The following is a 72,089-nucleotide window of genomic DNA, read 5'->3' on the forward strand; positions in this document are numbered from 1 at the left end:
ATGATCATAAACTGGTGCTCATTGGACATATACAACAAACGAAATGATCTAGTACTTTGTTCTTCATCAAAATTAGTTGAACATGCATTGAATATTATATATATATATATATATATATATATATATATATATATATATATATATTGCTTGACTACCCATTAAAAGTGAGTAAAAAAAATTATTTTTGTTATTTGTTTGTTTTTATACTATTCTAGGTCGACTAAAATTTTTTTATAACAGATTTAAAACCATAAACAACTCTTAAAGTTTAGGTCATATCCTTCAAAATTAAGAGAGCTCACATCACCTATTTAGCATGTAAGTTTTGTTGTCGACGTTGTATTGTAATAGTTGTCGTCTTTTGTATATTGTAAGATGTGTTTGTTCAGTTTGCTTTTTTCTTTGCTAGTCGTCCATTTTTAGTGAGCTCTCCCGTTGTTGTAATCTCCTAAAAAATTTTGTCATTATTGTATTATAATATTAGTTGTCTTTTGTGTATAGCAGAGGTTTTAGTTTAATTTGTTTTTTGTTTCCAATCATCCACCTTCAATGGGCTCTCTCATCGTACTCTCTTGTTATAATATGTTCCTTCCACTCTTCTATTTTATTTTTAATGTATGTGATGTATTCATTTAAATAATAATAATAATAATAATAATAAGTAAATAAACATATTCAATTAGATGCCAATATTACTACAAAGATTTGGCATAGCATTCTGATTTCTGAAAAGAAAAACAACATACTTAATGACTACAACATTATACTGTGATCAAAATATCCTAACAAAACACACTGGTTTCCATTTCTTCAACTTAATTCTGCAACCAAAACATGATCTTGAATCTCAAGCTGATGTGGGAAGTGGTGTATTTGCATGCTTCCAGCCAAATGATTCATCAAACTCATAACTCCTGGAACCCGCAACCTCTTCAACAGGAATTAAATCAGAAATTTCTCTCCAGTCATCCTCTGTCAGCTTCACTTGTAATGCCCCGATGTTACTATCCAGGTTCTTGATTTTAGTTGTTGCTGAAATCATAAGAAACAAGCAATGAAAAAAAAAAGTTATGAAAAAGAAATATTCATATTAGAAATTCATCAAATGCTTACCAGGGATTGGAACAACATCATCTCCTTGATGGAGAACCCAAGACAAAGCTAGTTGAGCAGTGCTGCATTCATATTTCTTAGCCAAATTCTCAACTCTCACATACAATGCTTTGTTCTTCTCCAAGTTCTCACTAGTAAACCTTGGATGTGGATCCTAAAATTTATTGGCAAATATTTATTTAGCTAATTATTAAACTAAGGAGAATAACAGCTCTGATATCAAATATTACTTATGTAGTAATGTATATATAATACGTACGATGTGTTCATGAACACTTTCTAAAACTCCTTTGCCACCAAAAAATCCCCGGCCGAGTGGACTGTATGGTACTATTCCTATTTCAAGCTCTCTGCACATATTTTATAAAGAAAATTTCATGTTACAAATCTCAAACAACTAAAAAAAAAAAAAAGTCTCTGAACTTGATTTGAACCTGCAAAGTGGGACAATCTCATCTTCAATATCACGAGACCACAAAGACCATTCCATTTGAACTGCAGAAATGGGATGCACTGCATGAGCACGCCTGATTGTATCTGGACTAGCCTCTGATAAACCAATGTACTTCACTTTCCCTTCTTCCACCAACTTTTTCAATTCTCCAATCTATACAATCATTATGGATATAATTATATATGATCATGAGTTAATCATTAACTCTTGATATATATATATATATATTTAGAGAATAGAGACTCACAGTTTCCTCAATAGGAACAGTCTGATCAACCCTATGCTGATAATACAAATCAATATAGTCCACTTGGAGTCTCTTGAGACTGGCCTCACAACAAGCTCTCACATACTCTGGCTTCCCATTCAACCCCTTACCTCCTTTCTTAATAGGAAAAACACCAAATTTTGTTGCCAATTGGATCTTCTCTCTAGGCAACTCCTTCAATGCCTACAAGTACCAAATTTTTCCTCACTTAATTTTCTCTCCTAAATAATGAACTCATTCACTGATATATATAATTAAGAAAATAATTAGGACTTGCATTGCAAACAATATCTCATTAGTATAAGGTCCATAAACATCAGCTGTGTCAAAGAAGGTGATCCCTTGATTGAATACATACTTAAGGAAGGCTATCCCTTCTTCTTCTGGTAGAGGTTTGTTGTATCTTTCACTCAGTGTCATACATCCAAAACCCAACTTAGAAACCTGGAAAATTTATACATATTAATCATATTATTATCAACAACATATATCAACATGAGATGAAACCGGTTAATCACACACACACACACAGAGGAAGGAACAGAGAAAAACCTCTAGTCCTTGTGTTCCCAGCTTCACTCTGGGCATCTGAAGTTGAGGGACCTGCTCCATTGCTTCCTAGTATATACTTGAAGATGAACCTGATGAATTTATAGAGCTCAAAAGTAGACCCAATCAAAGTTAAGTTTCTTGGATTAAAAGCAGTTATATTTTGGCAAGGAGTCAATGACAGATATGAGGTCCTTTTTTTCTTGTGAGATCAGTGCTTTCGTAAGGATTCGAAGAGACGTGTCATGGCGAACGTTTTGGTTTTTTTTTTTTATGAAAGGAGCCCAAAGACTTTTATTGAAAATCTAGAAATTACAAACTAACAGAAAATATGGAAAACTAGAGGAAACTAAACAGAATAAAAATTCAAAAACTAGAGAACAAATCCAGCTTCAAAAAAAACTTTCATGAACCAATGCGGCAGATCATGGCCAGAATGAAAGAAAGAAAGCTGATGAAGACATGAGCCATGAGAAGCAAGCTTAGAAACAACTTTCAGCCAAATTCGAGGAACAATACATAGACGTGGAGAACCAGCATCAATCAAGAGTCTGTTACATTCATTGATCATAGAACGAAAATGCCAGGAGCAAGCATTGATGGAGTTCCTTAACAGGCTCAAAATATTAGGCTCAGCAATGAAGATTATTTGCATTCTAAGATGGTGTTGATTGACTAGCCGTAAAGCAGTGACCAAATTGCATAACTCAGCAGCAGATGGGTTATCAGCAGTGTAAACATGGCTGCCTGCAAAAGAAACAACAAAGTTAGAAGACGATAAAAAGAAGCCACCCTTGCAAACCTGGTTAGAACAATTCCAAACTGAAGCTGAAAAGAGGAATGGCCCATCAAGATTACAAAAGTTACTAATAATCATCTTCCTGCTCGAATCATTGCCAGCACAATGCAAATTAGAGGCATAGGAAATAGCTTTATGAGCAATGATCTGATAATTTGGTTTGGCATTTCTGAAAATGGCATCGCACCTAGCTTTCCAAAGAAACCAGACAGTTAAAGCAATAACAAATTTAATTTTTAAAGAAAAATTGGCCTGCACCAGCCAGTTGCCCATGACAAAGCCATCAGGAAAAAGTATCTGTTTATGAAGCAGGTTGGAAATGGAGGCCCAGAGACCCTGTGTTTTACAGCAAGTATGAAAAAGATGTTCTGAATTCTCAAAGTCAAGATTGCAAAGGATACACATCCTCCTAGGACCCAGATTAATGGAGTAGAGAAATTCAGCTGTGGCAAGCCTGCCATTAAATAATAACCATAAGAAATGCTTCACTCTCGGCATGACTTTGAGAGACCAAATCTTGCTTCACCCAGCCCAAAGGGAGGGCTCAGATCCATTGTTATTAAGAAAATGATAAACAGTAGAAGTGATCTTGGGACTAGTCGGTTTAGGAGTCCAAACCCATTTATTGCTGCAAGTGTGATCAATGTTACTCATATTAGGAAGAAGATCATCAACATGAGATCCAAATATGTTATAAAGATAACCATAATTCCAGCAATTGTCAATACACAAATCATTGCAAAGAAATAATTCAAGATCAGAATGCATATTTAGGAATGTCGGTTTGAATGCAAGAGGAATCTCTCCACACCAAGAATCATAAAGGAAAGATGTAATAGATGGGTAAACAGATTTAATCCCACAAAAAGGCTTGAGAACATATGCAGTTTGGTAAATACCTTTGAAGGACCAAGAGCAATTTCTAGGGACAGAATCTTTCCAAAAATTAATGAAGCCATATTTAAGTTGAGCAATTTGAACCCAAATAAAGTCATCAGAATTCAAGTAATTGAAAACAAATTTAGCCTTCAGAGAATGTTTGACAATTAAAAGGTTTCGAATAGCAAGACCCCCCTCAGTTTTTTGAGCAGTAATGCGACTCCAAGAAACTGCGTGGATGCCCTTTCCATTGCCAGATTTATGCCAAAAGAAGTTCCTAATAATTTTAGTGATATCCTTGAGAATGCTGTCAGGGATTGGATAGACCAATAGATAATAGGTGGGAATGGCAAGAAGAGAAGAATTAATCAAAGTGGATTTGGCTGCTAAAGAAAGCTTGAGATTCTTCCACCTAGCACAGGTATGGTTGATACGGTCAACAAGAAGTTTAAAATGAGACACATTCAGCTTAAAGGGGGAAATCAAAACTCCGAGATACGAGAGGGGAAAGGAAGCAATAGGGAAACACAAAATATCTTTATAGGTTTGATCACTGAAAACTCCTCAATTTGGTTTGATCACTGAAAACTCCTCAATTTGTAGGTTGCCTGATTATTGTCCATGTTTTTCTAAGTATTATTATTATTAATATACTACAACTTTATTAAAAAAAAATTGTGATTCCATAGTGTGGGTAATAAGAAAACGTAAGCCAAGAGTAATTTGAGATACTATAGAAATTATTAGTATAAAAAATTGCTCGTCTAAGGTGAGACAGCCGAAAATTAAAGTTTGGAAGTTTAGTGGGGCTTTGAATTATATATCATTTCCCCAAGTCATTAATGTAAGAGAAAAAAAAAAATTCATTTGAAAAAAAATGATTGAGTTGTCTAGTTTATTTTTTTAGTATTCAAAGTTTCTGAAAAATAGCTTGTACTTTATTGGAATACATAGATAAACAATTGCTCATATAAATTTTTTCATAGAAATCATTTCTTTTAGCTCATTAATATTAAAATGTAAACTAAATATTCAGCAATTAGACTAGATTTGGTGACAGTTTTTAATTAAACGTGGTTTATCTACTTTTCTAAAAAAAAGATTTGGTGACGGTAACAATATATACGAATATGCAAAAGGATAGGTTGAATTTCATGTGATTTTTTAAACATGTTCTTTGATTTAAAATATTAGAGAAAATTGCTTTAGCCTTTGTGAAAAAAAAAGTTTAGTTACTAATATGCTCCATTTATTTATTTTTTTAAAAAAAAATTAATTAAATTTTAGTTAAAAAAGTTTCAAAGTTAAATTGTCATTAGAAGTATGTTTTACAATAATAATATGTTAAAAACTTGTAATAAGCAATAGTATTTGGATTGAAGAGGAAAAAAGAAAGAAAAAGAAGAGACAAGAAATGAAAGATGTTAATATATATATATATATATTAATTTCAAGAACTTATCCTTCTTACTTGCTTGCTTGTACTATATCTTGCCACAATCGAGACAAAACTTTTTAGGAATTCACAACCAAAACTGGTAATAGATCCCATGGCAGCATGCAATGCAACATGAGATAAAGGATCATGTGCCAATGGTCCCCCTTTGATCAATCCTTTTGATGACCATGAACTGGTGCTCATTGGACGCATTCATTTAACAAATGATCTATAAGTTTGTTCTTCTTCAGAAAAAGTTGAACATGCATTCAACATTATATATATATATATATATATATATATATATATATATATATTGCTTTATATATTTTGCTTTACCATGCACCATTAGAAGTGAGTAAAAAACTCATATTTGTTTATATATTCTATAAATAATTATTATTTGTTTTCATACCACTCTAGATCAACCGAAAGTTTTTATATATAATAAAACCACAAACAACTCGTAAAGTTTGTGTCATATCTTTTCAAAACAAGTGTGGTGACATTTCACCTGTTTAGCACCCAAAAAAATAATTTATTCCTCATGCTTTCTTTCTTTCTTTTTCCCATTTTTTTATCCATCCTAGAAAAAATATAAAAGAAAATTACAACAATAAAAGATAAATTTATTTTTTTATAAAATTTTAAATTATTATTTTTTATTTTTGTAAGCCTTTGATCCATAGTTTCTTAGGATTCACTAATTCTAAATTGATCTATAGTGAGATATTAAGAATATTGTGTGGTAGTAAACATATTTCAACGAATGTTTTCAAACTCGAACTTATGTATTTAAATTACTCAAACCCACTTGAATCAACTCTATAAATAATTATTATTTTATTTGAAGTATCAAGGTATACAAAAGAATATATTTCATATATATAAAAAATAATGAATTTTTTTTTTTTAGCTTACCCATTTTTATAGGGGTATCCAAGTAAATTTTTAAAAATTTTAATTTAATGTCCTGCAACATTTGCAAGGAAGAGTAGGACCACATTGTTTTAAATCTCTCTGCTGTAAAATGAGGTGAAGTCATGGACCACCAATGCGGCAATGCACCAATGGTTTTCTCATTCTAGGGTTTTTCTAGGGTTTATACATAAGATGCTTGTCATGCATGCATGCATGTAGAATTATTACATGAATTTTTCCAAATATGCATGCAATCTTAGTACTGCATGTGCATCCGCTCCCATCCTTGTCTAGTGTTTTTACTTAATTTGGAGACATTTTATTATTATTATTATTATTATTATTATTATTATTATTATTATTATTATTGTTATTATTATTTAACAAATGTGAATAAACCACATATCAGAAACCAGCACACATGAGAAGTTGAGCTCTACAACATTTATACCCTCCACCTACAGTAGTTAAAATCCAAACTCACCACCTCAGCAAAATGAATGCCTTATGCAGAGAGATTATGTTCCAATATACCAAATGATCGTTGGAATTATCATTATTATTATTATTATTATTACTAATCAATGATTAAGAAGACTGTCATATTAATCAAATTTGATTTCTACTTCATTGTTAATAAAAGAAGTTCTTTAAATTTAATCCTAAATTATATTTTAAATATATAATAAATTATGTAAAACATTTTCATTAATTAAATAAATATGGAAAAAATATTATAATTTATTATTGTATAAAATTATTAAATTTAGTTATATTAGAATATCCACTCAACAATTTTATTCTCAAATAAACAGTGATCTCTTTTTATTTTCAATATAATGCAAAACAACAGTATTTTTTAAAACATTAAGTGTATTTACATAAAAATTAATTATTTATTATAATTAAACAAGATTGGTCTAAGTAACAGAGGTTTGTGTTTTTTAAATAAAAGATTTTAAGTTGAATTCTGGACTGATTTATAGCTCTAAGGAAATCAGTGATTCAATGACCTAAAATAAATTAATATATGAGGTAATTGTTATGCAAATGAACATATATATATATATATAATTTTTATTTCAAAATGAAATTATCATGAAAGATGAGATGTGAGGGAGACAAAAAGCAAAAGGCAAGAAAGAAAATGACATAATAATACAGTAATTAAGAAGCCACTTTTCTTGACTGAAAGTTCAAAAAGTGAATAAAACTCATTGAATTTGGATGCAAGTTCATTCTTTAATTGGGTTTAGATGTGATTCAATGATTTCTTATTAAAAATTCTTCTCTGAATCATGCAAAGCCTAAGTGAAAGTACCATAACATGATTTGGGTAAAAAGTGCAATTAGAATCACAAATAGTGTTTTTTTAATTTATTTTTATTTTAGCTTTTCTTTATATGGAAATTTTTTCTCCAAGAAAAAAAAATTAATGAGAGGAATTTTTTTTTTTTTAAATCAATGTGGTTGCTGTATCATTTTTCTTCTAATTTGTATATAACAAAAGTAATTCTCAAGACTGATAAGTCTTGTGTAATAATAATAATAATAATAATAATTATTATTATTATTATTATTGACTTGATATTGGTCAATATTTCAATTAATAAGTCACATGATTTTTAAAATTTTTTACTCTTTGTATTTAAGATTAGTACAGAGTACATAAACTAAAAGCACTTTGACCCTATGTAAAATTCGATTTTTTATTTAATACATTATTTTAGATTTAAAAAAATACTTAAAAAGAGCTTCCCAGTTTGTTGGCATGTGACAAAATTCATTACTCAATTGCAACAAATGAACCAACCTCCAAATTTCATACGTTCTAAGTAATTTTTTATAATAATTATCTTTTAAATATCCCTAAAATAAGGTAGTTATTATTTCATTTCCCTGCAAACACCCATAATTTGACCAAAAAAATAAAAATAAATTATACTTATATATTAAAATATTTCCCTTTACAGAATATAAACAATTTGCATTATTTTTTAAAATTTTATGATTTTTTTACAACATAAATAAGTCTCTTTAAACACATATTCTATTAATTATATTTCAACCATATATTAAAAAATAGTTAAACACTTAACCACTTGTATAAGAGTTATGGTGATTTGAAATCTAAACAATTGCTTCTGTAACCAATTATATTTTTAATTTTAAACATTAATATTATATAATTAATAGAAACAGCAAAACAAAACATTTCCATTGTTTTGTGTTTCCTTCCTTCTTTTGTTTTGATGAAAGCACTTTCATAATCCTTTCCCTTCTTTTCTTATATAATAATATAAAACCATACTCTTCTCTTCTCTTTGTTATTTCTTCTCTCTTCATAAATTAAAAAAAAAAAATCCAATTTTATTTTTAACCTAATTAACAGAAGTATTTTTTTTTAAAAAATAAAATTTTATTACTATTTTTTTCAGAATTGACGTAGTTTGAAGAAGATATATAAAAAAGAAAATTGAAAAAAATTAAAGGGAAAACCAGTCAAACAAGAACCGTTTAAACGAAACAAGTCCGTTGACGAAAGTGCAAAGAAAAAGACAAAGCCAAAGAAAACTCCGCACTCTCCTCCAACCAATAGCAACTCAAAACCTACCAAGAAACCTGATAACTAAACACCGAAAGAGAGCACACCACACCTCCCCCCTACCATTCCGTAGAGCGCGCGTGAAGCCAAGTCCTTTGTTATTAGATACAACAACAAAGAAACATGTCCATCTTCAACGGTCTTTGTCCATGTGTCCCCTCTACAAAACAACATACTTATAATAATAATAATAATATATTTATATATATACATATTTAAATAATTCTAATATATATATATATAATAAAAAATAAAAATATTAATATTAATAATAATATTAATAATGCAACAGAGTAGGGGTTTCTCGAAATTAGTGGGTGAGAGCTTTAAGCCACCCAATTATCGCTATCTGCGTCCGCATGGGGGTACGGCCCCTATGTCTTGCTCCCATCCTTTGCTTCCCCCCTACACTGCACCCTCCTAAACCCTAACCCTAACCCTAACTCTAACCCCTTCTGTCTCTCTCTCTCTCTCTCTCTCTCTCTCTCTCTCTCTCTCTCTCTGTGTCTTTCTTTATGGCTCTTTACCCACCCATCTCTTCCCCTCCCCTCTATAAATCTCTCTTTTCCCTGCTTCTTCATTCCTACCAGCTTCTTCTTTTTCTTCTTATTTCTTTTGTTGTCATGGTTCTTTTTTGTGTTTCTATAGATATTTGTTGTTAGGAGAAGAGGAACATATGGGAACTGTGGGTTATAAGCTCTAATAATTATCTGCATATATGTTTCTAATATTTTGTTGTTTTGGTGTTTTAGTGTTTTGGAAGTTGTTTTATGATTCTTTTACTTGTTTTTTATCAAGCATTTTGGTTTTTCTTCTTGCACTATGAAGCTTCATGTAGGTTTCAGTTTATGTTGGTTTGTTTTTTCTCAGTTTTTCATGCTAATAACATGAGAAAACTTCTTCTAGTTTTTTATTTCCTACTAGTAGTTGACCTAACATTAAGTTTTTCTTGGAATGCTAGTCCCTTATTTTACTTCCAAGTGTGATTAATGGTGGAGTTGAATGGAGAAAGAGTGGAGCTTCTTCTTGGTAACTTTTGTCCAGGGGAATGAGTGAAGCTGCCAGCATGATCTAGCAATGAGTGACAAAACAAAACAAAACTTCCTAGTTTTGTTGCATTACAGTAAAAATGCTACAGTCATTCTTTTCTAGGTCATGCTCTGACAGCCTCACTTCTTCCCATCACTGGACACTGAAGAACAAAAATAATACCAGAGTTCCTAATCCAACAAACCAGAAACATTGTGATTGATTGATTGATTATATTCTTTTTGTTTATTATTTTTTTTCTTCTTTAAGTTACCATGCTTTATCACTTGGTTGTCAATGTTTTCAATGTGTTGTCTTTTCAGGATCCTGGATTTGCAGCACTACTCAGTTTTCATCCTTGTCTTGGATGTGACCTCACAGAGACTCTTCTCCACTGATCATTTTATGTATCTGAATTTGTTTAAATGAAGCACTTGATGTTGTATGGTTTGGTATCTGAAGAATTCAGTGAAAGAAAAAGTTCAGAGATTGTGTTTAATTTATTAAAAAGTGAATTGTTAAGTACCAAAGCTGTTTTGAAGTCAAAGTTAGGGTTTGTCTCTTGCAGACTTGTGGCTGTGGCTTGTCAGATCAAATATCTGAAGATATGAAACATAAATATTTCTGATTTTTGTATTATTTGTTGTGTTTTCAACTTTTCAGCACATTAATCTCTTCTTTGATACTGTTTATGACATTGGAATCTCTTTACTCTTCCTCCCTCTTGGATCCTGCATAAACTCCATAGTTTATTCCTCCTTTGTTATTTTAATCAAACTATTTAAACCTCAACTCTTGTTACTTATCAGCTTCTATTATTAAATGTTTAGACTCTGTAGCCACCTCAGAAAAATAAGTATTACTTTCTCTCTCTTCTCACTCTTCTCTTGTATTCAAATTTTCTAATCACACAGCTAGTGTTAGAGTAGCCTTGTGTTATGATCCATGTCTTTCTGTTTTTTTATATATAAAAAATTAATATAAATTGTATCTTCACAAGCTCAAAGTATTCAAAGTGATAACTTCTAAAAAACCCCAATATATTTGTCTATTTAACTTGCATTTCTTGTAACATACTAACTTGGATGATGACTTGTTATTCTATTTGTCATGTTCAACAAGAAGAAAAATGGAAGAAACATATAATAAATGAACCTTTATCTTTCTTTGGATTTCTCATAATCACATTCAATTAAGTGTGATAAGATTTAGCTGTTTTTTTAATGAATTACATCTTTAAATAACTGCAGATTTAATCATATCTTTATTTCAACACTTGCATGGGTTGGATGATCCAAAGAGAGGCTTTATACTAAAATAGTGTATGTATTATAATGTGATTTTGATATAAAAAATGATTAAATGTATACAGCATTAATTTTTTGTTTAAAATAAAATATTTTAAATATACACAATGCGAAGTGTAGGTGATTTTTAACAGTTGCCACAGCCACAATGGTTGAGTTGAAGCATAAATAGAATGTGCAGTAGTTGCTTATTTATATTATTAAAAAAAAATCAAAGTTGAATAAATGCTGAGAATTTCTTTCAAACCGAACTAATGTTTTTGTATGAAAAGATTAAACATAATTGTTTAATATTTTTTAATATGTTTAAGAAGGCATAAATCTAGAGTAGGATTGAATAGTACTTTTGCTATTCAATTATATGATTTTTTTTATATGAGAAGAATTCTTTCCATTTTTTTAAGCTAAATTGCCACCTCTAAGAGGGACAAAGAAACAAGAAAGAAGAGCAACAACATAATAAAGAGAATACACAAGGATATTCATGTTTTGACCTTAAAAAGCCACTACATCCAAGGACAAATCAAAGAGCTTAAATTCACTATCAAGAGAAAGAAATGCATTGCTATACCACTCTACAAGGTTTCTCACACATTAATAAAAAGGATATTTTATACCTTGTGAAGTTTGCTTAACATTTTCCACATTTACATTATATGTTTGTTGCTATTGATACCAGGCTGTAATAAAATTGATATTGAACCTTAAAGATCTACCTCTGTATAAATATTTTTTGGTAGGATCCCTTTCATTTTGGGGTGATGGAAGGATCATACGGTTAAAGCTTTGTTTTCGCATGTTTTAACTACCATCAATAGAATTTCTTTCTACTAAAATTAATTTCTTATATAGCTAGGATGAGAAACATTTCTTCACCTCTTAACAAAAAGCAATGAAGATGAAAGATTTGTAGAAAATAACTCAAATGTTAATCTTTTAAGCACTTGTGTTGATAGAATATCACCAATATTTTTTAATGGGTAAATTTGTATTACCAACTTTAATATAAATTAACAACTTTTCTGAGATAGAGAATAAGATAGAAAAAAACTCAAACATTTTTTAGAGGAAAAAATTTTATAATTAGAGAGAAATGGAAAGAAACCAAAAGTTTAATGTTCACTATTATAGAAAGCAAAAGGCAGATGTTAATTGAATATGAAATTTCTGTGTGCCCCTCAAAACACAACAAAAGTAAAGAGATTATTTAAGTGTATATTTGATTAGAGGGTAAACAAAGTTTCCATGGCATTATATATTATAACATAGAATGAACTTCTCTTTCACGTTGGAATATATTCATTGTAAGGAAACTCCTTTGTCAATGTTAAAAATGTCCTTGGTCCTTTTCTTTTTCAATTTTAAATTTCAATCTATTATCATATTTGCAATTATATATATATATATATATATATATATGAGCAAATGTACTCTAGGAACGTTCACGAGAACATCCTCAGAGTTTAAAAAATTAGAGAGATGTTAAGGAAGAGACAGATAGGGAGAGATGGGGTTGATGAATAATGCTCACAACAGTAACGAAGGAGTGTATTTCGGCTGAACAGATTGGTATGGTGTTTGCATGTAAAGATTGGACGGTTCAAATGCAATCATTGTGCATCCAACTTTTTACTGTGCGTCCCATTTTTCATTATTTTGATGTTTTTCCCTTTGGCTTTTGTATTTTTTTAATTCTTCTTGTAACTTGTAAATTTCTTCTTCTAAAATTTTTATTCTTTTTAATAATTGTTCTATTATTTCCTTATCTTTATTTGTTATGTTATTGGATCTTTCAATTTTTTGTTCTTCAAAATTAAAATTATAAAAATTTAAAACACATTTTCAACATAAAGATGATTCCCATTTTTTACAAATTGCTCTGTCTTGTTATATAGAATATATAATATTTATCACATTTTGATTTAAAATTTATCTTAAATTGTTCAAATTTATGTGTGCATTTTTTAAAAGAGTAATGCTACACCCACCGAAACCATTGCCCGAACTAACTTCCCGAATGACGTGGCTGGCCACATAGCTCACCCACTCATTCTCTCTCCTAACAAACATAATTCTACTCTCTCTCTTCACGGGCTGAAAAGCAACTCTCCATCCTTGCTCCTAGTCCATTGCCATCCCCAAGTCCTTCCATGGCTTGAGGTATAGCACTGCGTGTCCTCGATCTCCCCGCTTGACCTCCATCCAAAGACCCTTGAATCAAAGCTTCGTCGTCAAAGCCGTAAGAGGAATCCATCCCTATCTCCTTCCTTTCTCTCTAATTTCCCTCGTTTCTTCATTGTGTTGGTGCTCATTGGCCTTCGGTTTGAGGATGTGAGGTTTTTCTTGTTGATTTTTGCAATTTTTTGTGCAGTGCTCGTTGCCATTGGTTGGAAATTCGGCCCTAGATTTTGAGGCTGAAGCTGTTTTTGATAAGGAATTCATCAAGGTATATATCTTCATTTTGGGGATTGGTTCTATAAATGCTTTAATGATCTCTATCTCTTGCTGCTATGCTTTTGTGTTCTCCTTTCTTTTAGGTTCTTTTGCTATAGGATATGTCATATTGAAACCTAACATATCATGAAATGGATATGTTCCAAGTATACTTATTTTCATCACCAGGACTGGGGCTGGATGTTTTCTTTGTCTTTTGGTTATAATGGAAATTATTAAATTAAGTTATTTGTGTTACATTTTTATGCTTGCTAAATAAACTGGACCATGTCATGGATCTGGGATGTGGCCTGTTTTTGTCTTTGATTGGCTTGATTTTGTTTAAGCAATTATGGAATTCAAACTATTTGATGAGTTTCAAACCTTGAGCGGGCTGGCGCCTGTAAATCTTTCTTAAGCGTCTACCTTATAAGCAACCTTTTGTTCTTGTGATGCCTTGTAGCAATGCTACCTTGTGATTATTATTGACTGTTCATGTTGATATTTGATATTTAATCTTTTTTTATAAGCAATATTGCCATATGAGTATTGGCAGTTTGTTTCATAAGTCATGCTACCATATTCCATGAATATGTAGAACATGTGCTTTCCTTTATATTTGTGATAACTCGTTTTTTTAAGAAAGTTAACTGTTCTAACCTACCTTCACAATTCCTATTTTAATTTCTGATTTATATAAGCATGCACTGAAAATGGGAATTAATATGTCCAGCTTCAAATAATTTATTTTGATAATTGTTGGTAGTCCATAAATTAAGGCATCAATATAACATGGTGCTTAATTCTTTAGAGTCATATCCTTGCAAGTAATTTCAATTGATAGAAAAGTTGTCAGGAATGGTGATCCTGCTTCATGTGATTGGGCTTAGTTGGATAACTTTTTGCTGATTTCTACATGGCAATTTAATAGAACCAGTAGTAATATGGCAAAATTACAGAACCTAAATGAGGTAGAAGTCAGGTCTTCTAGTTTTGAAACCTCAAATAAAGAGAAGGAAAAAATGGTAGATATGGAAGATTCACATTGTGAAAAAAATAATTCCAAAGGCAGGCATGGTTTTTTATTCTAAAGAAGAAGTTTACAATCTTTATGTTAAGTATGCTCAGCAAGAGGCGTTACAAAAAGAACAACAAAATCAGGAGAAGATGGAAAAATCAAATATTACACACTTGCATGTGTACGTGGTGGTAAAAGAATATCTACTGCCAAAAATTCTTTCAATCCTAGGCTATCCACCAAAACAAATTGCTAAGCTCGGATTAATATTATTGTTGGTAATGATGGGCGTTGTACTATTTCTCATACTCATTTTGAGCATAATCATGCACTAAGTCCCCAAAAATCTCGATTTCAAAAATGCAACAAAAAATTGGTTGCATATGTGAAGAGAAGGCTTGAATTAAATGACCAAGTAGGTATTGGTTTGAGGAAGAATTTTCATTCTTTAGCGGTTGAAAGTAGTGGATATGAAAATCTAACATATACAGAAAAAGATTGTCGAAACTACATTGCAAAAGCAAGACAGTTCAAGCTTGGTGTTGGGGATGCAGAAGCTCTCGCCAATTATTTTTCTCGCATGCAAAGGAGAAATTCAAATTTTTTTCATTTGATTGATATGGATGAGGAAGGCAGACTACGAAATGTGTTTTGGGCAGATGCAAGATTTATAGCAGTCTACGAAGCTTTTGGTGATGTTATATCATTTGACACAACATATCTAACAAATAAGTATGATATGCCCTTTGCTCCATTTGTTGGAGTAAATCACCATGCAAACTATACTATTTGGATATGGTTTGTTATCAAAGAAAGATACAGAAACTTATATTTGGTTATTTAGAACATGGTTAGAATGCATGTCAGGAAAGGCTCCTAAGGCAATAATTACATATCAGTGTATGGCCATTCAAGGTGCAGTTAGGGCAGTCTTCCCAAATTCTTATCATCGTCTTTGTCTTTGACATATTATGAAGAAGGTCCCTAAGAGTCTTGGGGGATACCCCATTATAAAGAATTAAATAAAGTTTTGAAAAGTATTGTTTATGAGGTACAACATACTCAAGAATTTGAAGATATTTGGTTGAAGATGATTAAGGATTATAACATTGAAAAAAATGAGTGGCTGAATTCTTTATACATGAATCGTCAACGATGGGCTCCGGTGTATGTTAAAAGAGTTTTTTGGGTTGGAATGTCTACAACCCAAAGAAGTGAAAGTATAAATTCTTTTTTTGATGGTTATGTTGGTCCAACAACATCTCTCAAACAATTTGTAGAGCAATATGATAATGCATAAAAAGTAAGATCGAGAAAGAAAACAATGCTGATTTTGCTTCATTCAATACAAGCTTTCCGATGATAACTGATTGTCATTTTGAGAAGCAACTACAAGAAACCTACACCAATGAAATTTTTAAGTTGTTCCAAGATGAGTTACAGGGAATGTTATATTGCAATCTCACATTTACCAATTCAGATGGGCAAACATGCACATTTCAAGTGACTGACATTTTTAGAGGGAAAGATGGCAAACTTAGAAGGCAAGTGGCATTTAACATTTCTTACAACGAGATTGAATTTGATATTAAATGTTCATGTCATCTATTTGAATTTAGAGGAATTTTGTGTAGACATATATGCAAAGTTCTTATTGAAAAGAATGTGAAAGAGATTCCATCTCGATATATTTTACCCCGGTGGAGAAAAGATACTAAATGGAAGCATACTTATGTGAGGAATTGTTATGATGATGCACAAACCAATAAACAAAAAGCACGTCACAGCAAATTATGTTCTCATTTTTCTAAATCTGCTGAAATTGCCATAGAATCCAATGAAAAATATCATTTCTTGATTAAATCTGTGGACATCGCAATAGACAAGCTTATGGATGATACAAACTATTGGGTGAGCCATTCAGATCAAGTTGTGTCACCAATATTTTTGGAAGAAGGCCATGAGCACCATCAAATTACATCTTCAACCACAAAATTCCTAACTCCTTTAAAAGTACGGAGTAAGGGCCGGCCATCATCAAAGAGAAAGAAGTCAAAAGTTGAAGAACTAATCATTAGAAATAAAAGAAAGGTACTTATATTTTACATCATTTTATTTCAGCTATATAACTATTTTTATGGTTTAAAATTAATGTTGTTGATTTCAGAAAACTCAAACAAAAAGAACATACAAGCTCAAAATAACATACAAGTTGAATTGTGTACGCAAGGGTGTGGTAATCTTTAGTTATTTACTTTATAATGATCTTGATATTGCACAAAATATTTTTAATATATTGAATTATATTTTGTTCTTTTTAGGTGAATTCGAATTCTCATGTAGATGTAATGACTATGCCTGTTGATAGCTTCAATTCACAAAATCATATCCTTGATACTTCTTCACATGTAAACAAAATTTACATTGACTAGTAAATATTGGTTCAATGTCAATGGTATATATTATGGATATTGTTTCATTTTCTCATTGTTTTTCTTCTTATATTTTCTGGTGTTTAAGGTGATGCAGTTACAACAATAAGAATGACAGGGTTTCTATATTGTGCCCTAGGAATGGACTAGTCTGTGTAAGTTATATCAGTTTTTTCTTATTGGTGTGTTCTTTTCTTGTTGGATTTTTCTTTAAGATGTTGTTTTTGTGATACAGGGCATTGCTTTGGTAATATGCTGGTTAAATGGAAATCAAATTGTTTTGGCAGTTTTGTTTGGCCTATGTTCAGCATAATATCCCAAGTTTTTGTTTATATGTTTTTTTGGCTTACTATGGTGGTTTGGCATAATATGTTATGTTGGTTTGTCTTCCAATGAAATGTTATGGAAGTCTTAACTTGTGTGCGTTATGTGTATTAAATGCATGAATGTGTTATGTATCAATTGTTCTGGCAGTTTGTTTTTATCTTCAATTTTGTTTAGTGTAATATTAAATAAGTTGTACATGTTGATTTATGAGTTATGTATAAAGTTCTAGATCAATGTGTTATGTATTAAACACATGAATGTGTTATGTATAAAGTTCAGGATCAATTGTTTTATGAGTCATTTATTTAAGTTTTGATTAAGAACTGTCATTGTTTACTTTGTGTATGAATTGTTTATAATAAACAATGGTCATTGAACTGTCGTTGAGTTTATAAACAATTCATACACACAGTTTGTGATGGCAGTTCTAAATCCTTGTTTATAATAAACTGAATTGTCATTGTTTATAATAAACTGATTGGCCATTGTTTATAATAAACTGAATTGCCATTGAGTTAACATCATGTGATTGGGTTTATGATGTTCTGCATTCAGTTTATTATACAAGCTTTAAATGATTTCTTCTTCTGCATTCAGTTTATTATAACTGTGGTGTGAAACTTTGGGATGTCTGTGGGTGTCTGTAAAACTTTGTGATGTCTGTGTGAAAGTTTAGGGTGTCTAAGGTGCGAGGTTATTATAACTCTGGATGTTTGTGGGTTTAAATTTTGATTAAATTTTACTTATCAACATTGCTTTGTTATTGCCATACTTGTGCTGCCAATTTTTTTTAATTCATTGGGACATAATTTAGGATATTTGATGAAATTGATTCTTATTCACACAGCCTATAATTGCTCTTAAGTATCAAGATAATGCGCAATGAAACATCAAGCCTTGACAATGGTGAAAATTTTTTCCAAAGATCAGATTTTTTTTCTTTTTTTCTAGAGCAAAAATACCAATAATTGGTACAAACCATTCTTAGGGGCAGAAAGAAAAAAATTTGAACTATGAAAACCAATCTTACATTGTTTCTTTCATAGAAAAGAATATCATTTCCAATGCTTCCATTTGTTTCCCCAGGAGTGTTTCTTTGATGCCATTAATAGATCCTAGAATGCCATAATTTTTGAAAGCAAATACGAACTCATAAATAAATCCAACAAATCCAACAAATAAATCCAAAATCCAAACAAGTAAATAACAATTAACAAATCCAACAAATAAATCCAAAATTCACACTCATAAATAGCAAATAGGAACTCATAACAAATTCCTAACTGTAAGTTCTAGAATCTTTGAATTTACTCAAAATTGTGACCAAATCTTGATCCTAATGAAGCACAAAAAACACTAAAAAAAACAAAAATGATTTTTCATGAGAAAACAGCACTGCGGCGCTCGGCCAACTCCATCCTCTCCAAAGCACTAAACAAATCGTTGAACACCTTCAGTGCATCCCTCTCCTTAACATCGAAACCCCTTCTCTCCATTGTCCAACCCACCTAGGAAACCCCCACCAAATAGTTGTCATCTTTCTACAGAGTTGAGTGACGCACGGGATGGAGCTAGGACTCGAAGACGCCATGGCTGAGGTTGCAGGCGTCACCACGAGGGCAAGATCGGGCATGGCGAAAGTCAGGCAGGGGATATCGGAGTAGGGCGGAGTATGGAAAACAGCGGTTTGTCATGGCGGCTAGCTTTGAGAACCGAGGTGAAGAGGAGGGATAGATGAGAGCAAGGGGATGAAGATGATGAGCTTTAACCCTTTTTTTTAAATTTAAATGAAAGAAATGAGCTGATGAGGAGAGAGAGTGTGATGAGCCACGTGGCCAGCCACGTCATTCGAGAAGCAAGTTCGGACAATGGTTTCGGTGGGTGTAGCATTACTCTTTTTAAAATCTTCTACTTGGTTATATTATTCAAATAAATATTTAGGATAATATGGAAAAGAGTTGATCTGACTGGTATAAGGAGGTAAGATGAACTGGAGAGCACCAAAAATACCCGCCAGAGGACAGGGTTCCATTTAAGGGAAAAGAGTGTGGAGGTAAGTCTTAACTCTGAAAGTTGGAAGGGAAAGAAATCGAAGCTCTGATACCACTAAAAATGGGGGATGCCTTTCAACTTACTTTGGGCTTTGTCTTGGTTAAGGATCTAAGGCCCGAAGTGAAGTAAAGGTTAGGGTCAGAAGCTTATGGATAGAGAGATATATGAAAGAACAAGAGAGGGATTTAACATACAAGCTTAAGGATCTTTATTTCATTCAAGGGTGGGCGTGTCCATCTTACAAACACTAAGGAGCCTTATATAGACTCCAAGGAACTCAAAACCACTCACAAAACCATGGGCTAAAACTACTCAAGCCCAAGGTTTTTCAACATGGTTATGATAAGACCCTGACAAAACACTTACTTGTGGAGAACAATGATTCTCCACTATCTACAATATTGCTACGGTCACATTTAAATAAAATGAAGTGAATTTATTTGTAAAACATCTAAATTATATGAAAAGAGTAACTGGGAGCATGTTCATTCCCAATTCCTTCGAAGTTGTTTGTTCATTCTAGGAAGATGTGTTCCTTTTTGTTATGTTTTCATGGTGCTCTTACTTGTTATATCAGTCTCCACTTCTAGTGGACTGTCTACTTCTTGTTTTGCACTTTTCTAATGTTAACTCTTTTTTTATTATAATGTAGTATGTGGGTTATTCACCTTTTTATAAAATAAGAAATATATATAATATAATTTTAATAAATTATAGTTATTTATATAAAACCATTAATACAAGATTAAATATGCTAAGATCATTTAATTTCATTTATTTATTTTCAAAATTACTTTCAATTTTTGAAAACTACTATATGCCAATAATACTTGAATGGGTTATATATTTATATATATAAATTAACATTATTATAAAACTTTATAATTTTTTTTGTCAATCTTATGAAATGATTAATAAATAATAATTTTATAAAAAGAAACATGTCACCTCCCCCTCTCTATTCCCTTCTTTTCCTCCCTAGAAACAAGCATGTCACTTTTGATAGGTGGAGATGCAAGGATGTGGTCCACCATAAACTAAAAAACTAACAAGATAAAATAGTAAACATAAGAAACCCTAACCTACATGTTGGTGCAATGGACATAGACTTTGTTTTCACTTTTTTTTTGGCCTGTTTTTCTATTTAAATTTTGTTAAATAAGGGACCACAACTCTTTTTAACTACCACTAACCCTTGTTTAGTTTCTTCTCTCCTCTTCCTCTTCCTGCCTTCTCAAATAACAACATCATCAGCAAGAAACCTCTTCTTCTTCTTCTTCTTCTTCTTCTTCTTCTTCTTCTTCTTTTCTATCTATATCTTTTGAGTTTCTCATTGATGGATTTTTCTAAGGTGCATGCATGGCCACCTGCAGCTAAAGCTGCCAGCCTGATCTGATCTTCATGTTGTTCTCACCTGATAATTATCAGGATGAAAACACATCAGATCATGTTGCAGCTTCATCTGCAGATAGGACCATATCAAAACCCTAATATATATATATATATATATATATATATATATATTAATAATAACATCTCTACTTGTTATGCTAATCCTTGACAGACAGATCCAAGTCTTGTATGAAGGGAACTGAATGAACTCTTAATCTCTGTGAGTTTTTCTTTCCTCAAACTTGTTTTCATTATATTGAAGTTTTCTTTTTGATCTTTTTCTTGCATCCAGTTTATAAGAAACTTAGATCTAACAATTTTACCTTTTCTTTTTTTACTTTTCCTAGTTATTATTCCCATACTTTAAGTTTAAGAAATCTATGAAACAAATTTCAAGTTTATCTGCATTCAAAGTCAATATTTTTGAGGTTAGGTGTAACGGCTATGCTGAACATTTACCTTCTAAATTTTCATGACTTGACCACATGCTTCATATGCTGACAAACTTCTAAAATTCTTATTCATTGTTATGTTTAATTTTCTTCTTCTACTTTCAGTTTAATAAGATAAGTATGGCATCTTGTCTTCACTTCCATCCAACATACTTTTGTTTCTTTGTCAAACAGCATGCTATTGACTTTGAGAATTAATAATATTAATATAAGGGAAGAAATTAAATTAAGCATATTTATCCTTTTCACTTGGCAACATCTTGAGTTTATGTTCAACAGCACACAATGTAGTTGTACAAGTATGAAGTACTATGAATATAGTTATGAAACAAACAACTAATCAATATATACCAACCTTGAAAATTACCTCTAAGTGCTAAAAAATATAAATATATATATATATATATATATATATATATATATATATATATATATACATATATTTCCTTCTTCTTCTTCTTATTATTTGCAAAATCTTCAATATTGTGCTTGTATTTATTTATTTATTTATTTATTTATTTATTTGTTTGTTTACCTCTGGAAGTGATTTTGGCTGTGGTTTGACAGACAATCTGAAACAAATAAATTAATGCATGCTTCCCCAATTGACATGAATTGTAGGTGGAAGTGTATGATAATATATATATATATATATATATATATATATATATATATATAGCCCATTGAGCTAATTGGAATTTTCCATGTTAATATTCTATAAGTTATTTTAAAAACTAAAAAACAATTTGAAATGAAGAAAATAGATCAAATAATAATGTATTTGGAATCGCACATCAAATGACAACCTAAAAAGTTTCAGCTTTAAGAATGAGAGATCCAAACTTATTATAAATTTGTATCCATATATATTTACTAACTTAATAATATAGATTATTAATTATTCTACCCTTTCAATCTGCGCTAGTTCATTTTAGAAACAAATAAACTAATTAATTAAACTTTGATGTATATCATGCATGCAAGTTAAATAAGAGCCAAACCAAGTCCATTACCCAAACATGATTCAAACAAAGCTTCAGTAATTGGATAAGATCCAAGTTTTTATATTAAGATCTATGTCTTCCTACTTAACAGCAGTGAGTTAAATAGTCACTACAATATTAATAGGTGTTAGTATATTTTAAGTCTGCACATTGTAAATTATCTAATGAATCAACCAAATAAGTTCTTTAGATACAAATTAAATGTATTATTTAATTTGAATTCAACCCAAAAACTTAAATTAATAAGATGAGAAATTAAATCTAGTTTTGTGCATTGCAATCCATAAAAATAAAAGTAAAACCAAAAACCATGAGGCATGCAGTACATGAGTTTAATTAAAGCTAACTATGTCAATTTTCAAAGAGTGCCGAAATTTTCAAAAGATCTCTTCTTCATGCTTCCACATGTTCAAAAGATCGTTGTGCAAAAGGCATCTATATATCGATCTATCGGATTCCACCTTGGCAAATTCTTTTCGATGTGTTTGAGTAGAACAATGGCCTTGAGAGACAGTAAAAGATTTGACAATGAAGGTGTTGCCATTCTAACAGTATGTGGTTACAATGACTTCAATACAAGATATAACAACAGTAAAATAGATTGCTTAAAATTAGTTAACTCTTACCATTATTTGCAAGGATGCTGACAATGTGAAAAACTGTTACTAGAAATCAAACCAAACATATTATGTATTTTCACAGCAGTTATATTGGTAAATATATATGGGTAAGATTGTCTTTCATCCAATTGACTTAATTAGTTTTGGGGTTAAATTGGGTTTAAATAATGTATTTAGTTTATATCTAACAATGTGCAAGAGCTTGGTTAATTTATTTGTTTGCAACCATGGTAGTTAATTAAGAGATATACTAACACTTATCATGAAGGCATATTAGAGTAATTAATTGGTCCATGTTTAAATATGAATATTTAAGTTTGTGTCTCTCATCTTATTAGCTTTTGAGTTAAGTATGCTTGCTTTGTGTTTAGCATGGTATTAGAACTTAATAGGTTTGCTTGTTAACAACATGGATATATAGCTAGCGAGGAGGCATACTAGTATTAGAGTAATTAATAATCCCTCATCAATAATTAAGTTGGTAAATACGAACTTTATTATACAAATTAGCCTGAGTTTTTTTATGCTACTAGCTTAAGCTTTTGAATTGAATATAACTAGACACCCATATTAAATAAGTTGATAAAAAATAGATATTAATGTACCAAAGTCAGTCTTTGATTTTATCCTATTTTCTTAAGCTTTTGAGTTGAATGGAGTTTAGACAATATGTGGTTTGTATTTAATGACTTTTGTAAAGTACATGAACGAAAATAACCATTGAAGTATTTTTTTTTTTTTTTGGGCATAAACTTAATGTATCCTATCATCTTTCAAGTAGTTATATTCCTCTCCCATTTCTTCCATTCTCTTATCTTTTAATTCTGTTTAAGGATATCTTTTTCTTGACACTTTGATCATTACCTGTTTAACTGCTCAAGTACTCTTTCCAAGTCTTATTCAGAAAAGTTCATGAATATGAAGGTGCGATTAATTTAAGAAAAAATGGTCAATTTAGTTAATGATGTTCATAAGGTACTAAACTTTAATTGCAGAGTAATTGATATTCTTTTTGGTACTTGATAGAACTAAGTGTTGTGGAGAGTTGATTAATTGTAATGTTACTCCAGAGAAGTATTGAACCAAATGTACTTAGCTTGCTTTTAGAGATATTATTATATAATTGATTAGTGGTTTTGTGACTAGATACCTGCATTTAGAAGGGAAAATAAATATTGGTGAAATCATGCCTTAAATTGTTGCTGTACATGCTTAAGTACAGGATCATAGAGTACTTAGATTTAATTTCTTTTTAAGGACCTCGTTAGTTCGTATAGAGTTTCAAGAAAATTTCAATATGGAAGACCAGCTTCTTGTGGTTGTACTTGAATTAAAGTGGTGCATTCCTTGTGATTGGTTACTATTCAAACGTTTACATTGGTATTGCATTATTATCCCATGGCAAGAGCCACACTCTTCATTCCAAAATAAGTTGCACAGTTTTGTCTTCCTTCGCCATTTAAAGGCAATTTCAGGATCACTAGAAAAAAAAAAAAAATTACCAACCAATGGAGCACAAGAGATTAATTTCAACTTGGAAACAAGACATTGATTTCATTTACAAACTCTACTACATTAATTTAGATAAGAATCTAAACATTCTTGATCACTTGACAGTCATGATCAATTTATAATGAAATTCACTAGAAATAAATAGCAAAGTCATGAGCGTGTGGTTTTTCATCAGAAGTACATTTCCCTCACATGTATGCAAATGTCTCATATGAAAATCTCAAGCACGGTTCAATCCACCGAGTTGCTCGTCTTGTGCAGCTCTAGACTGGGACAGGTTCTCTGGGTTTTCGGTCTTCTGCAGGAGCCAAACTGTCGTAATATTCCACGAGTACTTCCCATCCACCAGGGCACATGAATCCATCCGGTGGAGATTGCCGGTTTCTAGCCAGGGTTCTCATCTGGGGAGCAAAGCCAAATGTAGTTCAGAAGCAATGGGAGAGTTGATTAGACTTGCCAAAACATGATTGACTTCAGTGGAGATTTACCTTGGTGCCAGAGATGAATTCGAAATCTTGAGCCCTAGAAGGGTCAAAGAAAGCCATTTTCTTCTGTTTTTTATCATAGGCAGCAACCTGCATTTGTTACAAATAGATTTAGACATGGATCAACAATTCAAGCTCCAAACTAAATGTTTCAGTTATGTACCAATATGCCACTGAACCAAAGTATGTCTAAATTTGGACATTCAAGAAGAAATATTAAGACACAAATCTAATTGATTAAAAAAAATATTCTTCTAGCCAGCAGATATCATTCCATAACAGGACTATGAAACAATCATCTAATGATAACAAGAAAAAAAAAGATAACATATAATGCAGGATCTCATGTAAATGTTTCAGTAAGCGAGCAATCAAGAAGCCTAGTCCTTAAGTTAGAGTCCATACAGGCAATGGTTATGTACTCATTACAAAGAAGACTTACCCTGAATGGCAGAATGTTAAGCCTCTCGAGACCAGGAGCCATACTAAGCACCTTCTTACCATGATCGGCATCATAGAGGTCCCTTTTCTCAGTTGGGTGACTCATGCCAGCTGGATCTCTCCCCACAATGTAAAAGTTGGCACCAGCATTTATCCTAGCCTTAGCATGCCATTGCACCTCAGTTGGTCCAGCATAATGCATGGGAGATGGGAAAATTGCAACAACTGTTGTCTCTGGGTCAAGAACACCATCCTCAAGTACCTGCAAAATATTCCAAGAATTACATTAAAAAACTAAACAATAACCAGAGCATGTGTCAGCAGGCATGTGGCAATGTTCAGACAAAAGTAAAACAATCAAGTAGATATCAGATAACTCTAAAAAAAATTCATGACTCACTGACTCAGCCATCATTAACGCTACTATATCTTATATTTTGCTAAATAATTGAGACTTGAGAGTATGAGAACCTTCTCATGCTGTTTCATTCTCCAACAAAGAGGTACATCATCCGCCTTTGTATAGCCTCCCAATGGATGAAGCAGAAGAATTGGGTTTTTGTAGCCCATTTCTAGAAGCCGTTTCCTTGTGTCAGTCATGAGTAAAGCATGCCCGTTGTGTACAGGATTCCTAAGCTGGAAAGCAAATACTGCATCTGCATTGCGCCTAGAGAATTCTTCACGTAGTTCTGCAGGGGATAGCCGATACTGATCAAGACCATCATGGTACTTAATTGGTTCAATAACCTCTAGATCTCCTCCAATCAGCCAGTTTCCAGCAGTGGCTATTGCTTCATCAACATATGGCAGTCCAGAGGCAGTTGTTCCCCAAGTTCTTGCAATTCTCTCTTCTTTATTGTGTTTGTAGATCTCAATGCTGAAACAGAAATTAGGATCCAAAATTATGTCACACATGAGAATAAACAATTTTAGCACACAATTATATAAGTTCTTGGTAACCTGAGAACACATCATTTGTTTTGTCATTTTAAAACTAGCTGAAATAAGATCCAATTAGAAAATGCAAGAGCAAGAAGGATAACTATATTAAAAATAAATAAATAAATAATAGGAAGACAATCTTTTCAAGTAGTAAAAAATTGAGGAATAACTATTGTTTGAAAGATCAAATAGAACTTGCAACATCAAACTCTTAGATACATAGTTAATACCCTAAAAAAAAATGTACAATAAATTTGAGGTTGAGGAAGTTTAAAAAGGAGCACAATGAGAAAGGAAGTACTCTGTTCAGCACCAAATTCGACAAAAACTAAAAATGATCAATGAAGAGGCTCACATTCTGCCAAAGCAGACAATGGCAAAATCTTCATTAACGAATGAAACTATCCATCGCTTCAGTAACTTCAATTAGCTAAATATGCATTACACGCACAGCTATCCAAGATCATATCTTCTCTAGAACAGGAATGTACATCTATGTTTCCATGATTTTAGCTATTCAATTCATTCCTACAACCAATCAAACAAACTTCGAGCACATAATATTAATAAATTGCCAGAATCTTAAAATAAAAATTCGATTTTTCATGAAATACCCAACAGCACTAGGGAAAAAAAGATGGTAATTTGACCAATAATTTGAATAATCAGTGCAAATTGGAAGCTAATATCCCATCAATTCACAGAAATCAACAAAGAAACGAAAATAAAATTGCTTACTCGTTCAAAATGGCGATCAGCCGATCATTCCAATCGACGAGGGCGACCTTGCGATGTTCCCCAATCTCACGCTTCTGCAAATCATCAATGGCGAGCACAATCGGTAACGACATGTTGACACGGGAGCCATCTTCAAGCTGGAGAGAATTAAAATGAAGGGTTTGGAGGAACTCAGCTTCCCTCATGAACCCTCGCAGAGGACTCGCCCACCCCTCGCTCAGCACATGCACCCACTGAACTTCGGTCCTCGACAGCCGAACTCTAGGGTACGCCGCCGCCTCCCGCCTCCTCGTTTCCCTCGCCGGCTCATCGGAAACCACAAGCTCCACCAGCTTCCCTCCATCCGGCTCGATCAAGCTACAAGAAATCCGGCCACCACCGGGTGCTCTCCGCCGCACCGGAGCGGTAGAGATTCGAGAAATCGAGGTCCTTTGGGGCACTCGAAGGGTTTGGGATCGATTGAGGGTTTGGGGGTGATGAGCCGCCATGGATGCCATTGGGAGGGGTATTTCGGGAAACGGGAGAAGTTTATTCCGGGAATAGCCCTCGCTGGAGATTCGTGTGCGATGGCGGGAAAGAATCGGGACGATGGCGGGCGTTTTAAAGACGAGTTCGAAAGTGGGAGGAAGTATCGGGAAGTGATTTTGGGAAACAATGAATCTGGACATGATTTTGGGAAGTGGTGGGGTTGTGTAATGGAAAAGAACGGGAAGTGAAGTTCCGTGGAATTCAAAGGTGGTGGTGCAATGGGCTCATTGAGGATGTCATATTGATTACCATGTTTTATTCTCGGCTCATTGTGTATTAAGAATATGAACTATTTTGACTAATCTTTTTAAGGATTGCCATGATATATTTATATAGCGAATATATGTTTATAAAATGTTTCAAGTGGTACTAAAAAATTTGGGGTCATATATATGATTTCTGGATTATCAATATTTAGATCCACTTCCATGGATTCTATTGTTGCTTTAGTCATATTTTGAATTTGTCTTGTGTCTACTAAGCTTAATAAAATTTTTGTTCCTAATCCTTTTTTATGTAATCTTATTACTCCTAACATTAAGAGGCCTAAATGTATTAATGTATATCCTGAATATAATAGTTTGTTGTATGATTCTTCTGTTATTAAATCTAATATGATTTGTTTTTCATTACTTGTACAACATATTTCTATTTCATGATAATGTTCATATATTTTTATTTTTGTTTCGAATATTCCATATTTATACAATTCTTCTCCTGGGATTAATTTAATATTTATTTCTCTTGCTTTATTTTGATGTTCTTCAATTGTATAAGTTACTTCTTTTCTTTTTTGATGTTTATTAATTTGGTTCATAAATTTAAAATGATTGAACACAGAAAATCTTCTAATATGATCTATATTTTTTACTATAGTTTTTTCTTCTGGATTTTCTAAATTTTTGTTAGACATAACTTGCTTCTATTTTATCAAATTTTTGTAATATGTGTGGACATTCGTAGCTGACGTATTTGCTATATATATCATGGCACAATATATATGGGGGAGTACAATGAGAGCTAATGAGGGTTAATTAGGGTTTAGTTTTGGGTTGATTAGTTATATTTTGTTGATTCAGATTTATTAAGATGGTGTGTAAAAATTGATTAGATGGTTCAAATTAAAATATTGTACATCCTATACTTTTTAATGTGTTATTATTTATAAGTATAGTAATACTATTTAAAACACAGTGCATAACGGTTGGATTAAAATTTAACAGTTAGTCAAAATAGGATTGTACGGTTCAGATTTGTTAAGATACTGTGCAAAAATTGATTAGATGTTTCAGATCAAGATACTTTACATCTCACTTTTTATTGTACTATTACTTACAAGTACAAAAATACTATTTAAAACACAGTGCACAATTGTTAGATCAAAAACCACCTATTAATATGAACATTTATAGATTATATATATATATATTGGAGTTGTTTAATTTGAGAATTTTCATGGATATTGTGACAAACAATAAAAGTATAAAACACATACACTGATATGTGAGCTGAACTATGTAACTTACCCCTTTAATGAATGAACTCAACCCTTGAAAATAAACATGGTGAAAAGCCAGCATCAAAATGCCAAACCTTCATGTTGATGTGAATGCAGGTTTAGAGAACATTAACGTGGTACTCCTTGTTGTATAATTTTAAAGATATTTCAAAAGTTTTGAATTAATTCTAATATGTTTAATTTTGATTAATTCTTTAACTGATTATAATTTTTAATTTTAAATTATTACCTTTTGATAGCTTAATTTTTTTATTCATTTCCATATTTAATTCTAATATTACTATTTAGTGATGGCATTAATTGGGAATTACATTATCTTTTATTTGTATCTATTATTATTATTTATTACTTGATTACAATCATAATTACCCTCCTCAATTTTAACCTTATAATTTTCAAATTTTTAAACGTTTAACTTTAACTATTTTCAGATATATGCACATGATGATTTAGTATTTTTAAATATATACATTGCCCGTACTTTTGGTTTATTTTTTAAAGTTATTTTCATTCTTTTGCTATTCTTAATCCTAACCAATTCATTGAGAAGTTTCACGTCTTGGATGGGTAAACTCTTAAGGATAATACCAACACATGTCTCAGGCTTCACGGTTTCAAGTTCTTTTTAATTTTTTTTTTTATTTTATAACATTTTTAAAGTCATTTTTATCAGTTGAGCAACTGTCTTTCCACTTGGGAATATCATATCACAAAAGGTAACTTTTATTTCTGCTCGACGGATGAATCTTGCAGTCAAACTCCCTTCTATTTTTGCACTTGAGGGCTTGGAGAAATCTTTACATTACATGTTAGGAGTCTAATATTCACAATTTTAATCTAATTTGTATTATTTATATTTAATAATTATTTTTAAACTATTCATAATAATGAATTATGTTTTACATGTAAATAATTCAGATTTGGTTTAAATTGAAGTAATACTTTTCTAACAGAAAAAAAAGATGTATGGATGTATATTACACAAGTGCACAAACTTTTTAGTAGAAATTTTTTTTTCCTTCATGTTTTTAAGGTAATATTGAAGAGTAAAAAACATCTTCATGCTAATGATTTACATTTTTTTTTTTTAAAAAAAAATCTTTCCTCTTTGCAATACCAAACAGAGAGTAATATACATCATTATTCTAATTGATACATTATTAATATAAGTAAAAATTTTATTTAATGATTGGTTATGTTATCTTAGATTTTTCTTTGACAATCTTTTGATTTATTTAATCTAACAAGGCAAGAAACTTCCTCTAGTTGTGTCTTGTCACAAAGTGCAAATATTCCACATGACTAAATGGAAGTAGAGAAGTGAGATTTGAGTTGGAAGACCTTTTTTATTTTTATATTACTTTTGTTTTGTTTTGTTTTTGTTTTTTTGTTTTTTTGTTTTTTTTTTTGCTAGACTAGTTCAAAGCTCTTAAAAGATAAGTTTAAATATATAAAGAAATAAATCCAGATCCTTTGTCTCTAAATTTTGGTGTTACTCAAGAGTTTCACTAGTATTGTTAGATCATCATCTTTCTTTAGAATGTTATATGGAATTATCTTCGAATAGTGCACATTATATGTGTACTAGAATATTTATAAATATACACTTTATTTAATAAAAATAATAATATAAAACATAACAAATTACTGATAACTAATTTTAAACAAATTACCAAAACTTAAACATTGATTCTTCTAATAATACTAAAATATATTCCCGCATTCTCCCTCAAACTTTAAAAACCAAACATGAAACATTGGTTTGACAATTTTTTTTTTTTTTATAGTTGACAAGTGACAAAGTAAAAGATAAAGCAGGTTTTAGAGGGTAGAGTGAGAGATATTCTTCACATAGAACTCCCTCAGGAATCCAGAGAAATTAAATTGTAATTTGAGATGCTCGAATCGAGACTTCTCAATCACAAACATAGGTAGTTACCAGTGAAGTAGCCCACGGTTTCTAGTTTGACAATTCTTTAAAAACAGTTACAAAAATATTTTAAAAAAATATTGCTCGATAAATATCAAAGATGATTGCCCAATACTCATACAAAAGGCAAATATCACAACAATAAATTTGGCAAAAACAAAGTCATTCAATTGTTCTTTTAAACAAGAATTAAAATTTTCAATTCAAATATTAATTTTAGAATTTCCATTTATCTTTGAGTTTCATTTGTTTTTTTTTTTTTTTAATTATTATTACATGGGAATGAAGAAAATACTTTCTGCCATTTGCAATTCTCAAACATATGTTCATATGTCCATATTTAAAGCATACGTTGAAATATATATATATATATATATATACATATATTATGGTATATTGCCTGTGATTTTCCAATCTTTGCTATGCCTCATTTTCTCCTATTTATTCACTTCTTTGAGCATTCTTATTAACATGTATAGATTTGATGCTGATATTTATCTTCTAATCTTTCTTTGTCCCATTTTCCCTCTAGAATTCCATTTTAAGCTTTCTTAGTAACAGCTACAGATTGATTTTTAGTTTTTTCCTTTTCAATTCATTTCTGCATATCAAGATGTTTGGAGTCCAATGCATTTCTGAATATCTAAAATTTCACAACCAACAAAGAACAAGTATTTCAGGCTGCTTCTGCAGAAATCAATTCTGCTGTATTCACATTTCTGCGGCATTTCACATCTTTGCAGCTAAAAATATTTACAATCTCAGTAATCGATAAACGCTGATGTCAAAGATAAATAAACAAGCACAACTGCATTCACTTGCAATGTTTAACAAGTGATGTTGAAAGCTCAATTTCTATAAATAACAGAAAAGAGGCATGGCCAAGCACAGATGTAAAGTGACAGTAATCATTCCACAGCCAAGTATTTTTTTTTAGAAAAAAGTTAGAATGGTGGAAAACCACAGGCCATCTCTGAATGCAAAACAAAGTTAAAATGAGGGCCCTTTGCCACTTTTCAGCACAAAAACATGTTGATCACCACCAACAGATTGATCAAACCCATCATTGTTGCAGTATTAAGAAACCGAATTTTCTATCTCAATCCAATACATTTAACTTGTTAACCAAGGGAACTTTAGCCGAATTAATCTTTTCTCTCTTGTGGACAAGCTCACCGCCCCGCCGAAAGGTGAGCCTGCAGCACAATGTAGAGATTGGAATGCCGAAACATTCTCCTTAGATCGATTTCAGTACAACTGTTTTCGATGTCGGCTGCCTGATTGGAATTTAATACTTAATACTGGTCAGACAAGAATCAACTTTGTTGAATTATGATTTCTGTATATAAGAAGCCATCATGCTTGATGACCCATTGCATATGGGTACTTCAGCTACAAGCAATGGTTTTTCGGTGTCTTAAAAGAGCTAAGCTGGCTTATCAGTCTTTATAGCTAATATGAAGGTGTATTCCATCATTATGGTAAGGCTTAGTGTCCATCTGTCATTTTCTCAGCCATTTTAATGTTAAGGTCTTTAAAACTTATGTCATGAAGATTCAAACTAGAGACTTTAATCACAATCCTTCTTTAAAGTTGCAGGATTTGGATTGATCAGTAGAATGGGCAATGAGATGGGGAACCGAAATGTAAACGGTTTGCAAGGTGAGTTGCTATAGGATTCTGGGCAGCTTGTTTTCATTTGGTAACTGGATTCTTAAATCTTGATTTATCTATCTTGCAGCTTCTGAGCAGGACGATGTTTTGGCTTCTATGGAGACTTACAAATCTATGAAAGCTTCGCCTGTTTTGAACAATACTGAAGGCTTTATAGGTCAGAATATCTGACAAAATGTTCCTAATTTAAATCATAGGAATTTTGTTGATATTTGTCAGTGTTTCTTCACATTTAGAGAAGCAAGACGCTGAGGATATAATTGAAAATGGAACTTCAAAAGCATCAGCTACACTCAACGATGGTGACCACATAATTAAAGGCCTGACCGATGACCTTGCAGGTGGTAAGTGAATAAAGTTTCACAGAAGTATATGATGCAGTTGAATTGTCTTCAAACTTTGATGTCTTGTATTATTAATTTAATTGTATAGGCGTGGAAGAAGATAAAACTCTAATCAGCAAAGAAAGCTCAATATGTTCAATGGAATCAGATGGTGGAGGTGGACTGAAAGGTGTCACTGAACACTTGGCTAGTTTTTTGTACTTAAAATTGTTAATTTATATCATATAAGCTTTTGTCATGCAGATCAAGAGCAATATGAAGTTGAGGAAATAACAATGAATGAACAGATGAAATGCTCGATAATAGCAAATAATGCAGAGGACCAACAAATGGTGACCAATTGCCTCGAAGATAATCTCCTGGGTAATTTTAAATAGATTTCTGACAGAATGACTTAAACATCTGTAGTAATTTTGGCAAATGTTTAATACTTCATATGGCTACAGAGCAACATGACAGTGAAGAAGGATCTAGGAATGAATCTTCGGAAGCTTTAATTATCTCAATTAAAGAACAAGATCAAAAAAGTGAAAATCAAATTATTGCTTCATTGCATTCTGTCGAATCAGATGAGAAGCATACAAATGCCATTCCTGATGAAGGATCTACCAATAAATCTTTGGAAACCTTAATTATATCAGGTGAAGAACAAGATCAAATAAGTGAAAGTCAAACAGTGGCTTCAGAGCAAGTTGAATCAGACCAGAAGCATGCAAACTCTATTCCTGATGGTTCAACAAATAAATCTTCAGATGCTTTAATTATCTCAAATGAAGAACAAGATCGAAAAGGTGAAAATCAAACAATTGCTTCACTGCATTCCCTAGCATCAGATGAGAAGTACACAAATTCCATTTTTGATGAAGAATCTATGAATGAATCTTTGGAAGCTTTAATTATCTCAAGTGAAGAACAAGAACGGAAAAGTGAAAATGAAACAATTGCTTCAGTTCATTCTCTCCAAAAAGATGAGAATCATACAAATTCCATTCCTGATGAAGGATCTTCGAATCACTTTTCAGAAGCTTTAATTGTCTCAAGTAAAGAACATGGTCAAAAATGTGCAAACCAAACAATTGCTTTAGTGCATTCATTCGAATCAGATGAGAAGCATGCAAATTATATTCTTAATGTTCCATCAGCATCAGATGAAAAAGATCTCACTCAAAAACAGATATTGGAGGAAAAAGGTAAGCCAATTGCTAATTTTTTTGTCTTGTTGTTTCTTTAGCATTTTACAAAAGTCAAAGGTTCTATCTTTGCTACACATTTTACGCATCTATAGATTAACAATTTCTTGAAGTGTGAATTTACATATCAAATCATGCATTTTTAATGTTTTTTCATACATCATTCTGCATGAAGTTTCCAAAATTATATACCTGACTGAATGTTCATCTCTTGACAAATTGGTATGTCTGATTATCCTAGCTATCTGATCAATATTATGCAATTCTTTAGCTGATGTTATTTAAATAAATACCAACTCTAAATGATGATCAAATGTTAAATTTGATTGTAACAGTAGATGAAGAAACATCAGTTACTATTGAAACCTCACAAATTGTATCAATCGATTTAGAGGACAATGAAGAGGAAGTGAAGACAAGCAATGAGGGCATTCCAATATCAAATGATGCAGAGAGAGAAACCATAAAAGATGAAACTATAGAGAGGCCTACTGAGGCTGATACTTCTGTTCCTGACTTAACATTTGAGGTCAAAGAATCACAAAAAGAGGTTGAAGAACATAATGAAGCCGGAGAACAGCAATATCTACAGTCCGATATAATTGAAAATGATTGTGAACAGTCACAGATACTAGAATCCATCAACTCAGCGTATTTAAATGCAATTGATTCAGAGATTGAAAGGTTGGTATTCAACACTGATTTAATAGCATTTGATGAGTTGGCTAACAATAAAACTGAAATTACACCGGAAGACGATGTATTTGAGGAAATTATTCAAACTGTCGAGACAATAGAAGTTGTTGGCAGAAATTCCAACGAACGAGATAAACTTCCAAGTTTAGTATCAGAGGAATGCAATGAGATAGGAGAAGATGCTTCTCTAGCTGAAATTTCAGTTGGGGGACTTGAAGGAAAGATAGAAGATGGTGGAGAGGGATCACAAGGCAACGCCGAAAGTACTGAACTTCCTGAAACAAGCAAAGAGACAACCGATGGTGCATTGGAGGAACAAACTATTGAGGCCAAAGAATTTGAACCCAGTAATAGCAATCAACAAGATCAGCTACCAAGTTATGCACTAGATGAATGCAATGAGCTTCGAGAAGATGCTCCACTTGATGAAATTTCATTTGGAGAATGTGAAAGCAAAGATAACAGTGCATATCAACTTTCTGATCCATGGAGCCGTCACGATGGAATTGTTTTCAAAGATACTGAAGGTAAAATAGAAGATACCGATGCAAAACAAAGTACTGAAGAAGAAATAAGTCAACAGCTCAATCAAAAGTCAAATGAAGGACCAAATGCACAGATGTTTGAGGAACTGCTGACCAAGATAAGCTCAAGAGAAATGGCAATGGTAGCATCATCGCAACCTGAGCTACATGAAGAAATGAATATCCAACATGCAATGGCAACCAAAAAAGAATTTGAACAGCAGCATACTGCTCTGGAAACAGAATTACAAGCAAACATGAAGAGTTTGATTGCTTCTATTAATGTGAGTGGAGGTGCTCTCACTGACACTCTCAGTGTGGCAACTCAAAAAGAGAATCAGAAACAATGGCAAGATGAAATACATGCATCAATGGGCACAATGGTAGGTCAACAAGCTGATGTTTCTCTGGTTGACAACTATGAAATGCCTCATGTTTTCAAAGGTGATCTTGAAGAATCAAAGAATAGCAAAGATGCAATCAATGAATCAACTCAAGAGAAATCCAATTCAGATGCCCTCGCAAACACAACAATAACAGAAATTCAAGCTTCTGAACTTCAGACACCAAAGCTAGCATTTCAAACAAGTGTCCATGAATCTGAAGAAGAATTGGCAGGAAATAGCGATGCAGGAAGAACGAAGGCCGCTGAGTTTGAGAATAATCCTTCCATGGATCAAGAAAAGACTATAAAATGTGATGTTTTCGCCATTTGCCAAGACATCAGCAAAACTGGAGCAGAAACCTCGTATTCAGTCTTACAATCCTACAGTGAGGAATCTGACAAGCACCCGCTGTTGTATCAGAAGGAGATGGAAGAGAGTGAAGTTCCAAAGGTGGGAAGGAGTGATTCTGGGAAATTAAGAGTTCCTCTTCTTAGTCTAATTAAAGAGGAAGTACATGAGGTGAAGCCATTGGAGAAGGAAGGAAGTCCTCTTATTAAGAAGACTGTCGAAGAAGTTTGGAGATCACCAGCCAAGAAATCCATGGCAGCATCACCTCAAGCACGGGAGAAGCCAAAGACTAGATCTTCTATTTTCAGTAACTGCATGTGTTGCACTACAGAAGTTCTGAATTGATGACTTCTTCCTTATTTGATTAATTTCCATAATTATTTCTTTCTTTCCTTTTGAGTGCAGCTATTTGATTTTGCTGAGTGCTTCTTTCTTCATATGGTGTTGTATTTCTTTTTGTTTTTGTTTCATATGATGTTGATTTAAACTTATTTCAGAGATTGAAGTTTGGAAGGTTATTAAGTTCTTGAGCATGTGAATTTGAGTTCAGATTAAAAATGTCCATCTGTCTTTGAATATGTCTAGGGAAAGGAAATCTCAATAATAATTTATCACAAAATAGCAGCAAAGAACTTCGACAATAGAATTCATGTCAATTTGCAAACACAAGTAACTGTTTATTCCGTAGAAGTTATCACACTATCCTTCGTGAAAGAGAAATTGTTTGCTTGATCCTAAGTGCGAGAGCAACAAACATGATTACAAAAAGCCTACCGAACAAAGACCATGCTAACTCCTAACTGATAATAACAATCATCACAAAGCATACCAGCTATATTTCACAGCAATTTGTATATCATGTCTCCCCTTCACATGCTCATATTGGCATACCTTTCGGCACTATCTTGTCTTTGATCCACATGTAAATGGGCACCAAAACAAAGTATGCCGCCACAATCGTACCCAAGATAAAGCGCAAGATGAATGAAAATGGATTCACAGGCTTCTTCACATCTTCCGCTTTTGGACCAAGCTGCAGCAACATTCAAACAATACTAAACATGATGGCTTTGAATACCAGCTCATATGAGATCAACACAAACAATTGAAGCTAAACCCTTGACGGGACCTCAAAATGATATATTCAAAGAGTTGAAGTTATCCTTAATTTTAAAAAAACCAGCTGTAACTCAGAATCTCATCAGAGCCTATGTTTGCAGAATGAGAACCTTTGAGGTCTCAAAAACATCCTGCTCATTAAACAAAAATTCTAGAGATACTACAAAAACATACATTATTTGAACAAACTTTCCAACCAATTCAAATTCAAAGGGAGGAAACAAGATTTTGAACACCTCTTTAAGTCCTAGTAACTCAACTTTAAAAAATTAAGGCTGCTTAAGAAAGATCTAAAGCCAATGCATGTAGTTGTGATCCTCAAAACTCACGTTTCATCAAGAATTCAAATAAAAAAAACACAAATAACCTTTGTTAGCTCCTTTATTATCTTTGTGGCTTTTAAAGACCTAGAAGGACAGGGAACTACATGCTGAAATTCCACCACACTTGCAGGTTGTACACAGAAAGTATAATGGAACATTGTTTGGTTTTCATTTGATTAAAAAATTCCATTGCTGGATACTATGCAAAAAAAATTTTAAAAACTAAAATAAATAATGGTTCAGAATGTCCACTTCATTTTATAGGTTCAACATGCCTCAGAAACAAGAATTGCTGATTCCAATCCTTCATAGGCTATAACATCTCAATAATCAGAATGGAACACCAGATAACGAGAAAAGTCCTCCTGGTGATGCTAATAAAAGTCAAAAACAATAAAAAGACGCTTACGCCTAACAAGATGATCTCCTTCTATCAAACTGGTGATCCTAAGGTACCCTCCCTCCACTCTCATATCATACATTACCAAAATAGGGAAAGCACGGGTGTAAGCAGAGCAGAGACTGTTAGTTTTGTTCTACAATCCTATCATTTTGCAGCAAGGTAGATACATATCACTCAGAAGTAAAATCATAGCTAACGAGAATATGACATTAATATTATACCACATATAACTATATAAAGTTAAATGTGGATCTAGATACCGAATGTCAATCTAGACACCATTTCAAGGGGCATTTGGGTATATATGCATACTAGGAACAAGACTACAAAGACAACCATCATAACGGACATGAGAACATAAGAATTCCAATAAAATATAAATATGATTTCAAAGTAAAACTTACCTGCAAAGGGGAGTCACCAGATGCCCTTTTCACACCTGTCACAGAGCATCCCATAATCAAACCATGCCGACGCACTCCACGGTACCATTTGGGGCCAATCCTTTTCAATTTGACATCCTTAAATCCAGCCTTTTTGAACCAGTCAATGTATTCTTCTTCCTTTGGGAAAAGCATCCACATGTCAGCAAAGAAGCGAGAGAGCCAAAAGGTTGGATGTACAGGACCTATCACACAGGCCAATCCTCCAAGTTTTAAAACCCTATATGCTTCCTTGATACCACGCTGTGGATCAGGCCAATACTCAATACTGAAAATTGACAGCCATATTAATTCAGTACGAGAAGAAGTGCTAGCGTTAGCAAGTCTTTGCACATAAGGAAAATAGAAAATTGAACTTTACTCTTAACAGTTATGAATCGAAATAAATGTAAGAAGGGTAAACAAATCTAATACTGCCTTTGGTTGTCTCACTTTTCCAAACAAGTAGAAGCTCAAAACAAGTTATTCGCATACACCAAAAAAACAAAAAATGATGAGTGGATAACTGATGCATCAGTTTAAGTTGGTTAATAGAAAAACAAAAAACAATGTGCATAAACAATTAAGCACTTGAGCCATTTAACATCAATCTTCATATTTTTATCATCGATCCTTGCTAACACATGATACATTTGGTTTGAAAAAATGAAGAATAGTAAGCAAATGTACTTAATGTAGCACAGAAATATCCTCTCAGAAGACAAAAACCTAAAACCTCAACCTAACTCTTGTTCTTGGAAGCAAAAACATTGCCCAATGAATTGAACACAAGAGAATCAGGCACCAAAATAAAAGAAAAAAACGCCTTACAAAACCATGCGCAATTCATGCCGCAAGCACAAGCCAAACAAAAACATCTATCAAAACTTCAAACAAGTGACATGCAAGAGATAATCAACATTGAAAACCAAACCAAACCAAACAAACCTTCCAGCAGAAATATATCTATCAACAGAATCAGTAGGGAAAGGGAGGTCCTCAGCATCCCCCTCAATGATAGTGCACTCCTTCAAAGCCTCCTTTTCTCTGGCCTTGGCAAGCTGATGTGGAGACTGGTCAAGAATGGTAACATTCTCAGGACGCACATGCTTGATAATTCCCAAAGTAGTGAACCCAGTCCCTCCACCAACATCCACAACCTTCATGTGAGGGTTCCAGAGATCAGCAGGCTCAAGAGCATCATCCCTCATGTCCTCAGTCCAATGGCCAGGGTTTATGATATGATCATAGACAATGGAAAGGAACCTATAGAACCAGAAAGCCTCCTTCTTGTGCTGTATAAACCTGGGCTGAGAGGCAGGCCTAGCAGAAGACAAGCTACATCTCACCACTGCTGCTTTGCTCCTTGCTCCACCTCCATTAATGGCCACTGAACCAACACCTGGTAAGGCTCTGCCATGGGGAGGGCAACCCAAGAGCCCTAAACCATTTGGGGACCTCCCTCTCACCAGTGGGAGGTTCTCAGCCCCACTGACCAAGTTAGCAGCCATGGTTGCTGAACTCTGATGCTGATCCTTGTGCAAAATGGGATTTTTCCACCAATTTCTGCTTCAATTTCTCCAAAAACACTCAAATTGAGCTGGAAATCCAGTGAATTTGATGATGAGCAATGGATTCATGTTTGCTTCATCTGTTGCCCTGATTGTGAGTCTGATGACAACAGTACTGAGCCGGAGAACACACACCACAAGTTTTCTGGCAAGGTGATATATGGGGCTAATTTCTGATTGGGTCTAGGGATTGTTTTAGCATATGAATAGAAATATAGGGTTTTGTTTGATAAGTATCAAATTTGGCCACTTATTTCCAACCAATCATATCCCACCCAAATCACAATTTTATTTTTTTGGGCTTCTTGGTCTGGATTCATAACCATACATTCGGTGGAGAGAGAAAATTTTCTTTTTCTTTTTTTAAATTTTTTTTATTTATTATATTTATATTTATATTTAAAAAGCACTAGTAATTTAATGATAATTCATTATAATGTACATACAAAGACGAGGGTTTGAAATCTTATTTTTATAGTACTTTTCACACACCCTACCTACAATAGAGGGCACAATACTGATTATTGGTTTTTGTGTAGATTTTTTTATTAGAGAAACAATATTTTTTTTCTTTTTAAGAGTTGCATATTATTGGGAGATTTATTTTTAAAAGGTTATTAAACCATTATAATTGGTGTACCTCTATATCTACATGTCACTTTAATGATATTTATTGTCTTTATCACAATAAATATATATTGATTAACACTATTTCTAGCCAAATGGAAAAAAAACCCCAATTATAAACCAAAACTTTTGCTGATTATAATATGTTCCATCATTTGAGATCACAAATGATGAGTTTATTGCAAGACAAAAAAATCAGTCTTTTATACATTTTAGAAAGCTATAAATCAGCATTTTATTAAAAAATAAATTTAAATAAAATTTAAAATTATAGGAAGTTAGATTTTAAATAAAAATTTTAGATTGAATGTCTACAAACGTTGATCATCAACCGTTGGATTTTCAATCCAATAGTCTTCATCATGGTCTCTACAGTTAAAGAGAAATTCTCATCTAATTTCACTATGTAGAGTGGGATGTACAGTATTTTAATCTGAATCTTCTGATCATGATCATCATAATAACTCAACCAATCATAGCCATCCAACTCTATTTTTACTAGCACCTACTGAGAAACTATAAAACCCGAAGAGACAGTTCAACCACCCATTTGTGTTATTGATACATGGTTTGGGTACCGTTACGGGTTACTGTTAATATACCAAGTTGTGTTTATGTCTCACTATCTCTTACTTTTCAAATCCTGTGGGCGTTTTACAAATGTCCACAGTTAATGTATAATCGTGTGTGTATATGTATATATATAAATATATGTATGTATGTATCTTTACTTTATTGCATTCAAAAAGTCAAACACGCTTCCCTCTAATTTTCAATTATGTTATTATTGGAGAAGTAAATTCATATTTCTCACCATCGTTATCTGAACTAGCTCAGGTAGTGGGTAAAAATCCTAAGAGGTCACAAAATTATAGTCAAATATCAAAATGGATACCGAAATTTAATTCTTTTTTTTTTAGTACCACAATTTGATTGTGCTTCAACAGGAGGATACCCACCCATTTCCGATGTGAAATTATTGTTGTGGCTGCCAGAATGACCACATAGCATGTGTTTAGACAGCTCATTTGCTGATGTGAGAACACCAGCAAGGATGCTTTAATCCACATCACTCATTTTCGCTCACATCATCCCATAGCATCCTGGTTTTCTTCTTCTTCTTCTTTGCTCAAACTATAGAAAGAGTTGTAGCGAGGGTATCTTCTAGTATGGTACCAACATGTCTGGAGGATTGTTGTAACCATAGGCAATCCTAAACAAGAATTTGGACGGCTGGTTGATACGCCAATTCAAATAAGAGTTTCAATTGCCATAAGCCTTCTCCCTCTCTTTGTATCTCTATCTCCCTCTCTTTAAATCAACACTCAAGATATCCTCAGTTCTATGTGAATGCTGTAATAAGTGTTCATCCGTTGATGAAGGTTGCTGTTCGAGTAGGGTTTCATTTTGCAGTTGTAGGGTTCTATTGTAGAGGACTTTGAATGTTGTAATAAGGGTTTTCCTTTTAATAAAGATTGCATATGATGAACTCAATTAACGTTGAATTTGTAAAGAAGCACATCAATATTTATAAAATCAATTGTTTAAAAATAGGCTTGAAATGTGGAGCCCACATTATGCATCAATATGAAATTGTGTAAGTGAACACCTGTAAATAATTTGCAGACCATCTGATTTGAAAATATTCAAATATATTTATAATGAAGGCAATGTTGTCAAAAATTACATATTCTGTTCATAACAAAGAAGACATGCTACAAAATTTGCAAGCCTTGCTATCTTGCACATAATAAAGAACTCAATTGTTTATAAATTATACAAGTTTTGCACATAACTTATTAATTTTGTACAATCACAAAATTTGCACACCAAAAAAAAAAAGAAGAAACCAAAAAAGTGTTTTCAAAAAAAAAAAATTTTGGCACTATGATATTGTTGATGGCATTCACAAAATTTGGCAACATATACTTGCCCAGGCTTCATTATGTCTCGTTGGGTACCACCAGAAACAGTAGACCCTCCAACACTAGGTGGGATCCATATTTTTTTTTCCTTTATAGCAGCCCCATCTTTTATCATTCATAGGAGGCCTTGGCACATGAATTCTTGAAGTTGATAGAGTTTTCTTCATTTGAGATTGATTTAATTGACATTCCTTTTATCTCCCATTGTTGCCAATTTCATGTGACGTTGATGAAACAACATACCCTCCATCTTTATCATTCACATCATTAGCATTCCGATTGCCTCCCCTAGTTGCCAATTTATTCCTCTTTGGCTTTCTCTCACTCATACTTGTTTCCTCAATAGGAGCCTACTCACATGTGTCAATAACCTAGAATGCCAAATTAAATTTTGTTAATATATCCAATCCTAAATTAAAAAAAAAATAGCACCAATGTTGTAGCATTTAAACTAACCTATGATATAGCTTCTACTGCAACCTATTGTGAGAGGTCCCCAGTTTTAGTGCTTCTGTTGAGGAGATCCACCTTACAATGTTCATAGAAAGTTAATTACAATTGGATGCCAAAAAAAAAAAAATTGCAAAAGAATCTTAATGATAAACCTGAACAAAATGATCCTGAAGAACCTAGGGATCAATGGTCGCCATAGGATCATTGATTTCACCCTAATGTGCATAACAAAATAAATTAAACTCCACAATTGCAAAAGAACTTAATTTATTTAATAGGAAAAAATCGCACATTGCTAGCATTCACTATTCCAAATGAATGCCCACTGGGTTGTTCACTTGCCCATTTCTCCTCCTGAAACCATGGCAAATATGTCTAGATCATAGGGGGAAAAAAATACAGCTCATAATTTTTAAAATTGAACACACCTACACACTATGGAATCTCTTGTTATGGGCGGGTTTTCTACAAATACTGGATCTCATTGCAATCCCTTTCTTGCATACTCTGCCATTGGTGAAACCCACATTTTGTTTATCTGGCTCTCTCCTTCTAAGCATGGGCTTCCTGCCTTTCTTCTTATTTATTGGCTTAGGTGGAAGTGTGAGTGTGTGTTTGTTGTGTTTGGGGGGTGGAGGGGTTAGGTCACTCTCAGGCCAACAGTCTCTACATTGTGTTGGGTGTAGAATATGGCTATATGTTTTAAGGACAGTGGTGACTTTGTAAGATTCATCCAAGTAGTTCTTTGGCCTATCCCTATTATAGTAAATTACTAAAATTACATGACTACAAGGAATTCCTGCTAGCTGCCATTTTCTACAATTGCAATTTCTTTCTTTAATGTCAACCACAAAATGACCATCTTGCCCCATAACTTGATATTTATCCCCTCCATACCATGTTGAAGAATATATGTTCCTCATTTCCTTCGATTTCTCCAACTTCTTGAGAATCCTAGGGCAATGCATGGTTTTACATTTCTCCATTGCATCTTTATTTATTTTTTATTTTTTATTTTTTATTTTTTGTGGATCCTAACCATTAGCTTTGTTCTAATCATTTCATTCATTGTGATTAGCTTTGTTCTCCTTGGCTACCACATCCCATGCTAGGGGATATATGTTGTCATTGCCATCTTTGCCCACAGCTGAAAGTAACTGACCACCATATAAGCTCTTCAGGAAGAAACCATCCAAGGAAATTATGCGCCTGAGTACACCATAAAATTTACTTGTCTCTAAGTCACTTTTTTCCTCTATTTCTTTTTCTTGTGTCCTTTGGCCAATCATGGTGTCTAATTCAACATCTCTCCCAAATTCTACTTCTATTACACCATCATTTTCCAATACCTTGGCATATACATACATAAGCCTTCTACAATCAACCTTCGTTGCAATTGAAAGAACATCCAAGTCTTTTTTATTTCTACCAGTGTCTTTTTACCTTCATTCACTTCCATCAACCAAAAAGTAGCACCCTCCATGTGTAAATTTAACTCTTTGGCCATGTTAATAATCTCTAGATAAGATATTTTCTTAGCGCAAAGATAATCAACATGCCCTGCTATTTTATAGTCAGCCTACTTGTATAGTTCACCATACGTGTAATACATGCAAATTGTGAAATACTTTGAATTATGTGCTGAAACAGAAAAAAAAATGTTAAAATGTTTATTAATTACTCACAAATAATGTAATCAAAATGATGGAAACAAAGTTGAGGAAATAATTTCAAGTATATACCTAAAATACTGCATATCAAAATGACAACAAAATTATGCAATTCAAAGATGCTAAATTATGATAAACCATAAACTATGTCTAATCAAAGTAAATGTTTACACAATTATACAATAGAACATGTTATCTTCTGTTAACAAAGATGCTAAAGTATATATCAGCTTAAATGTCTACACTAGAGATTGCTAAAGTATAACAAAATTGAGATGTGAACCATTACATAACTCAGATTCATCATACAGAACAATGCTAGTAAATAACTAAACTATTACAACAAAAACAGTTACTTCTTAATTGAAATTATTAACAAATAGTAACTTTTCTTAATGTTAACTCTACCTTAATAATATTCTAATTATACAAACTCCTATTAAAATGACCACAAAATGTTTGTGGCATTCCTAACAACTACGCAATTGCCATATTTGGCTTTAGTTATAACACTAATTATAAAACTCTTGAATATATTTCTTACAGAAAAAGTGAAATATAATTACACAAAAATGGTAAACTAGAGAATGTATAAAAGGTTTCACCAACTTTTGTATGATTTGTTCACACCAAGTTCAAGAGATTGAAGAAAACTGAGAGCAAAATTATTAAAATTCATCACACATAACAGTGATCAGTTGTAATAAGTAATTTATGGCCTCCTATTACCAAAGATGCTAAATTCATAATTGGTGAACTCATAACAAAGAGATATATATTACAAGGATATATGGTACATAACAAAACATGTTATCACAACAAAGATGCTAACTTCTTTCTGTGGAAAACCTAGAAAACCTTATTACAGAGATGTTAAATTCATAAATGGAAAACCTAGAAAACCCTAATTGTGTATGGCATAAATCGAAGCAAAACAATCAAAAACCCCCTCAAATCAACTACATTTCCAAGACACCCAATTACACAAGGTGGATTGTCAACCCTAATTACAATGGGGCCAATCTTTCATCCAAACTTCAAACTAAACTTAAATTCCGTTAATATATCACAATCCCCATACAACCATACTTGCATCCCTTATAGCCCAATCAACTTCCATGTTGTGCAACCTAAACCTCGTACGCACTAGAATTTGCCTTTAGCCATCACAGTGACTCGCCCTTGATACAATTATGGATCGGGTTTGAGCGAAGAAGACGAAGAACAAGATGAAGAAAGAGAAGAGATTGCAGGAGATTAAGGAGTAGAGAGGAAAGCGTGGGATGCTGTTGTGAGCAAAAAAAAATGTTAATATGACAAAAAATGGGTGATGTGGATTAAAACATTCTCGCTGGTGTTTCCACATCAGCAAATGAGTTGTCAAAATACATGCCATGTGGTCATTCCGGGGACCACAATTTCTCATTGAAAATGGGCAGGTAACCCCTACCCCCTACCCTCCCTGCCCCGTTGAATCACAACAAATTGTGGTATCCAAAAAGAAATGAATTGAAGTTCGGTATCCATTTTGATATTTGATCATAGTTTGGTGACCTCTTAGGATTTTTACCCCTAAGGTATTGAATCATTCTAGATTTTAGTTCTCGGATCAAATAGTTCAATCATCATGTCATGTGAGTCAATAAAATGTTTTTCAATTTTATTTTTAAATTATAAATTATTTTTTAATTATATAACATATGATATCCATTATTATTTATTAATTATAAAATAAATAACTTGAAGGGAAATAAATTGTTAATCACTCAATTGCAATTATTAATTAATAAATAAATCTTAGTAAAGAAAAATTATAATAAAATAATACAAAAGCAAATAAACCAAACTTAACATCAAACTAATTCATAGTAAAAGTTTAAACTTAACCTCATGTCAAACTCAATCAATCCATAATAGAACTTCAAACCAAGCATCATGTCAAACTCAGACTATAATAAAAACTTTTTGACATCCAAATTTCTTTGTTTTTGGGGGTGGGGGATTAGATTTAGAAATTTAGTTATTAGTAGCATGTCGGCACTTATATAGTATTATTTAAAAAAACTTTTTATTGAAATATTTTCTTTTAACCTATAAAAAAAATTTTAAAAATGAAAAGATGAAAAAAATCATTTTAAAAATAAAATTTGATCTATCGGATCATAAAAATTTGAAGTTCACCGGGTTTGACTAGATCAAGATGCATCAAGACATGTTACACCAGATTGATTGCATAAGAAACGATCCAATTAGAGGCTTGGACTAATTGTGTAAAAGATCTAATTATATATTTGGATCAGTTTATGTGCCAGGTTATTTAGTCTTATCGCTAGACCAGTCTGGATATATTTTTAATTCCACTTTTAAGTGATAAAGACCATTTTTATTGTATCTAGAGGCTCTCAATACCTCACCCTAAAGGGGGGGCCCCCTTGCCAAAAAAAACCCAGCACAATCAGCTATAGTGCTAGCCAAGAAAAAACCTAGCCCAACTTGCTATAGAGCAGTTGATTACGAGTTGGAATTTTCCTAATCTGTGACTTGATTGGTTAACCTGCAGGGTCACTCAGGCCAGTCAACTTATCGGGTTAAGCATTTTTTATTTTTAAGAAATTTTTATTAAAAATGTAACTTCTCGTGGGGGGTAAGGCCCTAACTAGCTACCCTAACACTTGTTGGTGGTTAGTTGTTGGGAAATACTACATATACATAGCTAATTATTGGATGCCAACTTTACTTAAACACTGCTATCTTATTAATTGAGAATGTCAACATTAGATATGAACTTGTGTCTTATGCATGCAATAGAGTGTGAGTAGACATTTAATGCAAGTGGAAACATGATAGACATAATAAATTCCCAATTGTCACCATTAAATATTAAAATGCAAGTTTGCATTGATGAAGTGTGCTTAAATTCAATAATAAGAAGGGGAGATAGCAAGTTTTGAAGTTAGTGGTTTTTTCATAAACAACATGATGAGCGCAAAAACAATATCTCCCAAGAGTTCAAGGCTGAAGCCAAGGCCTAGACAAATCACAATGATGATGAATAAATAAGCGGATGTTAACTCTAATCCAAAGTAAGAGAACTCCATAGACATTGATTTCTCTCACTCCCAAAAGAATATATATGCAACTTAATTCAATAAATAAAGGAATTGGAAAACACCAATTTTACCTCCACTTCTCAACCCTCCAAACTCGAGGGTTGAGAAGGGTTGATAACTTCATTAAACAATAATGCCCATATTTAAATATTGTAATGACTTAAGATATCCTTTATTATATGGTGGGAGTGAATTAAAAAAAACCCTAAACTTGAGCTTCCTCTCCTCCTCTCGTCACCAGAGATCCACTCTAAGCTCTCACTAATGATCCATTGGGACCTCTCGTCGAAGATACGCAGACCTCTGGTGAGTTGATCCTTTCTTGTTTCATGATTCATCTCTTTGTTCTTCTCTTGTTTGATGTATCTATATTTTTATCTTGATTTCTTGGTTTGGTTTTTAGCTTGGTTTTGGAGCAGCAGGCCAGGTTTTCAACTTAGTTTTTTAGTTTTGGAGTAGCATATAAAGTATGTGTACCATCACTATTATATTGAAATTTAAGTTCTTAGATATATATGATGGAAATATATTAGTTTGCATGGTTAGTTTTCCTTGTTTGTAAAATTTTGTATGATGAAAATTTATTACTCATATTTGGATATGTGAAATGAATATTTGGTAGTGGAATATGGGATTGTTGGAACCATATGTAGATTATAAAAATTTTGTTACAGAACCAAAATTAGGCTTGAAGCCATATGTCAAAATAGATTTCATAATTAAAGTGTGTCAATATATGCTCAAAATGTTTAGCATATCTTTGAGAATAACAAGAAAGAGCCAAAATTAGATATCGTAACAATTTTGTAGCCATAAAAATGCACGTTTTACAAATAAAGATATAGACAAATAAATGAGACAAAAGCAAAGGTGTAAACCACATGCGTCAAATGATAGCGATGCGATAACACAAATGATTACTAGCATTTGCCATGACAAATAGAACACTATTCAACTAAGTGGTGCCATTTTTTTTTTATTGAGTGTTATAGCATGATCTATTGGTAAGATTCTTAATTTTATATATACTCACTAAACATTTACCTTGAAATAAACAAGTGAGGAATTGATGCTTTAGTCATGTGTCATTTTCATATTTTTCCACTGTAAAAGATTTTTAAAGTACTCTCACAACTCTTTACTGAAGTCTTTTGGGTTTATAGTCTCATTTAGGGTATTGTCTCAAAATTCTAATATATATGGTATGCATAACTCTGTGTTTATTCAGTTTACGGTCTTCTATCATATGGATAGGTTCAAAATATTAGGGTACTTGTATCAAAAGATATCATCAACTTTATCGATTTTTTATTGTTGGAGGGAACTAAGAGTGATTATACAAAAATATTCAATTTGGAAATTTTTCAAACAGACCTTCCTTTGTGTGCATGGACATGGTTTTTGATGACTTTGAAGGTTTATTTGGATAGAATTCAGATATAGAATATAAAAGAGGTCAATATCAATTGAATGAACTCTCATAAAATTGATAAAAAAGACACTGTATTTTATGAAATCAATATTATTGAAAGTTTTGCTTCATATAATGCTATAATTATGGGTATTTGATCTTTGTATAATATGCAAATTAGAATTACTTGGTTTCAATGTATACTACCATTCAGTTATCAACAACTATATGACCCTATGTGTTGTCTTGCACTCATTAGTACTGCCACAACTCTTGAGCATGTAATTAAAGAATTTAAAACTAGTTCAAGAAAGTTTAACTCATTCAACTATAAAATTTAGATTAATTTTACAACATTTTAAAATTTTTAATATTTCATATGTCAATTAAAGTGATAAGCTATAAGGGATTTTTTTTTTTTGTATAACTGATTGATTAGAAAGAACAGTTAGCTAAAATTCTTTCAGCTCAAGTTTTATTGGACAACCCTTATTCGTAATTATACACCATTTAGTAGCAGCTCAAGTTGTTATCACTATAATTGGTTGGATTATGAGCCACATGAATGAACCTAAACATATTAGAGGTAAAATCTGTTGTAAGGGATAAGGATATTTCAAAAAGGAACTAGTTCAACATTGACGTAGTAAAACTTGAAGGCTTTATCAACCTATTTTTCCTCAATTACTTGTGTATCCCTATTATTACTCTAACAACCTCATTTGTGAACATGGGTTCTTAGTTTCAAAAACTATCAGTTAGTGAGATATCTATAAGATCTCAAAAATATCTAGGAAGATGAGTACTGAAAAAAATACAATTCTCTTTTACCTTTTCAGCCTTTTTTCTTACTGTTGGGTTTATCTTCTATCTTTTCTTTTGATTCCTAATCCTATTTACATAGAAGAGCTTGTTGAATACCGGAGGATACGCCATGCTAATTTTATCATTTGTGTTGTTGGTGAAATGTCCTTAAGGACAGTAATAACATGCCTCGAGCTATATATCTTAGTTTTCACTTTAAAGTTCAGATTATTACAACATTCTCAAGGATAAATTTATGGCTACCGGAGATGGAAACATTGTTGTTGATTCCAGTGACACTATTGCTGCTGCTGCAAATGGAGGTCGTGCCATTTCTGCTGTATTGTTGTTGCCTACTGTTTCGTATGCCAAACCATTTCCTGACATCTCCAAAATTGATGTTTTTAATGTAGACAACTTCAATAGGTGGCAATAATGAGTATTCTTGGTTCTAGATATGCATGGGGTTGCATATGCTCTCATTAATTCTAAGCCACTTGAGTCATCCCCCAAGCAATTGGAGTTATAGGTTCATGCCAATAAGGTTTGTAGACACACAATTATTAACACTCTTTTTAACGAACTGTTTGATATATATTGTGCCAATAAGGAAGCAAAGGAGATCTAGGACTATATGATCACAAAATATACTGCTAAAGATGCTGACAAACAAAAATTTGTCATTGGAAACTACTATAGATGGGAGATGACAAAAGACAAAGACATCAAAGTGTAAAGCAATGAGTATCACAAGCTGCTGGAAGATTTCAAGTTAGAGAACATTATTTCGTGAGAAGAATTTGCGGCTAGCTTGCTCATTGAGAAGTTGCCTCATTAATGGAATGACTACAAACAACAACTTAAGCATAAGCATAAGCAACTCTTATTTTCAAAGTTGATTGCACATATCATAATTAAGGACACCAATAGGAAGGAGTGCAAAGCTACTAGAGGAAAGGAGATTACTACCAATGCCAACTTCATGCAAGACAAGCCAAATAAAGGTATGAAAAAAAAACATGATTTCAAGCCTAAACCTAACAATCTCACTTTCAAGAAGAAAGGCAATTGTTTTGTATGTGGTAAACCAGGCCACCATGCCCCTCAATGCAAAAAGAGGATGGGGAGAAATGGTAATCCTACTAAAAAAAAAATGTAAATTTGGTGGAAGTAGATGGCATAATTGTTGCAGTCATTTCTCAAGTAAACCTTGTGGCCAATATGAAAGAATGGGTGATAGACTCTGGTGCTACTAGGTATATTTGTGCAAACAAAGATGCTTTTGTGTCCTATAACCAAGTTTAGGAAGGGGAAAAACAGTCTATCTTGGTAATTGCCAAGAACTTTTTCAGTTCATGGCCAAGGCAAAGTCCTTCTCAAGCTAACATCTAGCAAGACTTTGGCATTGAATGACGTACTTTATATTCCTAACATTTGAAGAAACTTAGTTTCTGTGGGATTGTTAGGAAAAGTGGGAGTGAAAGTGTCATTTGAATATGATAAAGTTGTAATGAAAGGGTTATTGTAATCAGGAGTAATACTTCGTACAGTCTCTCTACTTTTCCAAATGTGCCCATTTGGTCCTCTTCCTTCTTTTCGTGCCCTTTTGGTCCCCTTACTTTTCTAAAGCACGCTTCATTAGTCCAAGAGTAAATGTTCATTATATTTTAGAAAAGTAGGGGACCAAAATGTGCCCGTTTGGTCCCCCTTACTTTTTAAAAACATGCCCTTTTGGTCTCCCTACTTTTCTAAAATATGATGGTCATTTGCTCCTTGATTAATGTGGTAGGTTTTAGAAAAGTAGGGGGACCAAAAGGGCATGATAACAAGTAGGGGAACCAAACAAGCACATTTGCAAAAGTAGAGGGATTGAACAGAGTATTTCTCCTTGTAATCATGGTCTCTTTGTTCTCAATGTTGCTGAGATTATCAATGAAATGATAGTTCTTGATTCTTTTGATTTATGGCATGCTAGACTAGACATGTTAGTAATGCTTATTTTAAAAAAAATGCAACAACTTGGTTTGATTTCTCACAATAACACATGCATGAGTAAATGTGAAATTTGTGTTGAATCTAAGCAAACCAAGAAAGCATGTTCACCTATTTTTAGAGAATCATCATTATTGAGTTTAATTCACACGAATGTAGGAGATTTAAAGCAAATTATGACTAGAGTTGGTAAGAATTATTTTTAAACTTTTATTGATGATTTCTCTATATACTCTAAAGTATATTTACTTAGAAATAAGAATGAATCTTGTGATATGTTTTTAATATATAAAGTCGAAGTAGAAAATTAGTTAAATAAGAAAATAAAAAAGGTTAGGTCAGATAGAGGTGGTATGTTTTACTTAATGATTATTGTGAAAAGGAAAGTATAATACATTAGACAACTCCTCCTTTCTCACTTGAATCTAATGGTGTGGCTGAAAGGAAAAATAGGACCTTAAAAGATATGATGAATTGCATGCTAGTTAATCTAATGCACAAGATAAGCTTTGGGGTAAAGTTATACTTTCAGCATGTTACTTGCAAAATAGAATGCTCTATAAGAAAACTAGTAAGACACCTTATGAGTTATAGAAATGATATCCTCCCAATCTAAAATATTTGAAAGTGTGGGGATGTTTTGCCAAAGTTATGCTACCGGATCCTAAGAAAAGGAAGATAGGTTCAAAGACATCTAAATGTTTATTCATTGGTTATGTTGAACATAGTGCTGCATATAGATTTCTAGTACTTAAAAGTGATGTTCTAGATTGCAACACTATCATTGAGACTAAGAATGCTGAATTTTTTTAACATATTTTTCTTTTGAAATGTGATACTATTTCTCATGCACCTTTTAGAGGAAATGACATTAAAATTGAGCATTTGAAAAGGAGTAAAAGAACATGAAAAGTAAATACTTTTGGAAATGATTTTTATACCTATCTTGTTGATAATGAACCTCAAACTTATTTTGATGCTATTTCTTCTAATGAAGCTCTCTTTTGGAAAGAAGCTATTAAAACTGAAATTGATTCTATTGCTCAAAATAAAACTTAGATTTTAGTTTATTTACTTCATGGAGCTAAACTTGTTAGTTGCAAAAGGATTTTAAAAAAAAAAAAAGGTTTAAACCTGATGGTTCTATTGAAAAATATAAAGCTTGATTGGCTACAAAAGGTTTTGCCCAAAAACAAAATGTTGATTTTTTTGATACCTTTGTCCCATAGGCTAAAAATTCTTCTATCTGAGTTTTAATTGCCTTAGTTTCAATTTATAAACTTTTTATTCACCAAATGGATGTTAAAACAGCTTTTTTAAATGGTGATTCAGAAGAAGAATGGAACAACATGAGGGATATGTGGTTTTTGGTCTTGTAAATAAAGTGTGTAAACTTCTCAAATCATTATATGGCTTAAAACAAGCACCAAAACAGTGGCACGAGAAATTTGATAAAGTTTTATTAAATGATGGTTATACTTCTCTTGAAGTGGATATATGTGTCTACACAAAACTTGATGGTAGTGATTGTGTGATTATATGCTTATATGTAGATTACATGCTTATTTTTAGTATTAGTCTTGAGCTAGTACATAAAGAAAAAGATTTTCTAGCTTCTAAATTTGATATGAAGGATATTGGTGAAGCTAATGTGATTTTGTGTGTTAAAATCATAAGAAAAGGTGGTGGAATAATGCTATCATAAGAACGTTATATTGAGAAACTTTTAAGAAGTTTGGACATTATGATGTCACACCAGTGAGTACTCCTTGTGATGCTAACACTCAACTAAAGGAAAATAAAGGTGATCCTATCGCTCAATCTGAGCATGCGAAGATCATAGGGAGTCAGATGCATTTGATGAACTTTTCTAGACCTAACATAGCTTACGCTATGTGTAGATTGAGCAGGTACAACATAACCCTAATCATGATCACTGGACTAGCTTAGTAAGACTAATGAGATATTTGAGAGGTTCCATGAGCTATGGTATTCTATATAGAGGATTTCCTACTATATTAGAAGGTTATAGTGATGCTAACTGGATTTCATATACAAATAAGACTAAATCCACTCATGGTTATGTGTTCACTCTTGCTGGAGTAGCAATCTCTTGGAAATCAACTAAACAAATAATAATTGCTAAATCAACAATGGAATCCAAATTCATTGATTTAGAGTTGGTTGGTAATGAAGCTGAGTGGTTAAAAACCTCTTAGCAAGTATTCCTTTGTGTATAAGACCTACACCTCATGTGTCTATGCATTATGATTGCCAAGCGGCAATAGCCATTGCAAAAAATAAGACATTCAATAGAAGAAACAAACATATTCAATTGAGACATGATATTGTGAAGTAGCTGCTAATAGATGGAATTATTTCCATTAACTATGTGAAGTTAGAAGTGAATTTGGGCGATCCTCTGACTAAACTTTTGGGAAGTAAACTAATACATGAAACATGGAGGGGAATGGGACTAAAGCAGATTTGAGATATCAACAATGACAGTAACCCAACCTATGTGATTGGAGATCCCATAAATTAGGTTCATATAGGTAATAACAAGTCATTAGTTGATTTGTTGGCCACTATATATATATGTCCCTCCTATGGTGTAAATAGTGCAAATTGAAATGAAAGTGAGACTGAGTTAAACTCTTAATAAAATTTCATATTTTTTATAAGTGGTGCATTAAACTACAATATGCACTTGATGGAATGACCTATATGAGTGTGGAGTGGGCTTCTCCTATGAGATTATGGCAAATTCTCTAGAGCACTCATGAATATCCAGGAACGCACATAACCTATAAGCGCATATAAACATAGAACAACAAAGCTGTGAATGTTTAATGTGATCATGAGAACTTTAGTTTACAAAAGAGTTCTTTGTTCATAGAAGCTTCAAGCTTCACCACTTATTTTGTAAACTATATCTCATATCTTTCTAGTTCTGGTTCATAGTCTAAAGACACCAGAATCGATGCATTGTACAAAATAAGAAAGACCCAGCGGTGACCTTTGTCATCTTTTTGAAATGTGAGGGATTGTTGTAAGGGATAAGGATATTTCAAAAAGGAATTAGTCCAACATTAACTTGGTAAAACTTGAAGTCTCTATCTACCTATTTTTCCTCCATTACTTGTGTATCCCTATTATTACTCTAACAACCTCATTTGTGAACTTGGGTTCTTATTTTTCAAAAACTACTAGTTAGTGATAAATCTATAAGATCTCAAAAATGTCTAGGAAGATGAGCAGGGGGAAATTCCAATTCTCTTTTACCTTTTAAGCCTTTCTTCCTACTATTGGGTTTATTTTCTATCTTTTTTGCTGATTCCTGATCCTATTTACATAGAAGAGCTTGTTGAATCTTGGAGGATATGCCATTCTAATTTTATCATTCATGTCGTTAGGGAATTATCCTTGAGAACAGTTATAACACACATCAAGCTATATATCTTAGCATTCACATTAAAGTTCATATTATTCCAACTAAATCATCCACGAAATACGACTCCCAAAAGACCAAACACGAAACAAGCTAATGTCACATTTGCTTTCCAATAATCTATATCTAGAATGATATGTGATGTATTAGTTCGAGAGAGAAATCTTAGACTAATTTTGCAAATATCTATTGAAAAACAAGTTACAAAAACACTTATTAGGTCACAATATCTCCTATTGTGAATTAACCTTTTATTTATGAGTGTAGTTAAGAGGAATTGAATTATGAATCATCTTTTTTCTCTACTAACCATTCTCATGAGACAATCTTTCATCATTTCATAATGTATTATGAGCAACCGTGGAGGCTATCTTGCAATTTGAGTCGTCATTTCATAATTTTTTCTGAGCTATTATATAGGACAACTAAATGGCTGACTAATATGTTAGAAGCATAAGTATGGGCATTGCTACAACAACAGCTAGACGAAGTGGTTGGATGGGTAAAGGGGTAATTGCACCCAAATGATTTGCTGATTTTGTTAAGGGTTAATGATGCAGGATGAACTATGTTAGTCAATGGTTGATTATTAGTGAAATGTAATCAGAAATGAAGATTGTTATTAACAATCATAGAGATGAGTGGAATATGTGCTAGCATATCACATGTTTGTTATAATGCCTCACAAAAGTTGTTATTGTAATCAGGGACACTTAGTGGTTGTCACTATATATGATTACATGGAAATGAAAGGTGGCAAAGAATATTTTCATCCAAATTCCACTCTTCTTCTTCTTCTTCCCTTCAACTCTCCCCTGACTCTCTTCTCCTACTTTTTTCTCTTGTCATATCGGTGGTTGAATATTACATTTTGATGCTTTTGTTGAGTTCGATGACTGATGGTATGACGATTAGAGCCAAAATAATGGAGGAATAACTCAATGTTATTCACGATCGCTTGGATAAATTGGATTCTTTCTACATGTTGGTTCAACAACACTCTGAAGCCTTCAACATACTGCAAAAATCATTGGTGTCACAACAATCTATCATGGTTGAAGTGATAGTCAAGATCAGAAGGCTGGACAAAGCTGCTTCTCAACCTCCTCTACTTCTATTACCCATTGTAATAACCTCTTCATCAAACCAACCAACCATGCCCATGGTGCAACCATTCCACCAAATCCTTTCCCCAACTACAGCAAGGTTACCCAAACTGGAGGTGACGCTCTTCATCGGAGAAAATGTGCTTGGATGACTGTTTCAGATTAGCCATTTCTTTGTTTACCACCAAGTTTCTGAGGAACAGAAGTTGTCAATTGCAGCTTTCTACATGTTTGGCCAGGCACTCCAGTGGTACCACTGGATGTGTATGATGACGCAGCTAATGACATGGGAGAATTTTGTTAAGAAAATTGAAGTTAAAATTAGACCTTCGACATTTGTCAACCATGAAGCACAGCTTTTCATGCTCCAAAAAACATCAATGGTGATAAATTATTTGAGTGACTTCAAATGTCTCTCGACACGGATCTATGGACTTAGCTCACAAAGCCTACTAAATTGCTTCATGTCAGGCTTGCGGGATAACATCCTGTGAGATGTATCTGCTGAAACCCCAATTGCTATGCAAGGAAATGGGAATGGTGAAACTCATTAAGGATAAATGCAATGCTGGCACAACCCATTTCACATACAAACATAACAACTTTCTTAGAACCCCCAGCACTATAACCAACACAAAGCCATACTCGACCACAACCATTGCCTATTAAACACCTAACTCTTGCTGAGATGACATTTAGATGGGAACAAGGACTGTGCTTCAACTGTGATGCTAAGTTTCCCCCTGGGCACCGGTGTAGTCCGCCCCAATTCTTGTGTCTACAGATGGAGACAGATGAGGATCATGCTATTGCTAAAATAACAACCCCAACCCTAGAGCCCATGGCCGAGTAACCTACTCTGCAAGGTGATGAGTATCGAAGTGATGTCATGCATTTCATTCCACTCATTGACATGATTAGTAATGCCGTCCACATTGAGACTCATTGAAAGCATTCATGGCCATGAAATAGTCGTGTTGATTGTCGGTGGCTCAACAAATAATTTTATTCAGTCAAGGTTAGCCACTCATCTCGGCCTAACAGTGAAGCCCTCCCATATTTACCAGTGACAGTCAGTAATGGTGAAGGTCTCTCATGCTCCAGCAAGTGTTCAACCATTCCCTTGAAACTTGATAAATCCCATTTTTTGGTAGATCTACTTTTACTGCCGATATATAAGGCAGAATTGGTTTTAGGAGTCCAATGGCTGGTTGAACTAGGCCTAGTGTTGTTTGACTACAAACAACTATGGATGGAAATGCACATCAATGGCAAGAGAACCCGATTACATGGTCTGCCAAGTCCAAGCTTTAATGCCATTTCCCTCCCAAACTTATGCAAACAAGTCCGATCAAGTCAACTAGGAAAAGATCTTCCTTTTTCATTCGTCTCAAATCTTCAACAACTCCTGAACCAGTTCAGAGAGCTTTTTTCTCCACCACTAGGACTTCCCCTTCAAAGAAGCCCCCTTGACCAATTTCTGGCATTAGTTCGTGCCTATATGTGATTAGCCACTTTCGGTGTCAGTTCGTGCCTTGAGAGGATTTTTGGGGATCGATGGATACTATCGGTTGTTTGTTCCCCAGTTTGCTTCATTAGCAGCCCCTTTGACCAATTTATTGCGCAAAGATGCATTCATATGGACTCGGTGGTGACTACCGCTTTCCATCAACTCAAAGACGCACTCACTTGCACACTAGTGCTCTAGATGCCCAACTTCAATAAACCCTTCAAAATTCAAACTGATGCATTGGGAACGGGTTTTGGAGTAGTGTTGACATAGAGTGGCTGACCTCTAGTGTACTTCAACAAACAATTGATATCGAGTATGCAATCAACTTCTGCATACACCCGAGAGATGTATGCCATCACCAAAGCTATATGAAAGTGGTACCACTACTTGCTTGGGAGATGATTCACCATCCGCACTGATCACCAAAGTATTCATGTTATGCTTCACCAAACTATCCAGACAACAAAGCAATAGAGGTGGTTGTGCAAGCTTCTTGGATATGACTTCGACGTCATATACAAACCAGGTGCATAGAACAAACCAACAGATACACTATCACGATTATCGGGACCTTCATTTCAGGCGCTTTGTGCAGCTTCATAGTAAATTAAAGTCATTTGGGATGCACTATGACATGAACAGAGTTTATTTTCATGTGGCAACTCTGAAATAATTGCATCAGTGAAGATGAACCCTGCTGAGTACCCTAACCATTCCATTAAAGATGGGATCTTATTTTACATTGGTCAGGCTTGTTTACCACATAATTTTGTACTACAACTATTGATTCTGGCAGAATATCACAATAACCCAACAGGAGGGCACACAAGAGCTCATCAGAAGTTAGCATGGATTACCTGTCTATTTTTTGGCCTAAGCTCAGGCAGACAATTAGGATGTTTATTCGAAAATATTCAATTTTCAAACCACGAAGCCTTTCAATCAAGTGGCACAAAGCCTATTGCAACCGTTGCCTATCCCCAACTAACTTTGGGAATCAGTGGCCATGGATTTCAATATTACTCACTCTTCCACCATCTGTGGGGAAAGCAACAATTCTGGTTGTCATCAACCGACTCTCCAAGCAAGCCCACTTCTCAGCGCTGGGAGTTCACTTCCAAGTTAATGAGATCTTCATTAGTGATGTCGTCAGGCTTCATGGTATTCAAGTGAAGATCATCTTTGATCGTGATCCCCTCTTTACAAGCACTCTCTAGAGAGAATTATTCTGACTTCAGGGCACTACATTGGCCATGAATAGCGCGTATCATCCCCAAATGGATGACCAATCTGAAGCTTTTAACCGTTACTTGGAGGGTTATCTCCATTGTTTCATGGGTAATCATCCCCATCAGTGGGTTTGGTATCTCTCCTGGGTTGAGTGGCACTATAATACGACTTGTCACTCCACAATACAGATGACGCTATTTGAAGCGGTGTTCGGTTGTTCTCCTCCTCATTACTTGACTACCTTGCTGGAACTTAGTCAGTCGAGTCCGTCAATGACTTGCTTATTGCGTGATCCTCTGTTCTCACTACACTTAAAGAAATTTTCTCCAAGCACAAACATGGATGCACATTCAAAGCAATTCGGGGCACACCGACGTTGTCTTTAAAACCGGTGATTGGGGCTTCATCCGAATATTGTAGCTATATGGATAATCCACCATGGCTCATAGACCTTTCCATAAGTTAGCATGAAGATTCTTGGTTTCGTATCAAATTGTTGAAAGAAAAGGACCTGCGGCGTATCGCCTCGACCTTCCAACAACCTCAAAAATTCATAACGTGTTTCATATCTCAAAGCTCAAGAAATACTGAGAAGAACCGACAGCCCAACAGGTCCTGTTACCTTCACTATTTGAGGACCAGCACCTTGTCTTGAAGTCTATTTCAATTTTAGGAAAATGTAATATCTTGGTTAATGATCAACAAGTGAAGCAAGTCTGGGTCAGGTGAGAAATGCAGGCAGCAAAGGATGCAACCTTGGAAGATATTCATAACATTCACACTACGTTTCTTGATATCTGCTTTGAGGACAAGGCGAATTTCAAGGGAGGGAGTACGTATTGTTGCAGGCACAAATATGGGCACCGCTACAACAACCCCTAGGTAAGATGGGCAATCGGATGGGCAAAGGGATAATTGGACCTAGACGATTTGTTGATTTTGTTATAGGTTAATGATGCAGGATAAATCATGTTAATCAATGGTTCATTAGTAATGTAATGTAATAAAAAATCAAGGTTGTTATTAATAATCACTACATTACTAATCATAAATCAAGGTTGTTATTAACAATCATTGTGATGAATGGAATATGTGCTGCCATATTTTGTTAATTACTCACAATTTGTTACTCACAGAAATTGTTATGGTTTTTATTGTAATCAAGAACACTTGGTGGTTGTCACTATATATGATTACATGGAAATGAAAGAATAATTTCATCCAAATTCCATTCTTCTTCTTCTTCTTCTTCCTTATCTTCTCCTACTCTTTTCTCTTGTCATCTCTGGTTGAATGTCACATGATCCCTTCCAAAATATTCAACAACAATAATTCAAATGGCATTACAAGAAATACAAAAAAAAGCAACGGAAATATTGCTATGGATTTGTTTCATTGCTATTTGTAAACATTGGCAATAGAATTAGCGTCGGATTACCGACGGAATAAAACTTTAGAAGTTCAACTTGTTTTTATTACATTACCAACGGAATTATATAATATAGCTACGGGATTTTGATAAATAACAATGGAAACATAGCAACAGAATAAGTCTGTTGCTATTCCGTTGCTAGACCTTATGCGCTCTAATTTTCCAGCTAATTTCCGTTGCTAATAAATTGCTTCGGATCCGTTCCGTCACTATTTGTAAGCATTGGCAACAAAATCAGCATTGAATTACTGATGGAATAAAACTTCAAAAGTTCAACTTGTTTTTATTACATTACGGACAAAATTGTAAAATATAGTGACGGAATTTAGATTAATAGCAACGGAAAAAGTCTGTTCCTATTTCAAACTTATATATATATATATATATAAATGAAAAGGCAAAAACTTGAGTCTCAAATTGAGTTTGTTTTTCTATATAATAATAAAAATAAGAATAAACCTTAATTCTTTTTTGGTTTTTCTTTGTTTATAATGCGATGGAGAAATCTCAGTGTGGCTAATGTGATGCAATCGTTGTTGTTGTTGTTTTTTTAATTATTTTTTAATAATTAAAAATAAATAAATTAAATAGTGGCATATAAATTTTAAAGAATTTAGCTATGAAGAAAAACTCAAGATGGATTTATTAATATTATGATATTAAATATATTATCAAGTTACAAATTTTAAATAATTTATCTTCCTAAGAAAACTCGGAAGATATATCTTCAGTTTATCTTGAGTGTAATTTTCCAATTTATATATATATATATATATATATAAATTAAAATTTTATTCAAAATAAAGGCATTTTCATGGCTCATGACTTAATTACTTACATGTGGAATAATATGCTTTCATATAATAAGCACAATCCTAGGAATATATCAGTTTTAAGTTAATTACAAATATTTTTTTGATCTGTAAATTATATTAAAATTCATTTTGGTCTTTCAAAACAAAAGCGAGAAGAACCTATCATAGTTAAGATTTTTTTTAATATTTATTCAAAAAATTAATATACTAAAACATAATTTGCTTTTAAATTATTGGTCATTTCTTTGATAAAGAAAAACCTCATCTTATCATACGCTAATCTTTATAAAAAAAACCATAAACATAATCAACGAAAAAAAGACAATGCCAGCTCCATGAAAACATAAATTCAATAAACACCCTAAAAAGAACTGACCAAAATACTAAAAGCTAATCAAATAATAATAAAGCAAGCAAATAATTAGCCAACAACAATAGACCATCGTCTGATCCTAATCCAACCACTTATAGAGCTTCATCATGCCACTAATTTCATACACCCCACCTAATTCCCATTCATAATAAACAAACATTAAAACATGGTCACCGAAAACATGGGACCAAAAAAAATAATTGCTCCTCCAACCAATCCTCTTCACATAGACACAACCCCCACTTCTTTGAATATACATAGTTAAATTAATAAGGGGAAAAATGAATAAAAATCATGGAATTATCATTGTTTTATTTGCAAGTCATTTTATCATTTAATAGAGGAAAAAAAAAAAGAAAAAGCTAACCCCTCCAACCCTAATTTCTAATAGCAGCGCCATAGTCACTCCTTCCGCTAGGTGGACCATCCAAACCCCATCTCCACGTGGTGGATTCATCTCGTCTTTGCTCGCGCTTTACCTCGCTACCGATCAACAACTCTAGCGCCATCATCGTCCTCCAACACATCCTCAAGAAGCTCTACCCACTCAACTCCATCCGCATCGCCAAGCTGGGCCTCAGAAACCTCTCTCAACCTTCGCTCCAGCCTCCTCATCAGCCCTCTGGATCCCAACCCCGATGACCCTAATCCTCCCAAACACTTGGATTTTCGTGATCTCAAAGAGTGCCGAGCTGAAGAACAAGGTGAAAAATGCAGATATCTTGTTGTTATCTAATTTCCCTCATTTATTTATGGTATTGTTGCTCATTGACCTTCAATTTAGGTCTATAGGGTTCATTTGTTTTGATTTTTTTGTGATTTCTTTTTAGGTCTCACAGCCAGTTTGGAATTTGGCGCCGAATTTTGAGTCTGAAGCTATTCTTGATCGGGAGATAATTAAGTTATATATATCTTCAATTTATTATCTAATGTTGAATGTGTTTGTTGCCTATGAAAATAAAACTTTTTTTTTTTAAGATTTTGGAAGTGTTTTAAGCAATTTTGTGTTTTGCTTGTAGGCGTCTTGCGTAGTGAAATAATTTATTAAGCAAAGCAGGATGCTTGTTGTGATATAATGATTGAAATCTAGGCATTGTTTCGGAATTTCAGTAAGTGGTTGTTGCCCAACATCAGTCATCTCTCTGTTATATGATTGTTAGTAGTTCCTAGAGTTGTGCGCCACTGAGTTGTATTTTTTGCCCAGATGAAGCTTCTGTTGCACTTTTTATTTAGATTGTAAATTTACCAAGCTTTGTTCTGTTTGTTGGTTTTTGTAGGAGAAGCTATATCAATGGATCTTAAGACAGCATGAGGAAGGATTAAGAGTATAAGTAGCTGATATAGTTGCCCATCTACATGTTTGTAGAATAATTGCTCTTTTATGTTGAATTGTCTTATGGTCCCCATTATCAAACTCTCTTAATTGTATTTTGCATTTGTGTAAGTTGCCCTACTTATGTACTAATGATTTTTACCAAGCAAAGTTGAATCTTTCTTATTTTTGAGTAGGAAACACAGTACACAGTACACATTTCAAGCATGATCTGTTAGTTCTTAGCTTAACTTTCTCCATTGTTCACATTCTATTCCCCAACTTTAGCTTTACCAAAAATTACATGTTAGGCATAAACACAACCCAAGAGATGATAACTTTTTGAATTTAAAAATAGTAAAAATAAATTAGAAAGGAAGCATCGCGTAAAATGATTCCAATGCTTAAATTTCCAAATAGATTGGGATTTTTCCTTGTTTAAGGTGTGTTAATGGAGAATAAATTCACCAAAAAGGAGAACCATTAGGAATATGGATGTCTTAATTATGTGTTTAATTATTTAAAGAGGAAGAAGACAAAAAACACTCTCAACTTTCCTGGTGCATTAGTATCTTGTTTCTTCTCTAGTATCTCTACTTTAATTCATAGACACTAATATAGGAATATTATATGTTAGGAGAGAAGATTAATTGTGTGTGTATTTATATATATATGAGAGAATGCCTTCTTTTCCTTCTCTATATTCTCAAGCCATGCATGAATATCATTGTTTATTTTATTTTATATTTTAAATAATTTTACTGATCTTACATCAAAAAATGAAATATAGAAAATCGGCTAAGTTGTATTTGCAAGGAAGCTAGCAATGCTATACACGTACACCTTTAGTTATCTTTCCTTATTGGTGGATGATTTGGACATATGTTTGGGTTTTTTGATGATAAGTCAACTATTGGTAGGAAAAGAATGGATTTTCGGGTGAGTTTCATTTTCCAATAATAAATACATTTGTTCACTTTTTAAGTAAGCTTTAATTCCCTCGCTCGTCGTTTCCTTTTGGCTTCTCCTTTGAAGACACACGAACTGCAAAGGTGGTACTTTTAATTCGTTTTTCTTCTGAGTTTCTAAGATTGAGAGTGATTTCAATAGAGAACATGTTTATTATTATTGTTGTTAGTATTATTATTATTATTATATATTGTATTTGAGCCTCATTTTTATTTATATGACTAATTTGATCAAAATCCAAACAAGTACATGTTTATTTTGTTTTTCTCAGCACGAGAATTTTCTTTTTCTTTTTTTCTTTATGTTTTTTTAAGTCCTCTTTTGAAGTCTTGAGAACAATCACCTTAAAAGCCATGAGTAGCTTCCGTGGTTTTTAATGATTTTGACGTGTAGTGTCCGCCATGGAAATAGGTACACATACTGATATAGTTGAATATTAATGAACCTCATGGGTAAAGGTTCATAAACACGCACCATATTATTTGCTAGACTAGTTATGAATTGTAATTGGGCACCTCACACCTAAATAGTTTGGTGTTTAAAATGATTGAAATTTATTTATTCTTCTTCTATCTATACAAAGAAATGGAGCATTATAAAGAAGCTGGTGCATTTACCAAAAAAATAAAAATAAAAAATAATCTAGTATTTTGGTTTTTATGAGTAAAGGCTATATATACAATGCAATCATGGTGCTCTCTCAGTTTTTATGAGTAAAGGCTATATAATGAAATCAAGTTAGTATGATTATTTAAATAAATCTATTTTCTCATCTATAGGAGCAGGGCTCACTGAAGACATCTTTTCTATTTCTTTGGTGTGAGTGAAGATTTTGGAATCCATTTTCACAAAATCATCATTACTCAAACAATTGAAGGGAAACCATATTTGGTAAGTTGAAATTGCCTTCATTTTCTTGCATTTATTTATTTATTTATTTTATAAGCAAAAAAAATGCATACCCATAATAATCACAACATATAGGTTTATATGCTTTCAACATGCATGATGCCAAGAATAGAACAAATCTCACGTTAGCCCTACCTAATACTTTGACTATTATTCTAGATAAAAAGCAAAATTATCTTATTAAGATTTTTTGTCTATAAGTTATAATAGACTATAATTAAAATAACAAAAAAAAGTAGTAATGCTTGATTATAATTCAATTTAATTAGTCAATCAAGAAATTAAATTATGATTAGCATTAAAATAATTATGGTTCATGACTTTAAACTAGTTTCAATAGATTTTATTTTTATTTCAAGTTAGATAAGCCTTACCTTGGTGAAATTGTAACACAAATTTATCTCTTTATGTGAGAACAGATTGTTTACTTGGTAGCTTTGTTAGACTTGAAACATGAACATGGATCGATCTTGGATGTATTGTCGCAAGAATGGGGCATCATTTATCAATGATGAATTTGTTAAAGGAGTCGAGAAATTTATTTCCTTTGCATTTTCTCAAACTGCTATTGTAAGTGGGGATTCTATAAAGTGTCCTTGTCGCCATTGTGAAAATAGCATGTTTCAAATTGCCGACATGGTCCATAAACACTTCTAGTATAATGGTTTTATGATTGGCTATACAACTTGGACTTCTCATGGAGAGTATGAAATTGGCCAATCCTCTAGATATGGAGATGAACATATTCACATAATGCCTCAAATAGAAGCCCGAAATCCATATGCTCAAATGATGATGGATTTCATTTCCCCAACTTTTAATATTCCTCCTTATCATGATACGGGCTCAAGTTTTATGGAAGAAGAACCAAACCCCAAGACAACCACATTCTATTCTTTACTAAATTTAAAATCTGATTTTAACATAAGTGTGAAGTATGTTTTGATCATCTTATAGTGATGATTAAGAATATGCTACCACAAGATGAATGCTTGCCTGATAACTTCTATAGAACAAAGCAGAAGATGAAAAGTCTAGGTATGAGCTATGAGAAGATAGATGTTTGTCAAAACAATTACATGTTTTTACAAAGAGGCTGCTAAACTTAACCATTGTGCTATGTGTGGGCATCCACGGTATAAGATGAGACAGTTGGGGAAATCAAAAAAGGGGAAACAAAAGCAAATTCCTTGCAAGATTTTACATTATTTGCCACGTATACTGAGACTTCAGAGGCTTTACATGTCCGTAAAGACTGCTGAAAACATGATATGGCATGCGACTAATAAAAGCATTGATGGAGTTCTTAAGCATCCAGTTGATGGGGAGGCATGGCAGCACTTTAATCAAATGTGCCCATCTTTTGCACAAGAATCTAGCAATGTAAGACTTGGGTTATGTGCAGATGGTTTTAGTCCTTTTGGACCTCCAACAAAACCATATTCTATTTGGTTGGTAATGCTTGTTGTTTACAATTTGCCACCTTGGATCAATCATATATATTTCTTAATATGGTTATTCCAGGGGAAAGTTCAGGCCAAAATATTGATGTGTTCTTGCGGCCTTTGATAGATGAATTGAAACAATTATAGAATGATGATATCCTAACGTATGGTGCTTTTAAGAAACAAAATTTCACAATGAGAGCATCATTGTTATGGACAATTAATGATTTCCCGGCTTATGGCATGTTGTCTGGTTGGAGTACTCACATAACTTTATCATGCCCCTATTGCATGGGCCATATTAAGTCCTTCAGGTTGGTTCATGGGAGGAAGCCATGCTTTTTTTATTGTCATCGTCAATTTTTATGAAGAGATCATCCTTTTAGGAGGCAAAAACATAACTTTTCAAAAAGAGTTGAGCGTGACTATCCAATTCCTCAATTATCAGGTGAAGAAATATTGACACAGTTGAATTGCTTTCCGAATATTACATGTGGCACTAAATGCAATGAAGAGAAGCTTATGGGGTTCGGAGAAAGTCATAATTGGGTAACGAAAAAGTATATTTTGGGAGTTACCTTACTGGCACACAAATCTTATACGCCATAATTTAGATGTGATGCATATTGAAAGAAAATATCTTTGAGAATGTATTCAATACGATGATGGATATAAAGGGAAAAACAAAAGACAACATAAAAGCTCGTAAGGACGTGGCGGTGTATTACACTCGCAAAGAATTGGAATTGGTTGAAACTAATGGTCGTGTTTACATCCACAAGCCTCGTATACTTTGAGCAAAGAAGATAGGAAACGTGTTTGCACATGGGTGAAATAGTTAAAACTTTCTGATGGTTTTGCATCAAATATATCCCAGTGTGTCAATGAAGCTGAATGCAAATTTTATGAGTTGAAAAGTCATGATTCTCATGTTTTCATGCAACGTTTGCTACCAATTGTCATGCATGATATAGTGCCCAACTCTGTATCAGGTGCAATATCGTTGGATGTATCCATTTGAAAAGTAGTATTCTGTTGTATTTTCTATTCTAATATTTGACATTTTAACCTAAACTTATAGTTCTTTTATGATGTTTAGGTTTTTGCATCATTTAAAGAAAAAGTTGAAAAATCAAGCGTGTGTGGAAGGATCTATATGCGAGGCATATATCATACAAAAAATCTCATCATTTTGTTCGATGTATTTTGAATCTACTATGGAAACAAGAATAAATCATGTACCTCGGAATAATGATGGTGGAGATGTAGAATCTGTAGGACGACTTTCAATTTTCTCTCGTCCTGGTCGACCTTTTAAGCCAATGAATAATGCTAGATTTGTAGACGGAAAACATTATACTGCACAACTATTTGTACTTATGAATTATAAGTAGATATATTATGTGGAGTAAGTATTATTTTGTAACTAGTATTTATGGTGCAAAATACAAATTTAAACTAAATCAATATCACTAATTTTATTTTCTTACATATAGGATGTTTGATGAAATGGCAAAAAAAGAATGTGTGAATATATTTGACAAGGAACTAGAGAAATTACAAGATACAAGATTTCCAAAATGGTTTACACAATTTGTAAGTTTTGTTTAAAAATATAGTTGTATTACTAGTGAATGCGTATATTTGTGACACAATATTGATCTATGTCTTACACTTTTGGGTGGCTAAACATAAAGATGAAATAGATCACCATGGCGTTATGTCGAGAAATGTCGTATGGTCATGGACGAGGTGCTCAATGTTACAAAGAGGTTTGTTTTATAAATGGTTTCAAGTTCCACACACGAAGACTGTGGGAATAATCACAATACAAAGAAATAATGGAGTTTGCATGAAAGGAAGTTCTTACACAATGATCATGAGAGTGCTAATGGTGTCTTGGAGGATAATATTCAATTAGAGTATTTTGAGTGTTGAGAGACAAAATTATACTTTTAAATGCCGTTGGTTTGATATGGAAAAGTTAAGGTTGATCCTCGTCATGGTCTCTTGTAGAAATTAACACACAATTAGCACTTCTTAGCAATGAACCATTTTGCTGGTGATCAAGACTCACGAGTTTGTTAACAATCCTTATCCCTCCTAGTAGAGAGAGATACAGCCTTGATTGGTGGGTCGTCAGCACAAAGAGCAAGGGAGTACATTTCATGTTTCTACAAAGGAGAGACTCATGAAAGTCGATTGCAGTTGAGTTTAGTTGATGACATTTATCAAGAGATGAAATATGCATTTTTTTGGGGTTTTTTGTTGGAACAACAAGAAGCTAAAGATATGAAGTTAGCCATGAAAATGATAGAAGATGAAAATGGCGGTGGTAAAGGCCAAGGATGGTGAAAACAATGTGGATGATGGAGATGATGGGAGATGAATGTAAAGAAGATGATGGAGAAAATGATTTTTCATTACTCCGTGATAATTAAGAGCTTTGCAATATAAGTACTTATCATGGACATAAATTTTATATCTAGACTTATCTATGGTATATATAGTTACTTATTTTTCATGAAAAATTGTTAAAATCTCTCCATTTATTTCATGCGAAATTGTCCTACCTATGAAAGTTGGTTCATTTTAAGTTTTTCACTAATATACTCACCAATATATGTTTGCAGATTTGTCTAGCGTGAGTCCCGCACTAGCTTATAGGCTAAATGTATATGTATTTTTGTTGTTCATGAATATTGTTACAATTTTGGGGGTAGTATGTTTTGGTTATTGAGATAGTCACTTGTGTATGTATTTTTGTTGTTCATGAATATTGTTTAAGTTTTGTGTGTATGTTTTGGTTATTATGGTAGTCACTAATGCTTATCATCAATACGAACCAACTGTTTGATGTATTAATATGTAGCTAAAGATTTTCAATTTTTAATTAGGCTGTAACAATTAATGTTTTTGCAATAGTGCTACAATGGTTAGACCAAAAGATCCCAAGACAAGAAAACTAAAGGTAAAAACCAAGAGTGAAACAAGCAATAATCGTCCTACCACAGGAGTAGCATATACGTCCACCTTGGAAAATGCGCGATCCTTATTCAGGTCCACCATGGAACCATTTATGATGGCATCTTCTATGGTAATCTAGGCAATCAAACATCAACAAATAATGATCCACCATTTGAAGTGCCATCTAATTCATCGATTGAGCCAATAGTAAATGAGACATTGGAATTAGGTTCTGGTGGATTATCGACTGAAGGTGAAGATGTTGCAAGACAACGCGAACAAGGGGTCCTACTTTAGGAAGAATCGCTCCAGAAGATGCAAATAAAAAATGTACTTTGACAATTCTTGGTGATAGGTAATTTGAAGAAATTTTTGTATTTAATGTGATATATTCATAAGTGATTTTTTTTCTTTGGGTTTATTAACTATTTCTTTGTTTTTATACGTTTATTGTTTAATGACTAACTATAACTTGTTACAATGTTTTTGTAGAGAAAGGGGTGTCATTAACTATTGTTAAAATAATTAAAAAATATTTTACCGGGGTGTGGCCAGCATGGAGAAAAATCCAGATGATGTAAAAGAAGCTATGTGGAAGAAATTTGGGGTACCTATCAATTGTGTTTATCTTATGTTAACTTGCTTTACTTCCTTAAACCTTAAATCTTATTTTTATGGATGTGACTTCTAATTTTAATGCACAATATTAGGAATATTTTAATTGACCCTTACAAGAGGAACCTAATGTACGAAGAGTATGGGAAAAGACATGTAAGGAACGATTGAAGGATACATTGAATGGTGAAAGAACAAAAGCTATGAAAGAAGCTGTTGTCACCAATATTGTTGATATTAAGAAGTGTAAAGAAATGAAAAGGAATTGGATGCCAACTGAAATTTGGGATGTTTTGATAGATACAGTTTGGAGTAGAGAGAGTTGGCAAAACAAATCCAAGAAAGCATTGGGCAATCGTTTAACTGAAAAAGAAGGAAGTATCACGAAACACACTAGCGGTTCTCGTTCATTTCTTGCTACTCAAAAGCTAATGGTATATAACTTTTTCACTTCACTCATGTCATGGATTTAATTTTGCCAATTTGTTATAGACACATTTGCAACAATAAAATTATATGTATAGTCTAATTAAAAACATTTCTTATGTAGGAAGAAGAGCTTCAACGACTAATGCAATATCCAGAATTATTTGATAGAACTCATAAACTATCAAAAGGAAGTTGTGATTTTGTAGATAATAAATCCAAAGTTGTTAGTGTGTGTTAATCATTAATAATTAATTCCTTAAATTGTGAATTGTTACTTCATATTTTTGTAAACTTAAATCAATTAATTTTTTTTTTTATGTTTTTCACTTGTTATAGGATAAATATCAATCTGCATTAGCCGAAAAATATGGTGATAATACTTGTTATCATTCTGAGTTTGATTTAGAAGCATGGACGTCATCAATTGGAGGAAAGATAGCTACGCACACGCATGTATATGGGTTTGGCACCATGGTCAATTCTAAAGCATTATTTGATGCTACTTCTAGTGCAGCTGCATGCACAACTAACTCAGTTTATGGTCCTTCTACTAGTACTCCGCATATGTATGTTCCTCTTAATGATGATAGAATTGTGAGTTTAGAGCAGAAGCTTGAATCATTGACTGATGATGTGAGTCAAGTAAAGAATGTTGTAGGTGACATAAGCAACTTAAAAAATCAATTTCAAATTATGATGAGTTTCATGATAGAGAAATTTGGATCAAATATTCCTCCACCAACAAGTAAATGATTTTAGGTATAAATTTGATCTTACTCCTCTTAATTTTTAGTTCTATACTTATAAATTTCTACTTGCAATTTAATTTGATGGATTTTAAAATTTCATGATTTTCATAGAGAAAGATATTGGGGCAAGAAGAGAGCAACAAAAAAAAAAACTCAAGGTAATTAAATGTACCTTCATATATTACTTTTACTTTTTTTTGTTGTTCACAATTGTATTTCTATAGCAATTTTATTTGATGGATCTAAAATTTTTATGATTTTTAATAAAGGAAGACAATGGCCAAGAAGAGGGAACAAAGAAAATCAAGGTAATTTAATGTATGTTCATGATGGCTTCTTATTTCAATTTGTTTGTTGGTGACAATCGTATTGATGGATTAGAGAATTGTTGATGATGAATTTTTGGTTGTGATGGAATGTTGGATCATTTGTATGAATATTTGTATTTTTTGTATGAATTGAATGTTGGATCATTTGTATGGATTAATTGTATTTTTGGTATGATTGAAATGATGGATTGTGGATACTTGATGAGATAATTTTTCTATGGATCATTTGTATTATTCGTATTTGTATGGGTAATTTTTTTTATTTA

At 32.9% G+C, this 72,089-nt stretch overlaps 4 protein-coding genes across 10 annotated transcripts; 1 reads left to right on the plus strand and 3 right to left on the minus strand.

Moving 5' to 3' along the window:
• Positions 1-845: 845 nt before the first annotated feature.
• Positions 846-2,447, minus strand: LOC120277860 (probable aldo-keto reductase 1). Of its 3 annotated transcripts, none has more exons than XM_039284704.1 (7): positions 2,388-2,447; positions 2,109-2,279; positions 1,815-2,018; positions 1,548-1,720; positions 1,388-1,463; positions 1,114-1,267; positions 846-1,032 (listed from the first exon to the last, which is right to left on the minus strand). In XM_039284704.1, exons 1-7 carry the CDS (start codon positions 2,445-2,447, stop codon positions 848-850), a joined length of 1,023 nt encoding a protein of 340 aa, XP_039140638.1. In that variant the 3' UTR covers positions 846-847. The 3 variants fall into 3 exon arrangements, with proteins under 3 accessions (XP_039140638.1, XP_039140637.1, XP_039140636.1); XM_039284703.1 differs by having other exon boundaries at positions 1,373-1,463; XM_039284702.1 differs by having other exon boundaries at positions 1,114-1,260; positions 1,360-1,463.
• Positions 2,448-24,615: 22,168 nt separating this feature from the next.
• On the minus strand, positions 24,616-27,853 carry LOC120277906 (ATP sulfurylase 1, chloroplastic-like). The gene is made up of 5 exons (XM_039284768.1): positions 27,211-27,853; positions 26,002-26,407; positions 25,532-25,792; positions 25,093-25,179; positions 24,616-25,005 (listed from the first exon to the last, which is right to left on the minus strand). The coding sequence occupies exons 1-5, from the start codon at positions 27,705-27,707 to the stop codon at positions 24,868-24,870; spliced, it is 1,389 nt and encodes a 462-aa protein (XP_039140702.1). The 5' UTR covers positions 27,708-27,853; the 3' UTR covers positions 24,616-24,867.
• A 4,767-nt stretch (positions 27,854-32,620) lies between these two features.
• LOC120277259 lies at positions 32,621-36,935 on the plus strand. Of its 5 annotated transcripts, XM_039284020.1 has the most exons (8): positions 32,621-32,668; positions 32,787-32,849; positions 32,929-33,018; positions 33,098-33,205; positions 33,294-33,374; positions 33,449-33,568; positions 33,652-34,395; positions 34,731-36,935. In XM_039284020.1, the coding sequence occupies exons 2-8, from the start codon at positions 32,807-32,809 to the stop codon at positions 36,692-36,694; spliced, it is 3,150 nt and encodes a 1,049-aa protein (XP_039139954.1). In that variant the 5' UTR covers positions 32,621-32,668; positions 32,787-32,806; the 3' UTR covers positions 36,695-36,935. The 5 variants fall into 5 exon arrangements, with proteins under 5 accessions (XP_039139954.1, XP_039139953.1, XP_039139955.1 ...); XM_039284019.1 differs by lacking the exon at positions 32,621-32,668 and having other exon boundaries at positions 32,766-32,849; XM_039284021.1 differs by lacking the exon at positions 32,621-32,668 and having other exon boundaries at positions 32,766-32,849; positions 34,734-36,935.
• Positions 36,936-36,995: 60 nt separating this feature from the next.
• Positions 36,996-40,373, minus strand: LOC120277260 (2-methyl-6-phytyl-1,4-hydroquinone methyltransferase 1, chloroplastic). The gene is made up of 3 exons (XM_039284025.1): positions 39,565-40,373; positions 38,599-38,905; positions 36,996-37,382 (listed from the first exon to the last, which is right to left on the minus strand). Exons 1-3 carry the CDS (start codon positions 40,125-40,127, stop codon positions 37,227-37,229), a joined length of 1,026 nt encoding a protein of 341 aa, XP_039139959.1. The 5' UTR covers positions 40,128-40,373; the 3' UTR covers positions 36,996-37,226.
• Positions 40,374-72,089: the final 31,716 nt, after the last annotated feature.

The sequence above is a fragment of the Dioscorea cayenensis genome, chromosome 15 (assembly GCF_009730915.1).
Source record: "Dioscorea cayenensis subsp. rotundata cultivar TDr96_F1 chromosome 15, TDr96_F1_v2_PseudoChromosome.rev07_lg8_w22 25.fasta, whole genome shotgun sequence".
Lineage (NCBI taxonomy): Eukaryota > Viridiplantae > Streptophyta > Magnoliopsida > Dioscoreales > Dioscoreaceae > Dioscorea > Dioscorea cayenensis.

Coding starts and splice junctions, on each gene's coding strand:
- LOC120277259 (XM_039284020.1), top strand. CDS start 32,807: ATGGGCAATGAGATGGGGAACCGAAATGTAAACGGTTTGCAAG. Junction 32,850..32,928: donor AAATGTAAACGGTTTGCAAG/GTGAGTTGCTAT, acceptor TCTATCTTGCAG/CTTCTGAGCAGGACGATGTT. Junction 33,206..33,293: donor GACCGATGACCTTGCAGGTG/GTAAGTGAATAA, acceptor TTAATTGTATAG/GCGTGGAAGAAGATAAAACT.
- LOC120277906 (XM_039284768.1), bottom strand. CDS start 27,707: ATGGCATCCATGGCGGCTCATCACCCCCAAACCCTCAATCGATCCCAA. Junction 26,408..27,210: donor CTGATCGCCATTTTGAACGA/GTAAGCAATTTT, acceptor TTTCTGTTTCAG/CATTGAGATCTACAAACACA. Junction 25,180..25,531: donor TTAACATTCTGCCATTCAGG/GTAAGTCTTCTT, acceptor TAACAAATGCAG/GTTGCTGCCTATGATAAAAA.
- LOC120277860 (XM_039284702.1), bottom strand. CDS start 2,447: ATGGAGCAGGTCCCTCAACTTCAGATGCCCAGAGTGAAGCTGGGAACA. Junction 1,464..1,547: donor GAGATTGTCCCACTTTGCAG/GTTCAAATCAAG, acceptor AAATATGTGCAG/AGAGCTTGAAATAGGAATAG. Junction 1,261..1,359: donor ACACATCGTACGTATTATAT/ATACATTACTAC, acceptor TTTAGGATCCAC/ATCCAAGGTTTACTAGTGAG.
- LOC120277260 (XM_039284025.1), bottom strand. CDS start 40,127: ATGGCTGCTAACTTGGTCAGTGGGGCTGAGAACCTCCCACTGGTGAGA. Junction 38,906..39,564: donor AGATATATTTCTGCTGGAAG/GTTTGTTTGGTT, acceptor GTCAATTTTCAG/TATTGAGTATTGGCCTGATC. Junction 37,383..38,598: donor CTGGTGACTCCCCTTTGCAG/GTAAGTTTTACT, acceptor ATGTTGCTGCAG/CTTGGTCCAAAAGCGGAAGA.